Source organism: Gossypium arboreum, chromosome 6 (genome assembly GCF_025698485.1).
Source record: "Gossypium arboreum isolate Shixiya-1 chromosome 6, ASM2569848v2, whole genome shotgun sequence".
In the NCBI taxonomy this organism is placed as follows: Eukaryota; Viridiplantae; Streptophyta; class Magnoliopsida; order Malvales; family Malvaceae; genus Gossypium; species Gossypium arboreum.
This window is the reverse complement of record NC_069075.1, coordinates 142079303-142142789: the sequence shown is the minus strand read 5'-3', so window position 1 is coordinate 142142789 and position 63487 is coordinate 142079303. Positions and strand designations below refer to the sequence as shown.

Genomic DNA, 63487 nt, shown 5'->3' with positions numbered 1-63487 from the left:
TCTGAGTTTTTCTTTTCAAGAATTTCTCTTGAGTTTCTTTTAGAAGAGTTTTAACAATTTTTTTAGATTGTGGGGATCATCTTCAAACTTTTTCTTGCCAAGGTATTTATCTTAGAGGGGAAATTAAAGCCGCTTGAAAGGGGTTGTGGATTCTTCGTGTTTCTAAGGATTCTTAGGACTTCTACACGCCACGTTCTATCTTTCCATTTATCTTCTTTATTCACTTCATTAATCTTTGATTTATTATTATTTTTAATTATTTTATCTAACTTAGATTTAATTTCGTTTCAGGTTGTGTCAAAAATCCAAGTTTCTTTCCGAACGTCTAGAGCCCTAAGTCAAATCCGCGACTTTGACAAACTTTACAATCCGCTTTTGCGTTCATCCTTCTCACCCTTTATCATTTGGTATCAGATTTGGGCGTTTTAGGTGTTCTTTTTAACTGATTTCTAGAAAACAGCCTCAAAACAAATTTTACCCCTACAGTTTTTAGAAAAAAATATTTTTCAGTGGGTAAACGATTTTCAAACGATCTGAAATTTTGCATACTATTTCTTGGCACTATTTTAAAGTATAAAAAAAATATTTTCCACAAAAAAAAGTGATCAAAAGTGTACAAAAAATAAAATACGAAAAAAAACAAAAAAATAAAAAAAATTCTGTGGGTTGAATTTTGTGCCGAAAATTTCCAGATCAAAGCTATATTATTTGAGGAGGCTCCAGTTTAAATTTTGTGATTTTTGGAAATTGGGAACACCTTGAATGAAGTAACTCAAAATTGAGTGATTCAAAATGCGTTTCGAAGATAAGAGATAGATCTTCAAACGCCATGAGACATCTCAACCTAAAAATGCCAGGATCCCATCCAAAAAGTCGTCGATTCTGTTGTTTATTGGTGTGGTATTTACTAATTAATATTCTGTTTTGTTTGATTATTGAATAACAAGTTTAATTATTTCAAGTTAGGAAAGTATGTGTCTATAAATAACCTTCTTCCTTTTTTTTGTCCACAAAAGAAACCAGCTGGCCTGCATAAACAAACATAAGAAACAATTTGAAACAGCCAATCAGCTGGCTGATAAAAGAAGCACAAAGCAAAGCAAGACCAAGCAACAGGGATAAGGGACCTCAAGTGGCTCACCTTTTGTCCTAATGGAAGTAAACAAATTATTGTCATTTTCATTGCCCAATACCTTTTCTTCATTGCAGAACGATAATTTGATTGGCATTGCACTGTCTATTATTACAATTCAATTTTATTTTTTAATTATATGCATAATGATAAAATATGCTTAAGAAAATGCAGAAATATCATACAAGCCTCTCTTTCTTCTTGAGACGGAGAAAACCTTTAGAGAGAAGGGGGATGGAGCTTTGATTTGGGTTCCATTGGAATGATTATATATAATTAAGGTCACTGTAGAGGCATGGTGGCTTCATTAGGATAAGATGGAGTCACTTAATGGTAGTGTGTGAGAATGTGTATAACAAAATTAAAATTTAGAGGTTTATTTGAGCACAAGTTAATATTATTTTTTCCAATTAATTGTTTGAGTTATAAACAAAAGTAGGTAGGGGAGGAGTTATATGAACTTCCAATGGAATTGCTTTAGGACTCGTCATTTCTGCTACTTCACGCATATCGATTGCTTTATTGAACGGGATTTCAAATTCAAACCTGTCGAGACCATTTTTAAAATCAAGTTTTGGAAAATGGGAATCAACTTTAAGAAAAACGAAAACGGGAGTCGCCACCAATCTTTTTAAGTACGATTGGATCACTTTCGAAACATTTTGTTTTAAAATCATTAGTTTTGGCCTACTAAATCAGAAAACGGGTTCGGGAGCCGGTTACATACGAGAAAAGGTTAGCACCCTCGTAACGCCCAAAAAATTGGTACCTGATTAATTACCAAATGTCTTTAATGTCGGAAATTCAAAGATTTCAAGATGTAATCCTCTTTAAAATATTTTGATTTTGAAAATTACGGTTCACTCGTATCAAAGTATGGACACTAAGTTAGCCTTTTTTTTTTGAAAATCCCTATCTCGAAACAGCAAAACACAATATCCAATAAGTTAGGACATATTGCTTTGAGATTCCAAGACAGTTCCTTATATTTTGAAAATCTCAAAAAACTTAGAAGGATATTTGACCATTCGAACTCAACGAGAAAAAGTTGCAACCTAATAAGTTAGGGCACTACTTTTTTCGAAGCTTCCAAATACCAAGCATTGCCTTTTTATTTTTGAAAATTTTGAAGTCTTTTTTTTAAAAATGATGCGTGGGGAATCGTATTGTATTATAAATCATACATAGTAACATATTATTGTAGTAGGTAAATAATACATGCATTTAAACAAAATGATGGCAATAATATAAAGATCGTGCATTAGATACATATATATAAAAATAATATATATAGCAAATATTAACAATATGCATACAAAGATATATATATAGCATGTATTGAGAATGAATAAACAAAACGTACAAACATACAAAGTAATAATTAAATAATGCATGATATACAAAAAGTAATAATTAAATAATGCATGACATACAAAAAGAGTAATACGATATCAATGTACATGTTCATGAAATGTAATATCAAATAATAAAATATAAAATAACATATAACACATGACATATGCAAAAAAAAATGAAATGAGTTATTGTTAATAAAATATACATATAATACAAATAAAGACATAATATTTAATAATAATCTTAAAATAGTATTTGCTATACAATATATAAAACATAATAACAAAATATTTATAAAAGAATAATAGTTATATATAAAACATATTGGGTTTAAAAAATATAAAATAAAAGTATGTAAAAGAATTTATAAAATAACACATAACATGAAAATATCATTTTAAAATAATGCACAATAAATAAATAACTAATAATTTAATATGCGATAATATGAGTTAAAAATATAATTTAATTTACAAATTTACAAATTTTAAATAATATAATGAATAATATAAACATAAATAATATAATAGATAATATATGATATATATGACATATAAAAAATAAGTAATATAGGATAAAAATAAAAATACAATAAATGTTATATAATAAAATATAATTTAAATATATAGGAAATAAGAAATATAATAGATATAATATAAAATAATGAAAATATATATGTAAGAACAATATATATAAATAATTAATAAATATATAATGCAAGTAAAATATAATAATAATATAAAAATAATGATGTAAAATAATGATAATAATTTGTGAAAAATAATATATAATAAATAATGATAATATATATAATAAAATAATATTATAATGTATAATATAAAAGTAAGGTAAAAAAAATAAAAAAATAACAATATATAAAAATATATATATAGAATAATAAAAATAAATATAGGGCTAAATTTAAAGTTCGAAAAATTACGGGCTAATTTAAAAGAAATAAAATTGAATTAAGGCCTTAACTAAAATGCGCGTAAAACAAAAGGGACTCATTGGGCAAATTGCCCTATTCCCAAAAAGGCGACGTTTCCCAGAATGTAATTGAATAACCCTTGGGACTAAATTGAAACAATTGTGAAATATGAGGGCCAAATTAAAAAAATAGAATAACACATAATTATAAATTAAAAGAGGTGGAAGGACCGATTGGGTAATTAACCCAATTCTAAAAATCACGCGGATCCTCCCCGGGTAATCGGGTCAACGCGCGGATCCCATGGCTTAATACGACACCGTTTTGAGCTTATTAAGTTAAGCAGAAACGATGTCGTTTCAAGGAGGCTATATAAGCCAATTTTGCAGCTTAAAAATCATTTTAACACCAGTCTTAAAAAAAGGTCTTGAAATGCTCTGCAGAGGGGAAGAGAGAGGTCCCCAGCTCTGGCCTCCGACCACGGCGCAGTGCTTGCACACGCGCCTCACGCGCCGTCGTACACGGTGGTCTGAAGGCTTAAAAACCCTCGTCCTTCCACAGGTAATCTCTTTTCCTTTAGATCCTTACTCGTTCGTGCTAGAACAGTTCATATATGTACAAAATAAAGCACGAGATATGCGATTAAATCACCTTTTGAGAGACTGTTGGTATTTCCTTGAACGAATCTGTGTAAGTATATTTCTCTCTTTGTAAAAAAAAGGTCCTTTTACACTGTTTTGATTCGGGCTTTTATAACCACTACTGTTATTACATAAACTGGGAAAGAAATCGAAGATTTCTTTCCATTTCTTGTCTGTTGTATCCACCATATCTTTGATTGTGATCTGCTGAAATCTTTTTATTTTAGTTTTTTTTTTGTTTTTTCGTATCTGCTGTGTTTCCTTTTCTTTTGCAGGCACTTGCGAGAAATCTGGTGGTGACGAGGGATGGTGTCGATTCGCGCGTTGATTTCGGAGGCAGAGTCACGGCGCTGATGGGGGGTCACTGGAACGACATGAGAGATGAGTAGACGCGTCCGTTGAGATGGCTTCTGGAATCTTTCATTTGCGGCGCGAGGAGAAAGAGCTAGGGTTTGGAAACCCTAGTTGGTAACTTAAGTTTTGGGCCTCTGCTATTTGGGTCTGATTTAGGTTTGGGCTTCGGGTGTATTTGGGTTGAGGTTGTAACTGTAATGGGTTAAGGATGTAAACGGGTTAAGGGATAGTTTTAAGCCTGCTAGGTAGTAACCGATCTGTTTATTTTTGAATGGACTTTAATAAATAAATATTTATTTATTTATTATTTTGCTTTTGAGTTTTAAAGCCCGGTCAAATTTGGGCTACTACAAAACCAATGCAATACATTAGCTAATATAAGTTGCATAATCTGAAGTGAAAATGAAACTCCATAGCACATTCTTCTACTACTACCGAATGGAATCCGTTCAAAATTATGTCCCTTCACATCAATGTTTTTATGGGTAGTCATGAATCTTCCGAGGCGAAATTCAAAAATGTTTTCTTAGACAAGTTGGTCATGATGAATCTTCTAAAGATTGATATTAAGTTAAGTGCCAATTGAATTATGACATCTATTAACGGTGTAATTTTTAATAAATTCATGCATCAAAGAAAGGGAAGCAGCAGGATATAGGTATAGAGTTTCCTTAATGACGAATTCTTTCACTAGCAATCTATTGTTGGACACGGTTATTAAGTAACAAAGATAAAACCCATATCATTGTAAACAACATTTTATCTTCCGCCATTAAAATAAAAGCTTGTTAATTTATGTACGATAGATCTTCATTAATTATAAAAGAATCAATAAATAATGTTATTAGAAGAAAAATAATTATATAAAAATTTTAACTTAGAGTCAAAATTCAAAACAACCTACTTTATATTATTTTAAAATAGATGGTAAGAAGTAAATAAAAATATTAAATTTGTGTATTAATATGAAATCCTTAATATTATTTAAGTAGAAAAATAAAAATCTAAAAATAAACGTAAAACAAAGCATTAAAGAGAGCAAAAAGCAGTCATTCAAATCTATGGTTTTCTCCATTAAGAAATGATGTGACGATAAAAAACAATTAAAACATAACACGCATATACATTATATGTATATTTGGACTAAACTTCCAAATCAAAGGTGATGTGTTTTATTTTAACCGAGAGGAATCATAGATAAATGGTAAGAAGGCTTCATAAAATAATTTCTCGTACAAAACATACAAAAGGAAATTGTATATAATAATTATATTTTATTGTATAAAGGATAATTTTATATGATGTAGAAATTTGCATACAACCAAACTAGGTATAATTATATTTTATTGTATAAAGGGTAGTTTTTATATGACGTAGAAATTTGGATACAACCAAATTAGGTAGTGGAATTATAAAAAAGTGCAGGCAGGCGAGGAGATATATAAACTTCTAATGGAGTTGCTTTAGGACTCGTCAATCCTGGTGCTTCACGCATATCGACTGCTTCGCCTGATGGGGTTTCAAACTCAAACCAATGTAACACATTAGCCAACGTAAGCTGTAAAACTTGAAGTGCAAATAAAATTCCGGGGCACATTCTTCTACCACTACCAAATGGAATCAATTCAAAATTTTGTCCTCTCACATCAAAGTCTTTATGAGTGGTCATAAATCTTTCTGGTCGAAACTCAAATGGGTCTGTCCATATGTGGGGATCACGATGAATCTTGTGAAGATTGAAAATAAGCCAAGTGCCAGCTGAAACATCGTATCCATCAACTGTACAATCTTCAATGGCTTTATGGGTCGCTGAGAGTGGAGCAGGAGGATATAGACGTAGCGTTTCCTTAATGATGGACTCAAGATACACTAAGTTCTTAGTGTCTGATTCTGTTACTAACAGTTTATCCTTGCCAACATGGATGTCTAATTCTTGTTGAACCTTGTTCAATGCATCTCGATTATTAAGCAATAAAGCTAAAGCCCATGTCATTGTAATCGATGTGGTATCTTCCGCAGCTAATACAAGAGACTGTTACATCATGTATCATAAAAGGATCAATATTGAGTGACTTTAAAGCTAAAATAAATTTATTAAAAGAAGAAAGAATTATACATTTTTTTATGGTATATATATTTTAGTATCTAGGTTTCAATATTGAAATTAATAATTTGATTTCCGTCGCACGTTTTATCCAGTTTTTTAATTCTGTTAAAAGTAAATGATATGAGCTAGCTAATAGGTTGTTGCACAAGGTAAATACATCAACTGATGATGCGGTATATGTGCCACGTTTCAAATTTTGATTATTCCATATCACCCAATTTTAAAAGAAAAAAAATTAAAATATGTCATAAAAATCCAACTAAAAAAAGTAAATATCAATTTCAAGATTGAAATCCAATCCAAGTAAATAAAAAATCTATTAAACTACAATTATATTCGATAAACTTAAAATTTGTCAAAGAACCCCACTTAAACTATTTGAAAAACACGAGAGAAATCCTGTAACAAGGCAACAAGTGTCCAATATATAGGAAACAAAACTGGTGATCGGTTCAGAGTAGACAGACAACATTAAAGAGAGCAGATTGTTAGTGTATAAGGTAAGTTAGGTTGTTAGCAGTCGTTTCTATTTTGCCTGTACTCTTTTTGCATTTCCTTTCTATTTTCCTATGCTTACTAACACTGATGATATAAAGAAACCAAATCAAACAATACATTGACAACAAAGAGGGAATCATCAATTATGTGCAGGCAATAAAAAAGATTGCATATGAATTATAATTGAAAATTTTGGTTAAGAAATGCACATACGAGACTGGTGGCTTTGTTGATGGTATTAGCATCATGTTCCTCAACATCATCACGGAGCTTAGATAGCATCACTCCCATGAAATCTTCCTCACTATTTGCCTCATTTTCAGCTATCTTTTCCTTGTGTTCTCGTATCCATCCCTCAACAAGTTGGTCCAATTCTTTGGATACCTTCTTCATGCGCTTCTCTTCTCCACCAATGTCTAACCATCTCAAAAACGGCAATGCATCTGCCACCACGATCTTCCCAGATAGTTCAAAGAATTCGTCCACCGACTTCTTCCATTCCACGGTTTCAACACCTTCGTATGAATTCGGTATTCGTTTCCCTACAACAATCATTAGTATCACGTTAAGAGTAACATCTCTGAACCATCTCTTCATCTCCACCAATACTTTGTCACTGTTACTACTTTTCTTCTTGTTCCATAGTTGATATAACTGTTGCAATGATGTTTTCACCTCGGATTCCCTTACATGTTTAAGCAAGTTGAGGCGATGATTTGAGAGGAGCTCAATAGTGGTGAACTTACGCATTTGACGCCAATAAGGTCCATAAGGAGCAGTGGCGATCATGGCGTGGTTGTAACTTAAGAGTTCCTGGGCTACTGCCTTTGGACGAGTGGCGAATGCTTTATCATGTGTGGTGAGACATTCTTTAGCAATCTCCCAACTGCTCACCACCAAAGCTCTACGCGCACCCAATTTGATAGTGAACATTCTTCCATATTTGTCAGCCATGTTACCCAAGCTTATATGAGGTGGTTGTGGCCCTCCTAAGAGGCGGAGATGGCCAATAATAGGCCATGCTCCACCAGCTTCCGGTGCTGTTTTCTTCGAGTTTGTGTTTCTTCTTGAGATGGATAGGAAAGAGAAAAGAAATAGTAGTGGAAAAGCAAGGACTGCAACAATTGAAGTTGCTGTGACTGAAGGGAAATAATCCATTGCTGGATTCCTACTTTAATCTAAGATTCTGTATGCAATAGCAGAGATGAGGGAGTAGCATTTATAGGGTTAAGTATGTATCGACCGATAGCATTTTTTTGTCTTCTAATTTACAGTTGAAAGGACATATATTCCGCCTTTTTTAGACCAGATAAATTATTTTAATCGAGCGGAACTGCATCACTAAAAAAATAAAACTAAAAAATTAAAATATAAATATAAAATTAAATTCATCAATTTTGAAAATTGTATAATTTAGTAGCGGAGCGTGATGGAGACTTAGAGGCCATAGCCTCCTAAATTAGTAAAATTTTAGTCTAGAATTATTATAAAAAATATAATTTAATTTCATCCTTCAAAGTGAATTTTCTTATTTCACTACTGATATAATTCAACTGGTTAGGTAATTTCATTGAAGCCCTTGTTCAAGGGATAGCATCACTTTATTTGGCTTTTAGTATATGGTTCAAAAGTGGTTATATATATTACTATCCTTGGTCAATATCCTAGGGTTTCCTAATCAACAAACTCGTGATAGAATTTATAACTTTTGAACCATAATGCTAATCCGTCGAACAAGGGCTGCGGTCACATTAGCTAACCAGTTGATTCAAATTTGAATTTTAATCCAACTACCAAATTACAAAAACACTTGTCAGAGCCTGAGCCTGACTTTAATTTCTGTAAGCTCTAAATGCAACCCACATTTAGGATGATAATTGATAAATAATTAATTATTTTTTCATTACAATCAAAATTTACATTACAATATAATTACGAGAGAATGTTAATTGGTAGATTTGAAACCTAAATTTTAAGATTTTGAGAGAATTATTGCTTGTTTCGTGTTTTATTATAATAATTTTATTTTTCTACTTAGATCATTGAATTGAGTCTTAATAAATTTTGTTTGTGCTGAATTCAATCTATTTGGATGTGATATATTTGACAAAACTAGAAATATGAGTTGCTTGGATATTAAGCCACTTAATCTATTTCCTTGAGATGATTTGATTATCATTGAAGTTTTATTATATTTTAATGATTAAAAAGCTATTTTTTAAAGATAAATATCATAATTATTTAAGGGAGTTTTTTAACGATTTATCTACTGATTTAAAGGAGTTTATCTTGCTGCTATAAATGGCTACAAATAAGCTTCGTTCTCCTTTGGTAAATAACGACAGAGAGAGCTAGGAGATTTTCACTTTCTTCAGTTTTTCTCATTACTAGCCTTTGTTTCTTTCTTATGTTGAGAACAGTTTTTTGGGTGTCTTTGTTGTCAGCTTTATTATGTTCTTATGGTTATTTTGTGATACTTTTTTAAATATTATTTGGAGAGATTTGTCGATTGAATTGTGAGGTATTTAAGTGAGTGATTTGTGACAATTAGAGTCGGTATTGGGGCTGCAATTACTTCTTTGAGTAAGGGGTAGGTTAGTTGTGTCAATTCTTTTCTTCTCTTATTATTTGTGCTGCCTATTTATATTCTAACTGCCATTACAACGAAACATTAAGCAAAATTAGCTTATCATACTATTTTTTTTCACATGTCAACATAAATCTTTAATATTTAGATTTAAAATAAAATTATATAAATGCTAATGAGTTTAAAATAAAACAGATAATATTAATATTTAAATATTAGCTGAAAAATAAGAAATAAATAAAATTTACCTTAATTCTAGTGATAAGTTAGTAGATGTGTTTACCAAGACATATCAGTTGTAATATTTGAAAGGTTAATATATAAAACTGGAATGTACCGACTTAAAGATGTTCAGTGATATTGTGAATAAGGGGAGTCCAAAACATCATGTACTCTTTTCCTTTAATGAAAGTTTTGTCTTACTAATTTTTTTTGGTAAAAGTTTTTAATGAGACAACTTACAATGGAAGGTTGTATACTCTTTTATGTATATTAAACTTTTATTTCATAGTTTTTTAAAATAAAAGTTCTAATGAGCCACATTTGTCATTAATAGTAATACAAAGAAGACTATTTCCCAACCCCTAATTTGTAAGATATTTATGAGACTTGTATAGGTTTTATACTATGGGTTATAACACTTGTTTATTTATTAAGGAACTTGTAAATGTGAGTGTATTGAGAAAGTAAAAAAAGTGTTTTACTTAGTGTATAACCTAAATTTTCGTTTTTAGGTGCAAAAGTAAAGTTGAATAAGTATATGTGTATGCATGAGGACATAAATAACTTATTTTGGTTTACTCTCATGATTTACTACCAAAAACATGTGGCAAGAAATTGATAGTATTAACATTGACATCCAACGCTTGCATACTCACAAGGCTCGGCTTGCTGATTTGGTTCGAAATTTGGAAACTTCTTCTTGGAAATAGGGGGAGAAGAGCTAGAATGCTGACAAAAAGGGAGAGAAAGAATATATGCAAGCGCATGGCTAATCTTCAGCTTTTGGGTTGCTGCAATATCTGTTTCAGCTAGAATGCTAGATGTTTTGCTTATCTGCACAGTTGTTAGGAGTTTATAAATAGCTACGTTGAAAATCATAGAAAATTATTAAAAATCATATTAATTATTTAAAACTCATAAAAATTAATTTTTGGCATTATAAATTATATAAATTTTAACAAAGAACCTTTTAAAGAATTTTTACAAAGTTAGGTTTCAATAAAAATTTGAGTACTTGATTAGAAAATTGTGTTTTTCATTTAGAATTTGAATAAATAGTTGATGGATTTAGTAGTTGATAGAGAATTTTTTTTTTTGGTGATAAAAGAATGTAATATATCAACTACATAAAATAGCCACTCGCTTTATCAGCTTGAAGTAAGCCTAAAATTTCCTTAGAAGCCTCAACAAATATTTGTAGATTGGACTTCCAATTCAAACTAAGTTTAGCAAGGCAATCAGCTACCAAATTCAGATTTCTTGGAATGTGCTCGATCTTCCACTCCCCTACTGATTGCAATATGCACTGACTTCGTCGAAGGACCACAATTCCTGAATCTTCCAAATTTAAAGTAGATAAATTTTGAGCAACTTCAAAATTGTCGGTCAAAATGATGATCCGTCTAAATCCTTTATTTAACAAAAGAAGGATTCCATCCAACATACCCAAACTTCAGCCTCAAACGGAGAGCAAACTCGTAAAAAATTGTGAACCGATGACATGCTGGTTAACATTTGGGATCAACGTGCCACAGCAGTAGTTCACAATCTCTTTATAAGCCACGCAACCAAATATTCCCTAAATAACTTTAAGATTCGAAGTCTTTTTAAGTAAAATCAAACACGTGAATTCATTTTTTCAATTAAAAAATCACGTGACAATAAAAATCAATTAAAACGTGACACGTATAAAATTGCTGTATCAAAACCACATCGTCCCAAGTCATAATATAAAGGAAGCAGAAAATACAAAAGAAAAAGAGTGCTAACTGAATGAAAATTTAGATCAAAACTGACCTACATGATAATTATTTTTTTATTGTCCAAAGGGCAATTTTTGTGTGATGTAAAAATTTATAAACAATCAAATTAGCTAATGGAATTATAAACAAATTTAGGAAGGCGAGGAGATATATTAATTATTTGCCTCATTTTCAGCTCTCTTTTCCTTGTGCTCTCGTAACCATTCCTCCGCAACTTGGTCCAAATGTTTGGCTACCTTCTGTATAAGCTTCAGGTCTCCACCAATGTCCAACCATCACATATACGGCAGCGCATCTGATATTATGAACTTTCCACTTTGTTCAAATAAGTCGTCCAACGATTTCTTCCATTTCACGGTTTCAACTCCTTCGTATGAATTCGGTATTTGCTTCCCTACAACGATCCTTAGAATGACGTGAAGAGTAACATCTCTGAACCATCTCTTCATCTCCACCAATACTTTGTCACTGTTACTACTTTTCTTCTTGTTCCATAGTTGATATAGCTGTTGGAGTGATGTCTTCACCTCGGATTCCCTTACATATTTTAATGAGAAACACAATGAGGAATAGAAACTGAATAATATTTTCATATATCTATAAGGCAAACAACAACGATATATATACACAACTTAGTTAGCAGCTGACTAATAACAGACTAACTAACTGCTAACTGTTGCTAACAACCACGACAATCATTTAATTCCTTAATATGCCTCCAGCTTTCTCTGTGATCTCTGACTGACCATGTTTAGCAATAACCTTTGTCGAAACCACCCTTTTTCAAATATTTTAAAATTTTAAATTTTAATGAAAATACGGGGAATCGATTTTTTGAAAATAAAACGTGGAGTCGCCACCGATCTTCTATTTTAGTGTGATCGGATCACTTAAAAGATAAGGTTAGTTTAATAAAACATTTTTTGGTTTATTAAGACTCGATTTTGGTCTTACGAAAATGTGAGAAAATGGGTTCGGGAGTCGGTTACGCATGAGGAAGGATTAGCACCCTCACTACGCCCAAAATTGGTACCAAATTGATTAAATACTGTCTTTATGTCAAAGCTTAAAAAATGTTTTTGAAATGTGATTCTTATCGATAACGTTTAAATAACCCGAGTGGGTTATCAAAATCTTCTTGTTTCGACGTCCGAAAGTCTACAATTTGAAATTAACAAAAGGATGCCCAACTGTTTGGTCCAACGAAAAACCGAAACCCAGCACAGTAGGGCACGACTCCTCGAATTTCCAAACATTGTCCATTGCCTTACCTTAGAAAATAAGGGTGAAATTCCGAAGGGATCCTTGATGGTTTTGAGCAAATGGAAAAGCACAACCCAGCACGATAGGGCTCGATTCTCAAATTGCAAACATCGAACATCACCTTCGTTTTGAAAGGTTTTTAATAATTATGAATAAAGACCTAAAGGAATACTCGATTGTTTTGAACAAACGAGAAATCACAACCCAGCACGATAAGGCATGATTCCCGAATTGTCAAACACCGAAAATTGCCCTCATTTTAAAGGGTTTTTAGGAAAGCCGAGTGAAATTTTGAAGGGATATTTGATTATTTTAAACAATCGAGAAATTGCTACCCAACATGTTAGGGCACGATCCCACGAATTGCCAAATACCAGATATCGCCTTCATTTTAGGGATTTTAAAAGACACGAGCAAAATTTTAAAGTGATATTCGATTATTTTGAGCAAATGCGAAATTGCAACCCAACACGTTAGGGCACGATTCCACGAATTGCCAAACATCAAATCTCATCTTCGTTTAAGGGATGTTAAAAGATATGAATGGAATTTCGAAGGGAAATTCGATTATTTTGAGCAAATGCGAAATTGCAACCCAACACGTTAGGGCACGATTCCGCGAATTGCCGAACATCAAATTTCGTCTTCGTTTTGAAGAATTTTTGGATGAATACTTAAAAACATATTAATTCGATTTGAAGTAAGATGACATTAATCGTAAAAAATTGGGTTTTAGAACCACATTTCAAAAATCAAAAGGAAAATAATGAATGGGGTAATATGTACATGCGAGACGCAATGCTTAGAGAATGAAAATATTAATCAATTAGCAGAACAAGTAATTAAATTAATTAGTCTAAGTTAACCTAATTTCAATCGCGTAATAATAATCGTCATGTCAATAAGATGAATACCACGTGATGAGAATGTATATGCTACAATATAGAACAATCGACGAAATATATGCAAAACGGAATAGAATTTAAGAGTCAAAGTAGTATAAAACGATGTCGGAACAAAGACGATCTAATGAACCAATAATTTATGCTACATGCGAATTAATGAATTGAGACACCTTAAATCTAAAATAACTAGGGATATATATACTTGATACATATTATAAAATGAATGAATTAATCGGATATCATGCCAAAACATTAAATAATATTGGTTTTAAAAAAATGAAGAATTATAGTATGAAAATTTTAAAATATGTGTAGATATATTATGAATAATAATAATAATAAATGTATAATATGATATAGTCTTTAAAAAAACGTAATGGTTCCACAAATTATGTGTATATATAAATAATTTTAAAAATAACTATTTGTAAAACATGGAAATACATGCATGCTTATGAATATATATATATATATATATATATATATATAAAAGAGTGTGCTTGTATATGCGTAATAAGGAAAACTATGTAAAATACATAAATTAAATAATATCTATCTAGATCAAATATAAATATTAATATATACATATATACATATAATAATAATTTAAGAGATGCATTTTGTAAGATTATAAAATACGAGGAAAAAGAATTGATAATGATATATGTAGATATGAAATAAGACCAATTTTAATACAAAATATACATGTACGTAAACAAAATGGACTAAAACATACTAACGTGTGCAAAGTATATTTATTTTTTAATGAAAATATATATAAGGTTTATATATATACACGCATGGATTCAAAAGAAAGAATGTATGTGTCTAAAGGTAAGTAAATGTAAATTTATAGATAATGTATATACATACTCAATAACTTATATGAATCAAAAGCATGCACTAATATCCATGGATACAAAATAGTTTAAATCAATGTGAAACACATATAAAGCATGTTTGAAATAAAAAATGTTGAAATGCAATGATATATTTATAGAGTCCAAAGCCATTATGCATAAAAGTAGATTAACATTATTATAATATATATATGTATATATAATAATATAGATGAAACCAATGTTTAAAATGTACAAAACATGATACTAGGATTGCTAAAAGAGAATATTTTACAACAATGGAATAACCATGACTTAAAATTAAAAATAATTAATTAAGAACACACAAAAGGGCTACGAACTAAAGGACTTAATTGAAATTAAGCTAAAACAAGAGGGGAAAATTAACAAAATGGAGCAAATAAAAAGGGGACCTATGCGCGAGGCGCGATAATGCAGGAGGATCTAAACTGGAAATATCCCAGTCCTCACAATGCAGCATTAAAACGCGGACTTGATCACAAACACACACAAATTATGGGTGAAATTTAAAAAAGAAAAAAAATGCGAACATTGATTGATTTGAAAATAGAGCTAAAAGGAAGGGACCAAGCCCGTAAATAGCCCTCACCGCGAAAACGCACGGGTCCTCGGGGCACCTGGAGACGGGTCGGGTCAGGCTATCTAGACGGTGTCGTTTTAAGGCTACAGATCATGCCTTAAATGGCACCGTTTCGCATCACCGAATAAAAGAGGACAAGGCCTCTGAAAACCCTAAGCATTTCAATCAAAGTAACGGAGAAAGGGGGGAACCCAAAGGTTCTGTGCCGTTCGGCCATCATTTCATCACTGCGACGATGAATGACGACCTTCGGTGACCACCCCCTTTTTGCTCCTTCATTCGATCCGGCATGGAACTCATTGATTTAAGCCCCGAAATCTCATCTTCGACTTCGGTTTCAGCGAAGGAGACAAGGTCTTCAATGGCTCGTATGCAAAGGTAAAGTTTCACTCTCCCTCTTTTATTTTATTATACAAAAATATGTGAAAACGAAAGAAATATGAAACAGATGCGAAAAAGAAAAAAAAAAGCACAAGGCGTTCGAAAAGATCACCTTCTTGTTCTATTGCTTTCTTATTGATTTGCTGTCTGTGTTTGTATTTATGTGTCCCTCCCAAAAAAAAACTTTACAATAAAAAATCAATAGGCTTTTATAGCCGAATGTAAAAAGAATAAGTAAAAAATGAAATACAATTCTTCTTTTTTCGTCTTTGCTGTTTTTATCTGTTCTCCTTTGCAGGTACCAGTACGGGGCTGTGCGTTGGCTATTGGCGCGAAGTGTACGGGGTGGTGCTGGCATGTGTACAGGAGGGTGCGTGGCGCCAGGAGGATGCTGGGGTTGCTGGTTGCAGCGCATGGGAAGGAACCCTAAGGTTCTAAAATTTCTAGGCCACTTCAGGTGTTCATATTTAGGCTGTAAGGCTACTGGTTTTTTTGTAATGGGACTAAAGTATTAGTAATGGGGTCATTCTATTGGGCTTATGCTATGTAATTAGACTTTAAGTATTTAAGGGACTGTTATGATTTTATTTATTTATTTATTATATAGGTTTGGGATTTTTTTAGAGGGCCCGGGCCAAAATTGGTCACTACAGTTGCCCCTCTTTGCTCATTGTCGTGTAACGAGAATAAAGCAAAGACTATAAATAGGCTAATTTTGCCGGGACCTGCTGAGCCTCGACTTCTTGGCGCTTCTTTTCTTCAAGTAGCTTCAGTATGCTCCACTGCAACTTCAGGGAGACATGGTTCGTGTGTTTATTATCTTGCTCTACTGCAACTTCAGATAGATAAGGATTGTGACTTTGATTTTGCTCCACTGGAACTTCAGGGAGACAAAATCTTGCAATCTTCAACCTGTTGCTCTACTACTTAGAGGGTTAAGGCTCGTTTTCTCCGACCTGCTCCACTGGAGACGAGATCTGCAATTGTCAGCCTACTCCACTACAACTTTAAAGATCTAGGGTGATGGCTTAAATCTGCTTCACTGCAACTTCAGGAAGTCAAGATTCATCATATTCGATCTGCTCCACTGCAACTTCGGGGAAACGAGATCTAAAATTTCAACCTACTCCACTACAACTTTAGGGAGCTAGGTTAGTGACTTAAATATGCTTCACTACAACCTCAGGAAGTCGAGATTCGTTGTCTTCGATCTGCTCCACTGCAACTTCAGGGAAACGGGATCTAAAATTTCAACCTACTCCACTACAACTTTAGGGAGCTAGGTTAGTGACTTAAATCTGCTTCACTGCAACCTCAAGAAGTCGAGATTCGTCGTCTTCGATCTGCTCCGCTGCAACTTCAGGGAAACAAGGTCTAAAATTTCAACCTACTCCACTACAACTTTAGGGAGCTAGGTTAGTGACTTAAATCTGCTTCACTGCAACTTTAAGAAGTCGAGATTCATCGTCTTTGATCTGTTCCACTGTAACTTCAGGGAAACAGGATCTGTGGGATTCGCCAATGTCACTACACTATTTTTCAATGACATGATTTGTAGAATTGGTTTCCTGTATCAAATAATTGGGATGCTATGATCGAGATGAATCATATGTCCCTAACTAGATGTGGTGTCTATGCCAGATAATTAGAATGGCATGATTGAAATGAATCAAGTGCTCCTAAATGAATGATTATGAATGTGGAAATATTATGAGAGTGATTCTTTTCTAAATGCTTAAGGTATCATTGCTCATAACTCGTCCGGGTTCCATCATTGATGTACTATCGCGTCTTCTTACTTAGCCGTTATCTCTGACAGAAAATTTGAAGAAATAGTCCTAATTTGTATTTCTCTTTTTCTAATATTTTCCAACTTTGAACCTGGTTAGTCTTGACTAGTGGCCCTGTTTCAGGTCCTTGTACTATTTAGAGACTTTACAGAGTAATATGCATAACGTCTTTTGTGTGAATATTACATGTCCAAAAATTTCAATTTCAACAAAAATGCTCGAAAGAGATTATAATAATGGACAAATGGCATTTTATTAAGCAAAATTTTGATGTAAATACATAGGAACATGAATATGATAAGGTGCAAAAAATGAGAAAAATGTGCTCTAGATATCGCAGCACGAGTTTCACTATTCTAATTTCTCAAAGGCTCCTTTGAACCAAATGTGTATTCAAGAGATCCTGCGCATTTTGTTTATGCTCCAAGGTGTACTGTTCTTCTGTCTTGTTGATTTTGGAAGGACAAGACTACCATATGCTCCATATTCAAAATTTGATCTGCCCGTTTTCGAGTTTTCAACTCAAAAGCCAATTTGGTTCCAAAGTGCCCTTTATGGGTTTTCACCTTGGCCTCTCCCTTTTTTTTTTTGGATTTCAGAGCGCCCTTTGCGGGTTTTCACTCTGGCCTCTCTTTCTTCAGGTAAAATACTTCTTGACCGAATCCGAGTTTACAAGATTGGGCAAGCTTCTACCATCTATCTCGGCTAGAATCAATGCTCCTCTGGAGAAAGCTTTCTTCACCACATAAGGTCCTTCCCAATTAGGCATCCATTTCCTTCGAAAATCCTTCTGTATGGGAAGGATCTTTTTCAAAACCAGGTCTCCTTCGTGAAATTCTCTAGGGTGGACCTTTTTGTCATAAGCCCGCATCATTCGCCTTTGGTACATCTGAGTGTGACGGATGGCTCTTAGCCTCTTTTCCTCAATTAGGTTCAATTGATCATATCGAGACTGAATCCACTCGGCTTCTTCCAACTTTAACTCCGACAATATTTTAAGGGACGGGATCTCGACTTCGATAGGCAAAACTACTTCTATTCCGTAGACTAGGGAGAAAGGCATTGCCCCAGTTGAGGTTCTGACTGATGTTCGATAAGCAAAGAGGGCAAATGGTAACTTCTCGTGCCAGTCTCTGTAGGTCTCGGTCATCTTCCCCACAATCTTCTTAATGTTTTTATTGGCCGCTTCCACTGCCCCATTCATCTTTGGGCGATACGGTGACGAGTTGTGATGTCTGATCTTGAATGACTGCAGACTTCCGCCATCGTACTATTGTTCAAGTTTAATGCATTGTCAGATATGATCCTCTCCGGCATTCCATATCGACATATGATCTCATTTTTTAGAAACTTGCTCACTGCCGACTTCGTCACACTAGCATACGAAGCGGCTTCTACCCATTTGGTGAAGTAATCGATAACCACAAAAATAAACCGATGCCCATTGGAAGCTTTCGGCGATATTGGTCCAATCACATCTATGCCCCACATAGAGAATGGCCATGGAGAAACCATGACATGCAGCAGTGAATGAGGTACATGGATTTTGTCTCCGTAGATTTGGCATTTATGGCATCTCTTAGCGTAATTGACACAGTCTCCTTCCATGGTGGACCAATAATACCCGAATCTCATAACTTGCCTGGCCATTGTAAAGCCATTAGCGTGTGTCCCACAGACGCCTTCATGGACTTCTTCCAAGATTCTCTTAATCTCTACAGCGTCTACACATCTTAGTAGCACTTGATCCTTTCTTCTTTTGTATAAGATATCCCCATCTAAGACATAGTCGATGGCCAATTTTCTTAGTTTTCTTTTGTCATTCTCACTTGCCTGGTCCGGGTATTCACGATTCTTCATGTATTGCAATATATCGTGATACCAAGGGTGATCATCTTTCTCCTCATCTTCTTCAATATTGTAACAGTGGGCCGAAACTTCATAAATGCTCATCTGGATAGGTTTGACATCTTCTTGTTTGTTCACCTTGATCGTGGAGGCTAGGGTAGCCAAAGCATCAGCCATCTGATTTTCATCTCGTGGAAGGTAGTGGAAGGTAATGTCATCAAACTCTTTAACCAATTCTAGGACCAGCTTCCGATAATCGATTAACTTGGGGTCTCTGGTCTCCCATTCTCCCCTGAGTTGATAAATCACTAGCGCAGAATCCCCATACACCTCTAGCACTCTAATCTTGCGTTCTATGGCTGCGCGGATACCCATGATGTACGCTTCGTATTCCGCCATATTGTTTGTACAATCAAAATCCAATTTACTAGTGAATGGATAATGATCTCCGTTTGGGGATACCAAGACGGCTCTAATTCCATTGCCCACAGCATTTGACGCCCCATCGAAGTTCAGTTTCCAAGGAAGTTCTTCCAGAGCATCTTCTTCAGTGGTAGCAATACACATTAGGTCTTCATTCGGAAAGTCGAAGTTCAGAGGCTCGTAGTCTTCCAAAGCTCTACTGGCCAGAAAATCTGCTATTGCACTTCCTTTTACTGCTTTCTGGTTCACATAGACTATATCGAATTCAGAAAGCAGAATCTGCCATCGGGCCATCCTTCCATTCAAGGCTGTTGACTCCATCATGTACTTTAAAGGGTCCTATCTTGATATGAGCCAAGTGGTGTGATACAACATATACTGCCTCAGCCTTCGGGTTGTCTAAATTAGGGCACAACACAACTTCTCCATCGGCAGGTACATTGTCTCACATTCTGTGAACTTTTTACTAAAATAGTAAATGGCCTTCTCTTTCTTTCCTGACTTATCATGCTGACCCAATACGCATCCCATGGAATTCTCGAATACTGCCAAGTACAGTATCAACGGCTTAGCGGGGTTAGGTGGCATCAGCACCAGGGCATTGGATAAGTACTGTTTGACCTTGTCGAAAGCCCTTTGGCATTCTTCATCCTATTCTCCTGGGTTATGTTTCTTGAGGAGGCGAAAGCAGGGTCACATTTCTCAGTTAGTTGTGAAATGAAACGAGCAATGTAATTTAATCTTCCTAGAAAGCCTCGAACTTCTTTCTGACTATGCAGCGGGGATAGCTCTTGTATGGCTTTAACTTTGTCTGGATCGATCTCGATCCCTTTCTCACTAACCACGAATCCGAGTAACTTTCCAGACTTGGCTCTAAAGGTACATTTGGCGGGGTTGAGTTTTAGCTGAAACTTCCTCAACCTCAAGAACAATTTCCTCAGGACTTGTATGTGCTCGTTCTCCGTTCGAGATTTAGCGATCATATCATCGACATAAACCTCAATATCTTTATGCATCATGTCGTGAAAAAGGGTTACCATGGCTCTTTGATAGGTTGCCCTCGCATTCTTTAGTCCAAACGGCATCACCTTGTAGTAGAACGTCCCCCACATAGTTACAAATGTGGTCTTTTCCATATCCTCAGGATGCATCTTGATTTGGTTATATCCAGAAAAACCATCCATGAATGAAAACAGTGAGTGTCCTGCCGTGTTGTCTACTAGGGTGTCGATATGAGGTAGTGGAAAATTGTCCTTCGAGCTGGCTTTATTCAAATATCTGTAGTCCACACACATTCGCACTTTTCCATCTTTCTTAGGGACAGGGACGATGTTGGCTACCCAATCTGAGTATTTTACTACCTTCAGAAATCCAGCGTTAAACTGCTTTCGAACATCTTCCTTTATTTTTAGCAAGACGTCGGGCCTCATTCTTCGGAGTTTTTGCTGAACTGGCTTACAATCTTCTTTTATGGGGAGTCGGTACACCACGATATCAGTGTCCAACCCGGGCATATCTTGGTATGACCATGCGAAGACATCCTTGAATTCTTGAAGTAATTCAATGAGGTCTCACGTAGTGATACATGTTCCGATCTTCACCTCTTGTCCTTCTCCTAAGCTCACAATTTCAATTGATTCTTTGTGAAGTAGGATTTGTTTCTCATCTTGTTCTACCATCCTCAACAAATCAGGAGATAGGTTACAGCCTTGGTCATCTTCAAAATCCTGAGAATCATCCATACACACATCTTGCTCGAAAGAAAATTCTGAGTCGCTAGCAGTGTCACTCGTATCATTAATATCTGGGGACCTGTTGTGAGGATGAAGGTAGATACAAAGAATCAAAAGAATTCGAAACATTTTTTTGCATGATATGATTATGAATGACGAATGAAAGAATATTTAGAAGAATGTTTCAAAAATAAAAGAATTCGAAAGTAATCATTTGTATGGTTATGAATAGAATTGAAAGGACGAGATAACATTTACTCAAAAATGATAATAATCGTGCATTTTATTGAAATATCATTTTTAAACATCAGCCTATTTCACAAAAGATTCTTATCACTCCTAGGCCTAGAGCAATAAGTGTGTTTTGGACATTACTCTGAATCCGTTCTAAAAACTACAGGGATCTCTTCCGCAGTTCAGTTGTCCAGAACACTTCCAGGCGTGTAGAGGCAAATGTCGGACAAATTTTCTCTTCCAGTTTCCTCTTCGTATATGACGTTGATGTCCAAACTTTCCAGGCTTTCTTCTATAGCTCCCGTCATTGGTGTGTCTCTCTCGGGATGAATGATTCCCCTGGACACAAATGTTTTCAATATGTGGGGGAATGTTATTGGTTACCACTTGATTTCCTCCCCTGTTAATTAAGCTCTCCTTCTTTCTTGCTTCTTTTCCAGCTCCCTTCTCCTTTGTTTCACATCCGGCTTAAATCCTAAGCCGAAGCAGTCTCCCTTTTCTTTCAGCATTGGCGTTTCGATCCTTCCTTGTAGATGTCTTCCAAGTCCCCTTCTTGGTAGGGCCCTTTTTCCAATCGTCAACTGGAGGCTCATCCTCGTGGTTTTGGACAATTTCGGCACCAGAATTTTACTTCCCTCGGCGATGAACATCGCGTTAACAAATTCCAAAGATCGAAATGAGCATTCGATTGCTTCGTCATCTGTCTCCAAATAGGGTGCATTATTGCTCACAGTTGCAATAATATCTTCTTCAGCCTTAATCGTTATCAACCTCCCCTCCGACACCAGCTTCAATTTTTGATGCAACGAGGAAGGCACTGCCCCAGCTGAATGTATCCAGGGCCTCCCCAACAAGCAATTGTATGAGGGCTTGATATCCATCACGAGAAAATCCACCTCATATGTGTTTGGCCCAATCTGGAGAGGTACCTCAATTCTGCCCATCACCTTTCTTTCCGTGCCATCGAATGCCTTCACGATGTTCTGGCACTCCTTCATGTGAGAGCTGTCTATAGGTAATCTATTCAGCATGGTCAATGGCAGGACGTTCAAAGCTGATCCATTGTCAATCAGTATGCCTGGCAGCGTCTACCCTTTACAGCGTGTGGTGATATGCAGAGCTTTAGTCGACCCCATGCCCCCGGGTGGTATCTTGTCGTCATTAAAGAAGATATAATTTTCGGCATTTATGTTGCTCACCAACCTGTACAGCTTGTTAGCAGAGATATCATTGGCAACATATGTCTCGTTTAAGACTTTCATTAGTGCGCTACGATAAACTTCAGAGCTTAGAAGCAAGGCCAGCACTGAAATGCGGGTTGGTTGTTTACGTAGTTGTTCCAGCACACTGTATTCGCTATGCTTTAGAAATTTTAAAAACTCCTTGGCCTCCTATTTGTTAACTGGCTCATTAACAAGTTTGGCTGCTTTTCCCTTCATTTCCTCGACCACTTGGGCTTTTCCTTTTGTGGGCTGTTCCTCCTCATTCACCGTATCATAACGCTTCCTGCTACGTGTATAGGAACCTCTGTCTTGATCCCCTTTTGAAACACCAACTGGGCTCTCTTTTTCCGGCATCGTCACACTGCAATCATAATTCCATGGGACCTTTTTGCTGTATTTGTAAGGGAAGACTGCAGGTCTTTAGATTATAACCCTCGGTGGCATTTGTACTCTAGCTTCATTATTTTTAGGTCTCGAAATGATCACCACGGGATAATTAGGTGTTTGATTTTGCGCCTTTGATTCTTCTTCGGATGCGCATACATTTCCCTCTATGAGGCTTTTAGCTTCTTCATATAATTCTATTTCTTTATTATCCATCATGTTCTGCACGATGGCCCTGAATTCCACACATTCTTGGATTTCATGCCCCACCTCGTCATGAAACTCACAGTAGTTTCTCTCTTCTTCGGGTTTTTCCCTTGGATCGAATGATATCAATCCTCTCTTGGCCATCTCTTTCCATACCCGCATCAACGGGGTTCTGACTTTTGCCACCTCATACTTGGTCTTCTTGTTCAAGCCTTCACTTATCCCATTCACTCCTTGGTCGGTATGATTGGGGAGTGAGTTTCCTGCTACATTGGGCATGGCTGGGTCATCAAATATCACGATTCCCACCTTAATGAGTCTTTCGACCACTTTTTTGAACGCAATGCAATTTTTGATTGAGTGCCCGGTAATTCCTGCGTGGTATTCACATTGGCAATTTTTGTCATACCATTTGGGATACGGGGGTTGCAGTGGCTCCAAGTAGAAAGGGGATACTACATGAACATTGAACAGGTTCTGGTACAACTCCCTATACGTCATGGGTATAGAGGTGAATTGTAGCCTTTCTGTGTTCTTCCTCGTATTGGATTCTTGTCTTACAGAGCTTTGTTGATTGGTAGTCACTGTTTTGGGTTGATTTACAGTAATTGACTTGGACTGCCCCTTGTTGAATGTACTCGTGTTGTTTACTTCATTGTCTCTTTTCCTCAGGGCTGACTTCCTAGCATTCTCTCTTGATTCTATCTTGCCGCTCCTTACAGCATTCTCGATCATTTCCCCAGTCATCACTATGTCAGAGAAGCTCTTGGTGGCGCTTCCTAACATATGCGTGATAAAAGGGGCTTTCAAGGTGTTAAAAAAGAGCATTGTTGTCTCTTTTTCTAGAAGCGACGGCTGAACTTGTATGGCCACTTCTCTCCACATTTGTGCGTATTGTCTGAAGCTTTCATTTGACTTTTTTTCCATATTCTGGAGAGTGATTCTATCGGGGGTCATGTCCGTTACATGACTGTATTACTTCATAAAGGCCTGGGCCAGGTCCTTCCACGAGTTAATCTTAGAGCGGCTTAATTGGTTGTACCACTTAGACGTCGCCCCGACTAGACTATCTTGAAAGCGGTGGATTAATAGCTGGTCATTGTTAACATATCCCGTCATTCGCCTACAGAACATAGTGATATGAGCTTCAGGGTAACTTGTTCCATTATATTTCTCGAATTCGGGCATTTTGAATTTAGGAGGAAGAACTAAATCTAAGACCAAACTCAGGTCCTTGGCATCAATCTCTTGATGATGATCAGCGCTTTCCATAGCTTTAAATTTCTCCTCAAGCCATCTACACCGTTCTTCCAATTGTTTTTGCGAATCCATCCTCGCCTTTTCTTCTTCAGCAATTTCATCCAAGTTGGGAACTGACAGATAGTTTGGGTTGTTGACAAAGTTAGAGCCTGAGCCGGTTTGGAAATTCATCGGTATTAAAGCTCTAGCCTGAACCTGCTAGGGTATGATCGTGACAGATGGCTTCGGTAAATTAATCTCGGGCTTCATTGGTACATGTGTCGGAGTGAAGCCAAGGGGGTATTGAGGATCCTCATTAGTTTCTCCAGCTTTGTCCATGGGGCCCTTTCCCTTATCCGTTCGTCCCAATAACAATTGGGATAACTGACTCATCATTTCCCTCTGGGACTCCATCATTTGCTCTTTCATCTCTCGCTGAATCTTGGCTAGCTGCTCTTGCATCTGAGACTGCATTTGTTCTTGCATGTCTTTTTGCATTTGTTCCAATTTCTCGAGTCTCTTATCCATTGATTTTTTCCTTGTACCATAGGGGTGTGTGGTTGGTTGGTTTTCATTGGTTTCCAGGTTACTGAAATAATTTTTAGCTAATTAATTAGAAAACTCTTATGGCCTTTAATGCATAATGATATGATGTAATGAAAATGCATGAATGCAAAGGAGGCATCAATTTTGATTCAATTACCCTTAGAAAATTTTATTTGAAAATAAAATCTTTTACATAAAGTCGAGTTACAAATAAAATTTCGCTCTATTCAAAGTCCTAATTTTTCTAAGCAATGAGGCCAGCTCCTGCCCGTGCTCCGACTCCAACTCATATTTTACGCTTAGTGTGTCTGCCTGAACTGCTAAAGTTTGCAAGTAGTCCGCTACCTCCCGAATCTGGGTTATGGCTTCCCCCATAAGGTAATCACTGTTTCTGACTTGGTCTTGCGCATGGTGAAGCTGCTCCTTCCAACGATCCTCGTTTGCCTCGAAAAACTGGATCCGCATCTCACAATTTTGTAGTGACGCCTCTAACTCTTCTATTCTTCCTTTCATTTCTTGTATTTTGCTCAATCTTGCCCTCAATTCTGTCGCAGTGTTGCGGTTTCGGTACTGGTGTAGGGACTTCTCAAGTTCTGCCACTCTAACCCTTAATTCCCCTCACTCTTTCTGCTTTCTGACAGACTTCTCTCCAAATCTCCATTTCGTGCTTGAGCTTATCGAAATTTTCTTTCCCACCGGTCAGTATTGGCTTTTTCTTCCCGAATTTCATGGCGCCATTGTTCGGAAGTCTTACCTAAACCCGCAGTCCTCATAGATAGGTGTAACTTCTTGTAGTCTATTTTCAAACTGTCTAGATCTTCTTCAGCCTTAGTTTTTCCTTTTCTCCACTTCTCAGCCTCTGACCTCTGGACATCAACCTCTAATCTTAGGTGCATCTTCTCTTCCTCTAATTGTTCGATCTTCTTCCCGAGCTCCAAACTCTTCTTCTCGAAATCTTATTTTATAATATCCAATTCTGATGGGGCGACTTGTAATTGTTCCTCGATAGCCGAGCATTCTCCAAGCTTGGCCTAGGAATATTATCATTAATCATCTTCTTAAACCATTCACTATACTCGGGTGTTACCATGGAACCGACGGCTAACCTCTTCATCCAACCAGTTTGCTTCCAAGAATCCGATAACTCCCAAACTCTCTTCTTATAGTGAGCACCTTTAAACGAGAATTCACTCTGAGCAAGTCTGTGGGTCGTGGGTACAACCTGCCTCGACTTATATTGCCTCAAGGCTATTAACGGAGTATACTTGGTAGCTCCCTAGATTCCTAACAATGGCACCCAATCGAAGTTACCATATCGGTACATTTTCTCATCAGGAACCATCCAATAAGCTCTCCACTCGATATCTTCCTCCTTGAGGTTCTGAAAAATATCCATCCACTTCTCCTCCGAGATATCCTCTCTCCTCTGTATAGCTACCTCTTCTTTCAAAGGGGAATAACCTTCGGAAAAGACTCGATAGGAAACCTTGTCTACCTTCCAAAAGTGCCCATGAAACCATACCATCAATAGTTGAGCACATCCAATAAATTGTCCCTCGCCTGTCTTCCGACATGAGCTCAAAGATCTGAACATTTATGTCAATATTGCCGGTACCCGTGTGATTCCCTTTTCAAGGCGATCGAACAAGTCGATGACCGCCTCGTCCATGTGCCTCAAAGCCTTAGGAAAGATCACTAATCCGTAGATGCTTAAGGCACATATATCGACCCTCTTTCTTTCGTCTGGATGAGTCAAGATCAAATCTCGCAAATTCTCCCAAGGGACACATTTGCTATCTCCTTTTTGCTGAATCCGAGCAGTGACCCAAGGCTCGCTCATCCCAGAAACACTCATCAGTTTCTTCACGAAAGTCTGATTACTAAAAACCCAGGCATAAGTCTTCCAGACCTGAATCTTTGGACATCTAAGCAGCGTAGTGTATTCCTCCATGGTAGGTACCAAATCCACTTCTCCAAAAGTGAAACACTTGTACACAGAATTCCAAAACTGCACTAAGGTTCGGAACAAATGTTTATCCACTCTAATATCTAGCAGGTAGGATATGTCACTATAGCTTTGGTAAAACAACTGCTTGATTCCTCCATTCCAACTAGCCCAAATGTCTCTCAACTCTTGCAGCTCATTCTGTACTACATTGACGCGAGTGAAATCCTGCAGCTCCGACACATACCCTTCTGCCAAGCTATCTCCCTTTTCAGATTGTAGCCTCTCCGACCAAGCACGAAGGGCCGCATTATCCTCGACTTTCTAAGAAATTCATTCTCCATGTCAAATTTTCTAACTTAGTAATTAAATGTGGATTAACGCCTCCTTTAGTATGCAATGTCATGCAAAAAAGACAATCAAAACAAAACACCGGTTAGTATCAAATAATAGCGATAAAATGAAAGCACATAAGCGATAATCATAACACATATACGGGTAAGTACTAAGGCTCGACGCGGCTTCACCCAATGATAGCTCCTAAGGTTCACTATATGTGGTTTAGTTCTAGGAAAAAGGGTACCCGAACCAGCAGATTCCTCAATCCTCACCCATTACAGGCTCATATAGATCGAGTTCGGTTCGGGGGGATACATTTCCCTATGACCATGCGGAGATGAAAATCTCACGAAATCATAGGTATGGATGTACCCCGGAAGCAATCCACTAGCCCATGCGGAGGTGAAAACCTCACGAACGCGTAGTTTCTTACTCCCACTTAGAAGGTGTGACCACAGTGGTCATGCAATAAAATGCAGTGCTATTCTACAAGACCCGGACCGAAACAAACATTCAATCAAATGCAATCGAAAGATACATGATTTTTAAAACAGATTTTGATTTTTGACAAAAGGACAGCAAATAATCAATTTTTATGGCTAGACTCTCTTAGGTTCCCCAGCGGAGTCGCCAAGCTGTCGAAACCACCCTTTTTCAAACATTTTAAAATTTTAAATTTTAATGAAAATACGGGGGAATCTACTTTTTAAAAATAAAACATGGAGTCGCCACCGATCTTCTATTTTAGTGTGATCGGATCACTTAAAAGATAAGTTTAGTTTAATAAAACATTTTTTGGTTTATTAAGACTCGATTTTGGTCTTACGAAAATGTGAGAAAATGGGTTCGGGAGTCGGTTACGCATGAGGAAGGATTAGCACCCTCACTATGCCCAAAATTGGTACCAAATTGATTAAATACTGTCCTTATGTCAAAGCTTAAAAAATATTTTTGAAATGTGGTTCTTATCAATAACGTTTAAATAACCCGAGTGGGTTATCAAAATCTTCTTGTTTCGACGTCCGAAAGTCTACAATTTGAAATTAACAAAAGGATAACCAACTGTTTGGTCCAACGAAAAACCAAAACCCAGCACAGTAGGGCACAATTCCTCGAATTTCCAAACATTGTCCATTGCCTTACCTTAGAAAATAAGGGTGAAATTCCGAAGGGATCCTTGATGGTTTTGAGCAAATGGAAAAGCGCAACCCAGCACGATAGGGCTCGATTCTCAAATTGCCAAACATCGAACATCACCTTCGTTTTGAAAGGTTTTTAATAATTATGAATAAAGACCTAAAGGAATACTCGATTTTTTTGAACAAACGAGAAATCACAACCCAGCACGATAAGAGATGATTCTCGAATTGTCAAACACCGAGTATTGCCCTCATTTTAAAGGATTTCTAGAAAAGCCGAGTGAAATTTTGAAGGGATATTTGATTATTTTAAACAATCGAGAAATTGCTACCAACACGTTAGGGCATGATCCCACGAATTACCAAATACCAGATATTGCATTCATTTTAGGGATTTTAAAAGACACGAGCGAAATTTTAAAGTGATATTCGATTATTTTGAGCAAATGCGAAATTGCAACCCAACACGTTAGGGCACGATTCCGCGAATTGCCAAACATCAAATCTCATCTTCGTTTAAGGGATGTTAAAAGATATGAATGGAATTTCGAAGGGAAATTCGATTATTTTGAGCAAATGCGAAATTGCAACCCAACACGTTAGGGCATGATTCCGCGAATTGCGGAACATCAAATTTCGTCTTCGTTTTGAAGAATTTTTGGATGAATACTTAAAAACATATTAATTCGATTTGAAATAAGATGACATTAATCGTAAAAAATTGGGTTTTTAGAACCACATTTCAAAAATCAAAAGGAAAATAATGAATGGGATAATATGTACATGCGAGACGCAATGCTTAACGAATGAAAATATTAATCAATTAGCAGAACAAGTAATTAAATATAATTAGTCTAAGTTAACCTAATTTCAATCGCGTAATAATAATAATCGTCATGTCAATAAGATGAATACCACGTGATGAGAATGTATATGCTACGATATAGAACAATCGACGAAATATATGCAAAACGGAATAGAATTTAAGAGTCAAAGTAGTATAAAATGATGTCGGAACAAAGGCGATCTAATGAACCAATAATTTATGCTACATGCGAATTAATGAATTGAGACACCTTAAATCTAAAAAAACTAGGGATATATATACTTGATACATATTATAAAATGAATGAATTAATCGGATATCATGCCAAAACATTAAATAATATTGGTTTTAAAAAAAATGAAGAATTATAGTATGAAAATTTTAAAATATGTGTAGATATATTATGAATAATAATAATAATAAATGTATAATATGATATAGTCTTTAAAAAACGTAATGGTTCCACAAATTATGTGTATATATAAATAATTTTAAAAGTAACTATTTGTAAAACATGGAAATACATGCATGCTTATGAATGTAAAAAATATATATATATGATAGCTTCAAGAGTGTGCTTGTATATGCGTAATAAGGAAAACTATGTAAAATACATAAATTAAATAATATCTATCTAGATCAAATATAAATATTAATATATACATATATACATATAATAATAATAATTTAAGAGATGCGTTTTGTAGGATTTTAAAATACGAGGAAAAGAATTGATAATGATATATGTAGATATGAAATAAGACCAATTTTAATACAAAATATACATGTACGTAAACAAAATGGACTAAAAACATACTAATGTGTGCAAAGTATATTTATTTTTAATGAAAATATATATAAGGTTTATATATATACACGCATAGATTCAAAAGAAAGAATGTATGTGTCTAAAGGTAAGTACATGTAAATTTATAGATAGGGTAAACTACAAAAATAGTCACTTTTGTTTGCCTCATGTTACATTTTAGTCACTTATGTTTGAAATGTTACGTTTTAGTCACCTATGTTATTATTTTGTTATGAAGTGATCACTCTTCCGTTAAGTTTTGTTATCTCCTTAACGGTAATCCTACGTGGCTGTCCAACTAGATATTACTGAATCTGCTAATGCATACTTCATCCGGATAAAGTATGCATTATTAAAATTAAATTAAAATATTAAATAAGAAATAAAATTATAAAACAATATGTTATTTGGAAAAATACTATTATTGTAATGAGATACATGTTTTATTAGGTATAAGTATTTAAAATTTTGTTTTTGTAATGTGATACATGCGTAAATATATATATATATATATATATATATATATATATATAATCATATTAGTGATCTGCTAATACATACTTCATCCGGATGAAGTATGTATTAGCAGATTCAGTAATATCTAGTTGGACTGCCACGTAGGATTACCGTTAGGGAGAACTTAACGGAAGAGTGATCACTTTGTAACAAAATAATAACATAAGTGACAAAAACGTAACATTTCAAACATAAGTGACTAAAATGTAACATGAGGCAAATAAAAGTAACTATTTTTGTAGTTTACCCTTATAGATAATTTATATACATACTCAATAACTTATATGAATCAAAAACATGCACTAATATCCATGGATACAAAATAGTTTAAATCCAATGTGAAACACATATAAAGCATGTTTGAAATAAAAAAAATGTTGAAATGCAATGATATATTTATAGAGTCCAAAGCCATTATGCATAAAAGTAGATTAACATTATTATAATATATATATGTATATATAATAATATAGATGAAACCAATGTTTAAAATGTACAAAACATGATACTAGGATTGCTAAAAGAGAGCAGTTTACAACAATGGAATAACCATGACTTAAAATTAAAAATAATTAATTAAGAACACACAAAAGGGCTACGAACTAAAGGATTTAATCGAAATTAAGCTAAAACAAGAGGGAAAAATTAAGAAAATGGAGCAAATAAAAAGGGGACCTATGCGCGAGGCGCGATAATGCAGGAGGATCTAAACTGGAAATATTCCAGTCCTTACAATGCAGCATTAAAACGCGGACTTGATCGCAAACACATGCAAATTATGGGTGAAATTTAAAAAAGAAAAAAAATGCGAACATTGATTGATTTGAAATTGGAGCTAAAAGGAAGGGACCAAGCCCGTAAATAGCCCTCACCGCGCAAAAGTGCGGGTCCTCGGGGCACCTGGGGACGGGTCGGGTCAGGCTCTCTAGACGGTGTCATTTTAAGGCTACAGATCATGCCTTAAACGGCACCGTTTCACATCACCGAATAAAAGAGGACAAGGCCTCTGAAAACCCTAGGCATTTCAATCAAAGCAACGGAGAAAGGGGGGAACCCAAAGGTTCTGCGCCGTTCGGCCATCATTTCATCACTGCGACGATGAATGACGACCTTCGGTGACCACCCCCTTTTTGCTCCTTCATTCGATCCGGCATGGAACTCATCGATTTAAGCCCCGAAATCCCATCTCCGACTTTGATTTCAGCGAAGGAGACAAGGTCTTCAATGGCTCGTATGCAAAGGTAAAGTTTCACTCTCCCTCTTTTATTTTATTATACAGAAACATGTGAAAGTGAAAGAAATATGAAACAGATGCGAAAAAGAAAAAAAAGCACAAGGCGTTCGAAAAGATCACCTTCTTGTTCTATTGCTTTCTTATTGATTTGCTGTCTGTGTTTGTATTTGTGTGTCCCTCCCCAAAAAAAACTTTACAATAAAAAATCAATAGGCTTTTATAGCCGAATGTAAAAAAAATAAGTAAAAAATGAAATACAATTCTTCTTTTTTCGTCTTTGCTGCTTTTGTCTGTTCTCCTTTGCAGGTACGAGTACGGGGCTGTGCGTTGGCCATTGGCGCGAGGTGTACGGGGTGGTGCTGGGGTGTGTACGGGAGGGTACGTGGTGCCAGGAGGATGCTGGGGCTGCTGGTTGCGGCGCATGGGAAGAAACCTTAAGGTTCTAAAATTTCTGGGCCACTTAGGGTGTTCATATTTGGGCTGTAAGGCTATTGGTTTTTTTGTAATGGGACTAAAGTATTAGTAATGAGGTCATGCTATTGGGCTTATGCTATGTAATTGGACTTTAAATATTTAAGGGACTGCTATAATTGTATTTATTTATTTATTTATTATATAGGTTTGGGATTTCTTTAGCGGGCCCGGGCCAAAATTGGTCACTACAACCTTGAGACATGACCTGAACCTTGACAAAGGAGATGAAAAAGGCTTAGTGAACACATCTGCTATTTGCTCTTGAGCAGGAACATGTCCTACTGTCAACCGTCCAGCAGCAATTTTTTCCCGTACAAAAAAGAGATCTAATTCAACCTGTTTGAATTTCGAATGTAGTACTGGATTAGCTGAAACAGCAACAGCTCTAGAGTTATCGTACCAAACAGTAGCTTTGCGAGTAGATGAAATATGCAACTCAGACAGAAGAGACTCGAGCCAAACCACTTCAAGAATAAGCAGTGAGCAAGAGCGCGATACTCGACTTTCCGAGCTGACCGAGAGATGACCTTCTGTTTTTTGGATCCCTAGGCGACCGGATTCCCTCAAAGAAATACACAGAACCCTGTAGTAGATTGTCTATCATCCACGTCGGTTCCCCAATTTGCATCTGAGTATCCTACTAAATCCAGGTCACGATTATGATCATGATCATAGTAATACATAGTTATTTTACTAATAGAAGTAGTCATGATCATGGCCACGGTCCTAACCATAGATTGTTATGGAGTTAACAATTATTTCAATCACCAAAAAGAAGAAGAATAGTAAAAAGAGAAAAGTAGTCTAATTAATCTTTCAACAATTGCTAAAATTTTTACTATTAATATAATATGAATAAGTATTGGCCACATGTCTTTCATACACCTTAACATCTTTTAAAGTTTATCAAATATTCATTAAGAAAAAAGAAGAGAAAATGTTGAAACCAATTTGACAATCATAATGATGACATTAATGATGTTCGACAAAACAAAAATTAATTATTATCTCTTGAATATCTTTAATTAAGGCTAATTACGCTTCTAACAGTCAAATATTTAAAATAATCAAATAATAAATAATAATTTTTAACGCATTATTTTCGAGAAACTTTTGCAACTCGTCTTATCTTCTCAAGTAATTTTCTTTTCCTGATTCCGCAAATTTTCTTCCAACACAATCATCCTTCGTCATATAAACAAATTAATTCTTTTTCACTTTCCATTTGCCCAATACCTTTTTTATAGAACAAAAATTAGTTTGAAATTTCGAGATAACGTACTTAAACAGGTATCTATTATTTTGTTGATTCCATTCATTTTCCACAAAAACCGATCTTATGGTCCAATTAAAAACAGGCCCACCACATGGATCTCGTGACCAATAGATTTCATTCATTTAATAAAACCACATTGCGTAGTCTTCTCGATGGCAGATGAGAAAGGTAATGAAATGGTTTCAATTTTGGCGGTGAGAAATATAGCGGTGAATATTACTTTTAACGTCGAATATTAATTTTCAATTCTAGAAAATGTTACTTTAAATATGATTCTTATTAATTGAAGTGATTGATAATATTGCAAGATAAATTTGTCATTTAGGAGGTATTCAAATTGATTTTTGATTTGGTGTGTAAATCAATTTTGGTTAAGCTTTTGTTTAAATTATATTATAGTTTATTTTCACATCAATAGCTAACGATGATATTTTATAAATGGGGTTTCGATTTTTCAACATCTTTTATATAATTATTTATTAAATATAATCTAAAATCCACCAAACAGTAGCAATTAATTGTTGGATTCATCGAAGACTTTTAATGGAGTTATTTTAAGATTCGTGAATTTTGGATCTTCATACATATCAATACCTTCACATATATCAATTACTTCATTTGATAGAGATAGTAAACCATACAACAGCTCGCACAAATGGCAAACAGTCTAAATACGAATTTGAGGAATTGTCTCGTGAACTGACATTATGCAGACAGTTCATATGATACAAGAATGGCAGACTGTTCAAGTGAGAACAAATTTGCGGACACATGAAACTGCTCAATATGGCGGGATTGAAGAAATGCAGAGTATATCGGCAGAATGTGCGTGCTGACTGCATCCACAATTAGAATGAAGTTGTTTTGGTATAAGCTACCAGTGATGAGTGCGTGTTTGTTTTAAGTAAAATCAATCTTAGTTGGTAAATTTTTTTATGTGTTTTGGTAATAATTGGCATATTTGGTTATTTTATTTTTTTACAAGAAATATATTTCAAATTTCAAGATTATAACTCGTATATATTATAAAATTAGAAAACAAATGAAATATAGAGCAGACTCGTTATACTGTTAGTTGTCTGTTTTGCTTTCTTTCTTTGTTCTTAACACCAACAATTACTTTGCCACAGTTACTACTTTTCTTCTTGTTTCACAGCTGGTATATTGTTGCAGTGATGTCTTCACCTCGGATACCCGCACAGGTTTAAGCAATTCGAGTCGGTAATTTGAGAGGAGCTGGTATATTGTGTTTTAGTACGTCATTGCCATCGTGTTCAAGTTGGGTGTGCACAGAGCTTTGGTGCCATGAAAATATTCAATTCATAGATCTATTGGTTATCTATTCAAAATATATATTTTTTATTCAATGATGAAACATTTATTTGTTTGTGATTAAAAAAAATCCGATCATGTGGATCTCTTGAGTAATAGATTTCATTAATTTAGTTTAGATCTAAATAAATGGATATTATAGTCTAATTAATTTAATTAATTATCTTGTGAGATTGGATCTCAATCAATATCCATTGATGTAATTCTAAGATATTATGATTTTTTTATTTTTAAAATAATACATAAATTAATTTGAGAAAATAATTTTTTCCATCATGAATATCATAAGAGAAAGGTAAATTACACCCATGGTCACTTTTGTTTGCATCAAGTTACGTTTTAATCACTTATGTTTGAAATGTTACGTTTTAGTCACTTATGTTATCGTATTGTAACATTTTAGTCACTGAGCTATTAATTGTCGTTAATGGTATAACGGTAAGCTAATGTGGCACATTAAATCATCATTTCAAATAAAAAAATTAGATTAAATAATACAATTGGTCCCCATATTTTTTTATTTTGAGCAATTTAAATTTTTTATGTTCTTTTAACTCTTTTTGTTCATTATTTTCCATTCTCTTTTGCTTCTCTCTCCACTTCCTACTTATTTCTTCATTGTCAATTTGACTTCTTGATATGTTAAAAGAAATAGAGAAGGTAAGAAAATAGAGGGAGAAATATAAGATAATGGAAAATAAAGAATAAAAAATTTAAAGAACATAAAAAAAAAATTAAATTGCTCAAAACGAAAAAATATGGGGATCTATTGTATAATTTACCCTAAATTTTTGTTTAAAATTATGATTTAACGTGTCATGTCAACTTACCGTTACATTGTTAGCGACAATTAATAGCTCAGTGAATAAAATGTTACAACACAATAACATAAGTGACTAAAACGTAACATTTCAAACATAAGTAACTAAAATGTAACTTAAGGTAAACAAAAGTGACCATGGGTGTAATTTACCATAAAAGAAATTAGTGTATAATTTGAAGTTTTAGAAAGAAGTTTTTTTGAAGTTTTTCAATTAAATTTAAGATTTTGGAACTAACTCAGGATTTAATGGTATTAACTACACTCTTTTAGAATCTAGCTAAGTAAATCCCTCTTCCCCCACTAGCTATATTCCTAAGCTAGATAAGTTGGTGGGCGAAGTCACTATGATCAAACCTATTGGATTGATTAGGGTTTCAAGTATATTCCTATCCTAGCTGCAAATCAATTCGTTTTTCAGCACTACTAAAGTTAATTTTAATTTATTTAGTCGAGATCTCAATCTTAATTTTCTCTTATAAGACAAATCAAAATTATCGAATTAATTTAACTTGATGATCAAGCAAGTGGATTAAATAAGTACGGGACGGAATAAATAATTAACAGAAATCAAAACAATTTAAGAGAAAATAATTAATTAAGTTATAAATATGGTCCATTGATGCTCCAAGAAAACAAAGTTTAATTTATGTTGATTAGAGAAAATATCACAAGAAAAAATTCAAAGTAAACTTGCATTAAAAAAAGTAAACATAAATAATATAGGGATAAAAATAATTATCAAACTGATGCTAGGTGCTCCAGATCTCTTTATTAAACACACGTCTAAAATCCAACAAACAATACCAATTAATTGGTAGATTGGTAAACAAAAGTAGGAAGGCGAGGAGTTATATGAACTTCCAATGGAGTTGCTTTAGGATTTGTCAGTCCTGGAGATTCACGCATATCAACAGTTTCGCCTGAAGGAGTCTCAAACTCAAACCAACGTAGCACATTAGCTAATGTAAGTTCCAAAATCTTAAGCGCAAACAAATATCCAGGGCACATTCTTCTACCACTATTAAATGGAATTAATTCAAAGTCATATCCTCTTACATCAATGTCTTTATGAGTAGTCATAAATCTTTCTGGTCGAAATTCTAAGAGATCTTCCTATATTTGTGGGTCACGTTGTATCTTTTGAAGATTGAGAATAAGCCAAGTACCAGCTGAAACATGGTATCCACTAACTGAGCAGTCTTCAATAGCTTCATGGGTTACACTAAGTGGAGCAGCAGGGTATAGGCGTAGTGTTTTCTTAATCACAGATTGAAGATACACTAAGTTTTTGGTGTCTGATTCAATCAGTAGGAGTTTATCCTTGCCAACATGAATGTCTAGTTCTTGTTTGACCTTGTTCAACGCATCAAGGTTGTTGAGTAATAAGGACAAAGCCCATGTCATTGTGATCGATGAGGTATCTTACGCCGCTAAGATAAGATTCTGTAAAATCAGTTACCATCAAACTATTAATATCGGATTGAAATTGAAATTCCTGTGAAAAATGAATATAAATATCTGATATATAATTATAATAAAATAAAAATGATCCAACCGGGGTTCAACTCGAGATCCGAACTGATATAATAAAAGGAAATCCTAAACCCAAAGGAGTCCTTTTGCTTCCATTTTCTTCTCTAAAAGAAGATTATCATTTTCTCTCATTTTGCACCTCCATCTTTACTTTTGTTGATTCGTTGTATAAACAATATCAAATTCACATATTTTTCCAGATTCAGTTAATAAATGAACGTACGAGACTGGTGGCTTTGTTGATGGTATCGGCCTCATGCTCCTCTGTATCACTGAGAACAGATAGTAGCACTCCCATGAAATCTTCCTCACTATTTGCCACATTTTCAGCTCTCTTTTCCTTGTGCTCTCGTAACCATTCCTCCGCAACTTGGTCCAAATCTTTGGCTACCTTCTTCATGAGCTTCAGGTCTCCACCAATGTCCAACGCAGACACGGCAGTGCATCTGATATTATGAACTTTCCACTTAGTTCAAATAAGTCGTCCAACGACTTCTTCCATTTCACGGTTTCAACTCCTTCTTATGAATTCGGTATTCGCTTCCCTACAACGATCCTTAGAATGACGTTAAGAGTAACATCTCTGAACCATCTCTTCATCTCCACCAATACTTTGTCACTGTTGCTACTTTTCTTCTTGTTCCATAGTTGATATAGCTGTTGCAGTGATGCCTTCACCTCGGATTCCCTTACATGTTTGAGCAAATTGAGGCGATGATTTGAGAGGGGCTCAATAGTGGTGAACTTACGCATTTGACGCCAATGAGGTCCATATGGTGCAAAGCCAATCATGGCTTTGTGGTAACCCATAAGCTCCGCGCATGCAAGGTTTGGACGAGTTGCAAACGCTTTATCGTTTATGGTAAGACATTCTTTCGCAACCTCCCAATTGCTCACCACCAAAGCTCTCTGTACACCCAACTTGATAGTGAATATTCTTCCATATTTTTCAGCCATGTTAGCCAAGCTTATGTGAGGTGGTTGTGGCCCTCCTAGGAGGCGGAGATGGCCAATAATAGGCCATGCTCCACTAGCTTCTGGTGCTGTTTTCTTCGAGTTTGTGTTTCCTCTTGAGATCCATAGGAAAGAGAAAAGAAACAGTAGTGGAAAAGCAATGATTGCAACAGTTGAAGTTGCTGTGACTGAATGGAAATAATCCATTGTTTGATTGCTACTTCAGTAGTTAAATCCATGATCTGCATGCAGTAGGGAGTTGGATATATAGGGTTAGATCATTGACTATTCGTACAGGGAAGTCCTTTTTTTTATGGTTTAATTTATGGTTTTCTCTTCATTATATATATATATATATATATTTATATGATTAGGTATTATCATGGTTATTTCCCTTACATATATATATATGTAGACATGGTTATGTACAATCATTATTGATTATTCATATAGAGAAATTGAATTTATAGTTCTTTCTCCATATATGGTTAAATACAATTATGGTTATCTCTCTATTATATACATTAATATATACGTCTATATATATTATTAGATACTATCATCATTGCTTACTCATTCAACGAAAACAATTTTTTTATCGTTAAATATATTATTTTCTCTCTATTATATATATATGATTAGACATTATCATGGTTCTCTCTTCATTATATACATATATGTGTATATATAAGGTTAGGTACAATCATTATTGATTACTCAAATAATAAAGGTATTTTTTCGTTGAATTTATGATGCTCGCTCCCTTCTATATGGTTAGGTACACTATCATCATTGTTTACTCATTGAATGAAATCAACTTATATTTTTATCATTCAATTTATGGTTGTTTCTACCTTATTTATATATATATTATTGCCGAAAATTGAGTATATTGATGACTAAGTTAATTTAATCGAGTGGAAATTGTATCACCACTTTTTTTTTGAGAAATAATCTTTAATTGATATTTGAAAATAAAGGGTAAATATATATTTTGGTGCTTGAACTTGGGTTCAAGGTTCAAATTGGTAATTAAGGTTTTTTTGTTGTCTAATTGGGTACCTAAACTTGGCTTCTAGGTTCAATTTGGTACCTAAACTTTATTTTTTATCCAATTAGGTACTTGAGCAATTGACTTTTTGGTTCAAATTAGTACATGAACTTGGTTTGATAGTTCAAACTGGTTCAAATAAATTATTTACTTGGACCATAAAACCTAGTGCATATACCAATTTAAACCAAGAAACCAAGTTCCAGTGTCTAATTAGACCAAAATAAACTTTAACTGTAACAACCCCTAACCCTAAGCCGTCACTGGAATAGAGCTACGAGGCATTACTGGACTTATACACTAACATTTATACAATACCGAGTCATAAACTTTACATTTCAGATCAATTCTTATCAAAATTTATCTTTAAGTCCTTAATATGGGCTTACGAGGCCCTATATATATTTTAGAAGTGATTTGAGACTAAACCGGGAACTTTGGAAAATTTTCTTTGAAGATAGGGGCACATGCCCGTGTGGCCTGGGACATGCCCGTGTGGCCTGCCCATGTGCAGATTCTGACTTTTCCACACGGCCTGGGCATACGCCCATGTGATTTGGCCGTGTGAAAACATAATTTTTAACTATTTTAAAGCTATTTTCACATAATAAACACACCCTATTCATGCCCAAAACATTTACTTATGTATCTTAATCAAATAACATTCTTTTAATCCACTTCTTGTACCTAAATATAATTATACACTAATAGAATCCAACCAATCAATTATTTCAAGCCAAAACATGTATATTTCATTTTCTAATCACAAAACATCACATTCAACATAGTTTGCATACTTAATTATTCATATAATTACATTACTAAATCAAATCCTATACATGCCATAAAAATAAAAAATTTGTTTAACAAAATCTACCAGAGTAAATTTGGATAGTGTGGTCCTTGTTGTAGGTCCGATCCTCCGTATGTATATAAGTCAATCTACAAAACAAATGACATACACAAGTAAGCTTATAGAAGCTTAGTAAGCTCATAGGCATAAGAACACAAATCTTACCGAACACTGTACACAATCATATATCTATTAGTTAAACTAATTCATCCTGCAAGTCACAACTTCATTAATAAACTCATTTGAATAATTTTCATGATGCAATTCACGAACTTAATTCTTTTGGGCCCATTTCTTATTTATTTCCATTGTCAAATGAGGGAACAATAATGGGATTGAATGCTTCATTATCACATTGCCATAGTAAACTATGGACTTTCACATTGTCACACATCACACACCGAAGCCATAGCCCTGCCATGGTTTTACATGGATCACATAACATACCGATGCTATATCCTAGATATGGTTTTATACGGGATCACATTATCACATCACACCGATGTCATAGCCTAGTTATGGTCTTATATGGGAACGCAAATCACATTGTACCGATGTCATAGCCCGGCTATGGTCTTATACGGAAGTATATATCACATCTTTTCCGTCAATTCATTATGGCCATAAAATGAAAGCACTCAAACCATTGTTCCAACTAATTTGTTCTTTTAATTCCACATTATTCATTAGTTAATACAATTTGATAATATTCATCTACAATAAAATACTTTAACAATCATAATATTTTCATATCAAACATTGAAGTTTTCCATATGAACTTATCTGGGCTAATTTGCAAAAGTCGTAGAAATTCAGGGACTATTCTTGAATTTTCTCCTTTCCACGATTCACTTCGTTTTCTTAATCTATAATTATTAAATCATTCCTCCATTAGCATCTATTTCAATTCCATTCTATTTCACAATTTATGCCGTTAATTTTCAAATTTACACAATTACCCCAAACTTTTCAATTTTTATAATTTAGTCCCTATTCAATTTACTCATCAATCAAACTAATTCCTTTCAAATATCATTTTATCTAAACACTACAAACTACTTCACAGCCTTTGACATTCCAAGCTTCAACACAAAACCCTAATTCCATGAACTTTCATAATTAGGTCCTAAAATAAATTTCTATGCAAATCTCTTCATAAAATCATCATATAATGAAATTAAAACTTTAATTTCATGATAAATCATCATAAACTTTCAGCACTTACTCATGGTAACTTTCTAAAATATTCATAAAAGCAAAAACTATTGAATTAGATATTAGGACCTAGTTGCAAAAGTCTCAAAATCACAAAAATCACAAGAAATAATCAAGAATTGAGCTTACATGTAATAGAAATATGAGAGACCAGCTTAAAAGAACCCTTAAATGGTGTTTTTGCTGGAGAAGATGAAGAAAAATGAAGAAAACTCTAGATTTTTACCTAATATAACATATTTTACAATTTAATATTTACCCAATTCCAATTTTGCCCCATGTTCACACTTGATTTTTATTTTTCCAGCACACACCTACCATCCAGCCCAATAATAGGTGTTTAATTGCCTATTTAGTCCTCTTTTAATAATTACTAGAGCTATTTAATAACATTTCACAATTTTACACTTAATTCAATTTAGTCTTTTTTACCCAATTCACTACCGAAACCTTAAAATTTCTTAACAAAACTTTAATACTAACTTACTAACACTCCATAAGTATTTATAAAAATATTTATGGCTCATTTTATGAATTCGAGGTCTCGATACCTCGTTTTTATCTTATTTAATCTACAAATTTCTTTTTAATTCATAATTTCTCTAATTCGAAATTATTTCTAAAACCACACTTAATTTTTACTTACTAATAACTAAACTCGCATGTCGGATTTAGTGATCTCAAATCACTATTCCGATATCACTGAAATTTGGGCCGTTATATTAAGTACCAAATTGAACTTTAAAGACACGTTCACCTATTTAATTGGACAAAAAAAACATTATATCCCAATTTGAAACTTGAAACCAAGTTTAGATACCAAAATGTAGGTTTACCCAAAAAAGAAGAAGATAGGTAACTGTTTTTCCTTTTATATCATTATTGAGAGAGGAAGATAACAAAACGTACTATTTAAGTGCCGCATACCAATTTTAACCATGTTTCAAACAAGTTTTGGTAATAGGAGAAAAAAATCAAATTTGCTGACTTTTAGGGGTTAAAAGTTAATTTCATTGAGTCGACTCAATCTTAATTTAATTGTCATTGATATTTTTGTTAATGCAAAAGAACATGTGCTTGAGCGCGTTAAAGCATGTCACTACAAAATAACTAATTTTTATTGGTATTTATAAGTGTCGGTAGAAGTAAGAAAAAAGCCATAAAGATGGCCTCAAGAGCATTGTTCCTGTCTAACAATTTCTTCCTTTGAGAATCTAGCAACTCTTGCACGTTATCCCTTTGGGAAGTGAGACACGTGGTCACAAAGTCCCTGAATTGTTCCTTCATGTCTTCAATCATTTCCTCACGAGCATTTTCTGACACCCTTGCGTCCTCCATGGACTCCTCAAGTTTACCCACGCGTACCTCTACTACCAACAGCATCTCCCTCAAAGACTTTCTCGCCCACCTTTGTTCGAATTCTTCTTTCGACATCCCAACAGTGCCTTCGAACCAATAGCTCTGATATCACTTGTCACGGGCCTAGACCTTTCGTCTCGCAATCCATGCGACCTTAGGCGATTCGCTCATTCAAACTCGCCTAAGTCAGCCTTTACTCGAATGAGGATTCCTTAAGAACTCCTCCAATGCACCAACTCGAATAGCGGAAGCTGTTTAATGCCAAAATAAGCAACCAAAGAACAACAGAAAGGGACGCTCGCAAAGTGTTTGAGTAAATGCTCTCTATTCTCTTATTCACTAAGAATAATGAAACAATGAATGGAGTGAGTACAAATGAGGGGAGGCTCTCTATTTATACTTGAGCTCCCCCAAAACCGACGGTCAAGATACATTTACATCGACGGACGAGATTAACCATATCCTATGATTTAAGGGATTTACAAGATATTTCCATATCAAATCCTATCTAATCTTTACAAGATATGATTCCCTCTATCTTTAAAGATTAGTTACCATAGTTGCCTAAGTTTCCATATCTTCGTTATCGGGCCAACCAAGCTTCAATTTGACAGGCTTCTTCTACAGTTCCTTGAATCGGGCCAGCTCTCTTGGGCCAAATGATCCCCATCTAAGCAATAGACCTCTATCGGATGCATTTGGTGCGATGGTCAAGGGCTTTGAACTCTAGCCCATGACACTAGGTGGTTGTACATGAGTCATGTATATATATATATAGGTTAAATGATCTTGTTGTAATTAGATAATTATGAAATTTTGGATGATAAGTAAGTTTAAAGTTATAAATTAGTAAATTTGGTATTAAATTTTGAAATGAAATGAAAGATATGAATTAGTTCCTTATATGTTAACACTTTAAAATTTAAGTAATAAATCAATGGATTAAGCATGATGTAGTAGTGTTTAAAATGTAAATTCTTTGGTTGAAACATTGATATTGGTTTGTTTTCGGTTTGAATTTACAGGGGTTTTAGGCAAAAATAAGCAGAAATACTGTCGAAATTTTTGTAAAAAAAAATAATTTACGAAAAAATTTCCAAAATACTCGAGCAAGTCCCGTTCTACTTTTAATACATGTTTTGGGCTACAAGAGTTAGGGACTTAATTATTTAATTATACTATGAATGTTATATTAATTGTGAATTATTTGTTAGTTGTTTCATATGTCCGGTAAAACCTCGTAACTCTCTTCCGGCGACGGTTTGGGTTAGAGGGTGTTACATGTTCTCTCAATTTGATCATCCGATTTTGCTTCTGTTTTAAGCTTTCAAACACAAAATTTGTTTGTTTTGTTTTCATTGATCATTTTATTAAAACTTAACATCTATGCACACTCAACTTGGTGAAGATTCTTCCATATTTATCGGCCAGGTTACCCAAGGTTACCCAAGCTTATATGAGGTGGTTGTGGCCCTCCTAAGAGGCGGAGATGGCCAATAATAGGCCATGCTCCACCAGCTTCTGGTGCTGTTTTCTTCAAGTTTGTGTTTCTTCTTGAGATCCATAGGAAAGAGAAAAGAAACAGTAGTGGAAAAGCAATGATTGCAATAGTTGATGTTGCTGTGACTGAATGAAAATAATCCATTTCTGGATTCTTACTTTAATCTGAGATCTATATGCAATAGCATCCCTATTTGTTTTTTAACTTATGGTTCAAAAGGCAGTAAATTCTTGTGGAAAACAGAGTGTATTCATAGATCTATAAGAGGGAGTTGGATTTATAGGGTTAAATAATGTCACATCATCGCCTATCATTATTGACCACTTATTCAACAGATAGCATCTTTTTTTGTTTTGTCTTTTAACATAAGGTTGGAAAGATATACATATTCTCTTTTTATTTTGTCTCTCATGGTTGAAAACTGAGTCTGCCGACAGCTAAATACTATTGAGAAATGCATTATTGATGTTTAATTGTCTGAATGGCAAATTGAGATCAACCGCAAGAGCCAAAACAGAAACAGTCCATATAGTACTAGACCTCACAACTGGGCTAAACGTCTCATAATAATCATAGCCTATTGAGAGTATCCTTTGTCACCAACCTAGATTTATATCGAGCTATTGAACCATCGGGGTTCATTTTGATATTAAATAGCCATTTATATCCAATAGGCTTTCTCCTTAGCGGAAACACTTACAGAGACGAAGTACCATTCTTGAGAAGGGCATCTAATTCCTCCTTCACAGCTTCCGGCCAAGCTGGATGCTTCATCGCCTCATGCACATTCACAGGATCAACTTCCTCGTGTGCAACAACCATATAGACCTTGGTCTTAAAAACACCCGCCTTGGCTCTTGTAAACATAAGATGTTGATTGTTATAATCGGATGCACTAAAGATTACAAGGTTTTAAATTTGTGAGCGAATATAATTCTTTAATATTCAAGATAAGTTTTCAATTGAATTTTGTGGACAAATGATAGTTGATAATAATCTATTAGAGAAATTTTTTTTAACTTTTCATGCATCTAATATTTTCTTATAGTATCATGAAAAATTTTTAAAAATATTCTGATTAAATCTCATACGTTTTGGTAGTTGTACAAAATAATGAATAGTAGTTAATGAATAATTATAGAAGTTATCCACGTGTTTTACTCCATTGCAAAAGTGAATAGAATAATACACAGTAATATTAATAATAGAAGAAACCATGGTCATGATCATGGTTGCCATACGTAATAATTATTATTATCATGGAGTTAACAATTATTTTAATCAAGATGAATAATAGTGAAAAGAAAGAGAAAAGTAATCTAACTTATCTTTCGGCCATCGTTAAAAAGTATCTTATAAAGTTTGATGAGGAAGTGTTCAATTTCCATTTGTCCAATACCATTTTTATAGAACAATAAATAGATTGAAATTTAGTACCTAAATTATTTTTTATCCAATTAAATACGTTCAAATACATGAACTTGATTTTGTAGTTCAAACTAGTTCAAATAAATGATTTAGTGTATGTACTAATTTGGACCATAAAATCTAGTGCAGATACCAATTTGAACTAAGAAACTAAGTTCATGATAAAGGGTGAGAAGGATGAACGCGAAAGCGGATCATAAAATTTGTCAAAGTCGCGGATTTGACTTAGGGCTCTAGACGTTCGGAAAGAAATTTGGATTTTTGACATAACCTGAAACGAAATTAAATCCAAGTTAGATAAAATAATTAAAAACAAATAATAAATCAAAGATTAAGGAAGTGAATAAAGAAGATAAATGGAAAGATAGAACGTAGCGTGTAGAAGTCCTAAGAAGCCTTGAAGACACGAAGAATCCACAACCCCCTTCAAGCGGCTCTAATTTCCCCTCCAAGATAAAAACCTTGGCAAGAAAAAGTTTGAAGATGATCCCCACAATCTAAAAAGATTGTTAAAACTCTTCTAAAAGAAACTCAAGAGAAATGTTTGAAAAGAAAAACTCAGAGAGAATTTATTAACTCAAAAGAGAAATAGAATAATAATGAATTGTGTTCCTTGTGTGCAATGCAAAGGCCTATATATAGGCTTGATAAATAAATCTAAATAAAACTCCTAAATATACTAGAACTCTAATTTAATCTAAACAAGAAGTAGTTTTAAACTAAACTTTCTTGCTAACATAAAATTCTAAATAACTTAAAATACTTAATAATTATCAAAATTCAGAATAAAATAATAATAAAATAATAAGAGCTAATAAATAAAATATTGTACTCATATATAATAAAAATTAAGCCTAAAACTTAAACCCAATATGAAACGTCTAAGCTTGTAAGATCAATTGGGGTTCTTAAAGTGAAATGCTTAAGCTTGTTATCATTCTCCACATGGGCTTGTCGTCATAGATTGAGAGTTTAGGCCCACGAACATAATTAGTCTCTTTTAATTCATCATTACTCCAGAATTTATTGTCTTGAAACTTCAACTCTTCTTCTCGAATTTTTTTCGTGATAAAGTCTTGAACCACTAAGTTGAGTTTTGACTTTATCTGTTTGGATTTGGATCTCGTAATTGGGCCTTGAGGGAAACTAAACCGATCTCTATTATGGCCTTTGAATTGGGCTGAGTTACTCGTATCAGTTCAAGTATCTAATTAGACCAAAATAAACTTTAAGTACCAAATTGAACTTTAAAGACATGCTCACGTATTTAATTGGATAAAAAAATGTTAAGTGTCAATTTGAAACTTGAAACCAAGTTTAGATACCAAAATATAGATTTGCCCAAAAATAAATAAGATAGGTAACGGTTTTTCCTTTTATATCATGATAATGCTCTAGAATAACGTATTTTTATATATTAATCATGTGTTTATTCTGAGCTTGATCCTACTAATTTGAACTATTTATGTCTTTTTATCTTTTAGGGACTGATTTGGAGGCAAAAGCAAAATTAAGGGACAAAAGTGCGAATTTGGAGACACATTGGGCTGATATGCGACACAAGAAAAAGATTGTGCCAAAAGTGCGAGCGTGAAAGACACAAGGACTAAAAACGCAAAAAGAAGAGATTTTATTCTATAAGACTCCATTTTATTTATATTAGGATAACTAATATTAAGATAATTATTAGGATTATTCAAATTTAGGATTTTATTTTAATTATCTTTATTTATCTTTAATTAAATGTATTTATCTTTTTAGAATTTAAGTTCAATTAGACTATCTCCCTAGCACTATAAATAGGGGTAAAGTGACTCTATTTGGTGTTCATCTTTTTTTTGTAAACACTCTCCCCCTGAAAGTCTAGGCTTTTGTTTCTTCATATTTTCTTTCAATAAAATCTCCTTTTTCATTTTTATATTTATTTTCTTTTCCACCATTATGAAAGTTGTCAATATTCCCCAAAAAGGGTTCTTGAGGCCTAGAATCCGTACTTAGCCTTCTTGCCAAGTATTCATCATTTCTCCGCACTACGGGCTGACGCTTCCATCCATGGCCCTTAAGAAGTAAGCTTTTCAGCATATGCAAAGGCGGCCGCTTTGTATGTTTTGGAAGGATTACACAGTCGGTTCGTTAACTTACTGCTTCAGAGGTTGGCAAGCCAAAGAGACAAAATGGCGTGGGATTCGCTATTGAGAAGTGTTGATCTAGCATAGATTACTGGCTAGAGTCAAGTTCCCTAAAAATCGTAAGTCTAATCTTTGGAGCTGGTGGTCGTAGGCGTCCTTTTCCACTATAACTGGCTTACTTGAGTTGAGAAGGGTTATTTAAAAGCCGAAGATTGAACCCAATGCGGAATGAGACAACTGGAGGCTGGAATCTACCAATAAGAATTTCTTTTCCTTTAACTCTCTTTATTATTTTTATATATTCTCCATCTCAATTTCCGTCATTTATTTAATTTCGCAATTTCAATTTAATTTAAATACTATTTTTATTTTTCCAAATCGAAATTCTTAATTCTATTTTTTTTATTTTTTCAGGAACGCAAGTTTCTTGGCCAAGAAATTGTCCAAGATTTCAAGAAACGAGCATTCGTACAATCCGGTCCCTGAGGATTTGACCCTACTTCCCATTTACTGTTATTTTTATTATTTTATAGGAAATAGGATATTTTTGATGCTCTCAACGACCGCATCATATCATTATTAAGAGAGGAAGATAACAGAATGTACTATTTAAGTGCCATATACCAATTTTAACCCATGTTTCAAACAAGTTTTGGTAATAAGAGAAAAAAATGAAATTTGCTGACTTTTTAGGGGTTAAAAGTTAATTTCATTGAGCCGACTCAATCTTAACTTAATTGTCATTGATATTTTTGTTAATGCAAAAGAAAATGTGCTTGAGCATGTTAAAACATGTCATTACAAAATAACTCATTTTTACTAGTATTTATAAGCGTCAATAAAAGTAAGAAAAAAGGTCGATAATAATTTTACTGGCATTTCTTTACCCGCCGGCTAAGCACGTGCTGATAAGATTTTCTGGCGGGCTGGCCTCAAGTGCCAGTAAAGTGCAAACTTTTGTTGGCACAAATTTTCCCAGCACTTTCAAATCTACTCGAAAATAAAATACTTTTCCAGGAAATTAAAGATGTAAGTAAAATTCATATTAAAATTTTAAAAATTTCGAAAGAATTTATATATAAATTTCGACAACTTGTGCTGTTACGGCTATTGTTTACGTCGCTATTGCATGCGCGTGACATCCTTGAAATAAACACATCCCACAAATCAACATATGTATATAAGATTAATTGCTTAATACAGGTCAGAGATTACGTTACTAACTTCAAAGCGGGAGAGACCATTTCTAAAGATGAAATCCACTGAACCTTCAATGTAGCAATCTTTATAGTAATGTCTGCCCAAGTGATCATAGAGAGTGTCTTGAGCTCCCAGGAATTTACAGTCCAAGAAAGTAGCTGTATCTGCTGATATCCTAAATGCTAGTGTTTGTTCCCCAACTGCTCCTGGAGGTGGCACTGGTGTAGTGTTCTGCACCCGTGTTTGATTTTGCAAATAAGAAACTAATTAAATTGTAGAATAGTTAAGAAGACTAATTAAATTATTTTACCTTGAATGTTATGTTTTAGGAAATAAAATAAGGGGAATTCACAGCAAAAGTGAATTATGCAAATCAACAATAATTAATATTACCTCCATTGAAATCTAAGCAAACCAAATTGGTAATCTGATCAAATATATATGGTTCAAGCATGCTCATAAAGCTATTAGTTAAGATGTGGTTGGTCACTATGTCATAAACAAAAACATGACTGAGTACTTCTCATTAATTTGTACTTCACTTTCTTTCAATTGATAAATATCAGCATTAAGTTGTAAACGCAGCACCATTTAGAGGATCAAACCTCCTTTATATGCTTAGTAGAAAAGGGTTCAAAAACTGATCCGTATGAAAATTGTAACTCATGCAATATAAGATACACACCTACTCTGTACATACATTTTTCAGGTAAGAAAGCAGAATTAACCAAACTTACATCAAGTCAGTCCACACCAAGAATTTTATCAAAAACCTTCCTTTTAAAATAGAAATTTCTTTTTCACACATACCTTGGTTACAAGAGCAACAAGAAACAAAAGAGCCCAGAAATTGCTACAATCACCAACACCCATAAACAGCTTTTGTGAACGTATCTTTTGGCCACCTAAAGCTTATCCTCAATGACCCTTTGACCTTACCTTCAACACTATACATCTTGTAGCTAGCAACCCTTTTCTTCGTTTGGAACTCAGTGTATTTGTAGGGGTATCTATTTGTTGAAAAGTCAATTAAGGGGTGTTGAAAAGTCAAAAATGGGAGGTGCAATTGACACCGAAAGAAAAAGTGATAGGCAAGTTGTTTAAAGTTGAATGGGATAATTGTAATACCCCCTACCCGTATCTGTCGCCGGAATAGAGTACGAGGCATTACCTAGAAGCACGAAACACTTACAGATAATTTAAATACATTTTCATAACAATTTGTTTCGATTTCATACTATTTCATATTTAAGCTTTATTCACTAAAGTATTTGAAATATCATCTTTATGCAAATAGCACACATGAGGTACATAATTCTATAATTATGAATGAACACATTTATTAAACATATTCCATGTTTTTATATATATATATCATAGTTTCATATTTCCATGTATCAATTACCATCACTTCCTCATATTTCAGACAAATACGTGTAACAATTCATAAATATGCAATTCACTAACTCTTCCTACCAATTACGATTTAAATTGCCAAATCACTTATTCAGCCCAATTTCAATGTTCACTAAAATTTATCATATAAATTTTGATGTACGTATTCATCAATAAATTCCATGTACAAATATCATCATTTTATATTTCCACATACATTTGCTTTCCACATTTATGAATTCAAATAGCATATACAATACATACCAATGTATTTCAAGTACGTTTTCATGATATTTCATTTCGAACTCAGATTATTTCATACAAGAAGTTTTCTCATTAACCCATTTGGAATACCAATTCATACGGATAATACACTCAAGGCGTGGAAATATATAATCACAAATGAATTCATCCATCAACCAAGTTTTATGCTCATGTCTCATCAACTCGTATTTCCTTATGTCACATAATTCCATGTAATACTTACCAAACTTCTTCAAATTAGTGAACATCTTACGGAATTGAGTATTTCGTTTTTTTTTCGATGCTATAGTTCAACTATGGTCTTACACATTTTTACATAATGATGCCATAGCCCAGCTATGGTCTTACACGTAATCACATATCTCACTGATGTCATATCCCAGATATGGTCTTACACAGTAGCATATATCACACCGATACCATATCCCAGACATGGTCTTATACAGAAATCGCTTGTCACTTGTAGCCAAAGCTACCACTATTCACTGATCAGGTAGCTGGTGCTACCATTTCTCACTGATCAGGTAGCCGGAGCTACTACTTTTCATCGATCAGCAGCCGGTTACCACTTTTCATCGATCGTAGTGAAGCTACCACTTTTCATCGATCGTAGTCGAAGCTACCACTTTTCGATTGTCACTTGCCATTGATCGATAAGTGTAGCCAAGCTATCACTTATCACTTTCACTTGTCTTTAATCGATAAGTGTAGCCAAGTTATTACTTATCACTTTCATTTATCTTGATCGATAAGTGTAGCCAAGCTATCACTTATCACTTGTTTCCATGGTCCAACCATGGTCTTTTCCTTCAATTCATCTTGTCATCGAATCGAAATGCTCAATTTGATCATTTATTCAATTTTCATGCTTTTACATTATTCACGATTTTATCATCAATACATATGAAATAACTCATCATAAAATTCATAAAATTAACAAATAATCACTAAAATTTAGCCATATAAATTCACAAGTTCAATTTTTGTATTATAACGATAATCATAATTTCATAATAAATATTCCAAATAAAACATTATATCATTTCTAATCCAACACTCATCGATTATAACCGGCATGTGATCAATTTATACACGAGTCATTCATATATATGTATATTTTTCCTCCTCCTCCTCTCCATCCACATCCTTAGTATAAACAACATACTTGTAAGTAACATTATCCATAATTTTCATTATCTACTTATGTGAATATTCAAGCTATCCATCTGTGTCATAGTCACTAAATTATTTTTATCTTGAGCTACAGAACTCCAAATTAAGATCCGATAATTTTCTCTAAAACTAGACTCATATACCTTCTTACCATAAAAATTTCATAATTTTTGGTTGGGGCAATTAATACAGTTTATTCATTGAAGTCTCCCCTGTTCTGCTGTCTGACAGTTCCGACCTTTCTTCACTAAAAATTAATTATCTTCTTGTACAGGATTCAAATGATGTCCTCGTTTGTTTCTATTGAAAATAGACTCATTTAGGATTCTAAACATATAAATTTAAGCCCCTAATTATTTTTATCCAATTTTTTATGATTTTCCAAAGTCAGAATAGGGGAACTCAAAATCATTCTGACCTTGTCTAACAAAAGTTATTGTATCTGATGATTTACAATTCCATTGCTTACATAATTTCTTTTATAAGAAACTAGACTCAATAAGCTTTAATTTCATATTTTATTCATCCTCTAATTCGATTTATGTAATTTTTAGTGATTTTTCAAAGTTAGACTACTGCTGCTGTCTAAAACAGTTTTAGTGCAAAATGTTTATTTCCATTTTGCCCCAAATTTCACAATTCATACAATTCAGTCCTTGCTCAATTAACCCCTCAATTAAGATAATTTTCTCAATTAACACTTTTTCTAGACATTATAAGTTATTTCATAACTATTGAAATTCAGAATTTCCATATGAAACTTTAACTTCAAACTCTTTTACAATTAGGTCCCAAACATTCACTTTCTATTCAATTCTTTCAATAAAATCAGCATATAAATAATTTAAAGCTCCAATTCCATGCCAAATCATCATATAATTCCAGCACATATTCATAACAACTTTCAATTTCTTTCATAGAATCAAAAACTAATGAATTCAACAAGTGGACCTAGTTGTAAAAGTCACAAAAACATAAAAATTTCAAGGAGAAAGCAAGAATTAAACTTACATGAAGCTAGAGTATGAAAACCAGCTTGAACCCTCCTCCATGGCTGTTTTTCAGCTGATGAATATGAAGAGAAATGAAGAGAATTCTAGATATTCCAATTTAGTCCCATTTTTATTTAGCCAATTTTGGCAATTTTCCAATTTTGCCCTTATTTCATCCATTTCCTGATTTTCTCAGCTATTGCCGCCCAAAATATCTCCTTTAGGACCATTTTCACTTTAGGTCCTTCCTCATTTGACAATTGAGCTATTTAATCGTTCTAGCAACTTTTACACCCTTTTCAATTTAGTCCTTTTTATTTAATTAACCACCCAAACGTAAAACTTTTCTGACTTAATTTTAATACTACCTCACTAACACTCCATAAATATTTCTAAAAATATTTATGGCTCGATTTATGAAGTTGAGGTCTCGATACCTCATTCTCGACCATATTTACCTAATTAATTCTTTTAAATCACCAAATTCACTAATTCAAAAATGCTTTTATATTCGTATTTGACTCATAGGTATTAATTTATTAAATTTTTAACTCACCCGTCGGATTTAGTGATCTCAAATTTCTATTCCCGATACCACTGAAAATTAGGCTGTTACAATAATTGCAATTTTGGTCCCTAATTTTTTAGGCCATTTGTAAGTTGGTCCCTGAACCTCAACTATAAATAGGCCTAATCATTTTCATTTCAACCATCCCAACCAATCTTTCTCTCTTAGTTTTCTCTCTTCTCCCATTTGAGAATTCTTAAGGAATTCTATTTGTTTGTAATATTTTGGAGATAGTAAAGTTATCATCTGGTGTTACGGCCCGAGGACGTAGGTATAATTTACTGAACCTCGTTAAAACTCTTGTGTTCTTTCTTGTCCTATTTTTCTTTCAATATTTGAGGGTATAATAGTAGTATTTAATTGTGCTATTAAATTACTATAGAAGGGATATTCTGGCTAAGGAAAGACTTGGTATTTAAGAAATCCTTGTGATCCACCTCTCTTCCCTGGGAATTGAACTTTGTGTGATTTATTAGTACAATAATTTACACGCTTCCGACCCTATTGGAACTACAAGTGGTATCAAGAGCCAAAGGTTAATCGTAGTATGCTCTGTGGTTGCAATTTAAACTGATCTTCCACATCAGAAAAGATTTCCTTAGGTATATTAAAAGATTATGGAGAAAACGGTCGGTGTAAGAGCTTCAACATCGTCCATGTGGACAAGACCGACAATTGCAAATGCAAGATTGGCCGTGAAGGTCTTTGATGGCACGGGCCATTTTGGTATGTGGCAAAGTAAGGTTCTAGATGCCCTTTTTCAGCAGGGTCTAGACATTGCCATTGATGAAGAGAAACCAGATGATGTACAGGAGAAAGATTGGAAGGCGATCAATCGGTTGGCATGTGGCACAATTCGATCATGCCTTTCTCGAGAGCAGAGGTATGCTTTTTCAAAGGAGACTTCTGCAAATAAGTTGTGGGTGGCACTTGAAGAAAATTTTTTGAAGAAAAACAGTCAAAATAAGCTCCACTTGAAGAAAAGACTGTTTCGCTTCACTTACGTCCCAGGTACCACAATGAATGATCACATCACCAAATTTAATCAGTTAGTCACTGATTTGCTAAATATGGATGAGACATTCAAAGATGAAAATTTGGCTTTGATGCTGTTGGGGTCACTTTCTGAGGAGTTTGAGTTCCTAGAAACTACTCTACTTCATGACAGGAGTGATATATCTCTGAGCGAAGTCTGTACGGCCTTATACAGTTATGAACAGAGAAAGAAGGACAAACAGAAAAACTCAATCAGAGATACAGAAGCTTTAGTAGTCCGAGGTTGTTCATACACTCGGAAGAAAACTCAGAAAGGGAGATCAAAGTCAAAGTTCAGACTCGGGAAAGATGAATGTGCCTTTTGTCATGATAAAGGCCACTGGAAGAAAAATTGTCCAAAGCTGAAGAATAAGGGAAAAGCTGCTGTAGATGCTTGTGTTGCAAAGCATGATACCAGTGACTCTGAACTATCACTGGTTGCATCATCATCGTCGTTCCATTCAGATGAGTGGATATTGGATTCGGGTTGTAACTATCATATGTCCCCTAATCGGAAGTGGTTCTCTGATTTAGTAGAACTAAATGGAGGAGTTGTTTATATGGGCAATGACAATGCCTGTAAAACTGTTGGGATAGGTTCAATCCAATTAAAGAATCAAGATAGATCAACCAGAGTTCTGACTGATGTTCGGTACGTGCCCAGTTTCAAGAAAAATCACATCTCATTGGGAGCCTTGGAATCCAATGGTTCAGTTGTTACTATGAGAGATGGGATTTTGAAAGTGACATCTGGCACACTTGTGATATTGAAGGGCATCAGGAAAAATAACTTGTATTACTACCAAGGTAGTACAGTTATTGGAGCAGTCGCTGCAGCTTCCGGTAACAAAGAATTGGACTCGATGTAGTTGTGGCATATGAAGTTGGGACATACCAGCGAAAAATCCTTGCAAATCCTGGCAAAGTAAGGATTGTTGAAAGGTGTAAAGGCTTGCAAATTAAAATTTTGCTAGCATTGTGTTCTGGGAAAGCAAAAGAGAGTGAAATTTGGCACTGCTATCCATAATACAAAAGGTATTTTAGAATATATTCACTTAGATGTATGTGGGCCTTCCAAAACACATTCGTTGGGAGGAAAACACTACTTTGTTACTTTTGTTGATGACTTTTCCAGAAGAGTTTGGGTGTATACCATGAGAACTAAGGATGAAGTGTTTGGAGTTTTTCTTAAATGGAAAACTATGATCGAAAACTAGACTGGCAAGAAAATCAAGCGGCTTAGGACGGACAATGGAGGGGACTATAAAAGTGATCCATTCTTCGATGTGTGCTAAGAGTATGGTATTGTTCGACATTTCACAGTTAGGGATACACCACAATAGAATGGAGTGGCAGAGCGTATGAATCAAACATTGCTAGAGAAAGTTCGATGTATGTTGTCCAATGCTGGGTTGGGCAAGCAATTTTGGGTTGAAGCTGTGACATACGTTGGCCATCTTGTTAATTGTTTGTCATCATCTGCATTAGAAAGAAAAACTCCTATGGAGGTATGGTCTGGAAAACCGGCTACAGATTATGATTCCTTACATGTGTTTGGATCCACTGCATATTACCATGTGAAGGAGTCAAAGTTAGATCCGAGGGCAAAGAAAGCTCTCTTTATGGGAATCACTTCTGGAGTGAAGGGATTTCGTCTTTGGTGCTTAGACACAAAGAAAATGATCTGTAGCAGTGATGTTACCTTTGGTGAATCTGCCACATTGAAAAAGGTAGCAGATAAAGATATTCAGACGAGCAATACTCCACAGCAGATGGAGTGTACTCCAAAACAGGTGGAGTTTGAGCAGATGGGGATTTACCCAGTTAATAAGTCTAATTCTCCAGCCACAATAGAGGAATTAGAGGTTGAAGAGGTTCTGACCCAAGAACCGTTAAGTACAATAGAACCAGTTGCAGTTGCAAGGCCACGGAGAGAAATTCGTAGACCTGCTCGATTTACTAATATGGTGGCCTACGCCCTTCCCGTTATTGATGATGATATTCCTATCACTTATCAAGAAGCAATGCAAAGCTTAGAAAGTGATAAATGGAAAAGCGCCATGGATGAAGAAATGCAGTCTCTCTGGAAGAACAATACTTGGGAGTTGGCGCAATTACCGAAAGGTAAAAGGGCAATCGGATGCAAGTGGGTATTCGCAAAGAAAGATGGATCTCCTAGCAAGAAAGATATTCGCTACAAGGCAAGATTGGTAGCTAAAGGCTATGCTCAGAAGGAGGGAATTTACTACAATGATGTATTTTCCCCTGTTGTGAAGCATTCCTCCATCAGAATTTTGTTGGCCTTGGTAGCACAGTTGAATTTGGAGCTAGCTCAACTTGATGTTAAGACGGCTTTCTTGCATAGTGAGTTAGAAGAGGAGATCTATATGACTTAGCCCGAAGGATACACAGATGCTGGTGGTAGAAATTGGGTTTGTAAGCTGAACAAATCGCTATATGGATTGAAGCAATCCCCGAGACAGTGGTACAAGCGATTTGATAGCTTTATGAGAAGGCAGAAGTACACAAGAAGCAAATATGACAATTGTGTGTATTTGCAAAAGCTGAATGACGGATCTTTTATTTATCTACTCTTGTATGTTAATGATATGTTAATCGCTTGAAGAGCCAAAAGAGATAGATAAGTCAAGGCTCGCTTGAATCAAGAGTTCGAGATGAAAGATCTAGGTGAGGCCAAGAAGATTCTCGGCATGGAGATAAGTAGAGAGGCAAGCTTTGTTTGAATCAGAAGTAATATCTGAAAAAGGTATTACAATGTTTTGGTATAAATGAAAACACAAAACATGTAAGTACCCCACTTGCTTCTCATTTGAAACTTAGAGCTCAATTATCTCCGAAAACTGAAGAAGAAAGAGAATATATGACAAAAGTCCCATATGCTAATGCAGTTAGGAGTTTGATGTATGGGATGGTGTGTACGCGGCCTGACATTTCACAAGCTGTTGAAGTTGTGAGCAGGTATATGCATGATCCTGGAAAAGGACATTGGCAAGCTGTGAAATGGATTCTACGGTATCTTTGAAAAATCGTAGATGTTGGTTTAATTTTTGAACAGGATGAAGCACTTGGTCAGTTTGTAGTTAGATATGTTGATTCCGACTTTACTGGTGATTTAGATAAATGTCGTTCAACTACGGGGTATCTGTTTACTCTTGCGAAAGCCCCAGTGAGTTGGAAGTCTACCTTATAGTCTCTGATGAGCGATGTCTACTACAGAGGCGAATATATGGCGCTTCTGAAGTCATTAAGAGCCTATTTGGCTTAATGGATTGTTGAAAGACTTGGGAGTTGTTCAAAGTCACATTAGTCTATATTGTGACAGTCAGAGCGCTATTCATTTAGTGAAAAATCAAGTCTCTTATTTAAGAACCAAGCATATCGACGTAAGATATCACTTTGTGCGAGAAGTCTTTGAAAAAGGAAAAATTCTACTTCAGAAGATTCCGACAACAGATAATCCCGCAGATATGATGAACAAGGTGGTAACAACAATCAAGTTTAATCATTGTTTGAACTTGATTAACATCTTGAGAATTTGAGCACCTTTAGGTGTATGGCGCTCGAGAGCGCATTTGGAGGCACTACAAAAGATAGCTTTATCGAATATGGGGAGTTGAAGGAAGTGTGTGAAGATGTGATTATCCTAATCAAATCTTCAAGGTGGAGATTGTTGAAAAGTCAATTAAGGGGGTGTTGAAAAGTAAAAAATGGGAGGTGCAATTGGCACCGAAAGAAAAAGTGATAGGCAAGTTGTTTAAAGTTGAATGGGATAATTGCAATTTTGGTCCCTAATTTTTTAGGCCATTTACAAGTTGGTCCCTGAACCTCAACTATAAATAGGCCTAATCATTTTCATTTCAACCATCCCAACCAATCTTTCTCTCTTAGTTTTCTCTCTTCTCCTATTTGAGAATTCTTAAGGAATTCTATTTATTTGTAATATTTTGGAGATAGTAAAGTTATTATCTGATGTTAGTGCCCGAGGACGTAAGTATAATTTACCGAACCTCGTTAAAACTCTTGTGTTCTTTCTTGTCCTATTTTTCTTTCAATATTTGAGGGTATAATAGTAGTATTTAATTGTGCTATTAAATTACTGTAGAAGGGATATTCTGACTAAGGAAAGACTTGGTATTTAAGAGATCCTTGCGATCCACTTTTCTTCCCTAGGAATTGAATTTTGTGTGATTTTTTAGTACAATAATTTACACACTTCCGACTCTATTGGAACTACACTATTAAATGTGGTTATGCTCAAAGATGCAAAACATTTTCATACAATTCTACTACCTACATCACCCCCAAATCCATAATAGAACCCTCTCAAACTTGAAAAGACAAGTTCAATGAGAAAAGCTATCATTCAACTGGTCACTTGGATTAAGACTTGAGAACATAATTGCTCAATGAGAAATATCATCAGGCATTGAGACTTGAAATCTAGTTTATTTTGGTAAAAAAATCCAACCAACAATATCAATTAGTAGGTCAATTGGTAAACAAAGCTAGTAAGGCGTGGAGTTATTTTAACTTCCAATGGAGTTGCTTTAGGGATAGTCAATCCGCATATCAACTGCTTCTCCTAATAGTGTCTCAATCGAAGCTCTATGGCACATTCTTCTATCACTATTAAATGGAATCAGTTCAAAGTCATGTCCTTTTACATTGATGTCTTTATGAATAGTCATAAATCTTTCTAATCGAAATTCTAAAGGATCTTTCCATATTTGGGGATCACGTTGTATCTTTTAAAAATTGAGAATAAGCCAAGTACTAGCTGAAACATGATATCCACTATTTGGGGATCAGTGTTCACCAGTGATCGTGTTGTCACCTCCTTTCCTCGACATGAAGTGGTAAAACTTGACGAGAGGACATTTCTTCAATGGCAACAATAGGTGCGTTTCATCCTTGCTGGTTATAGCCTCCTTGGCTTTCTTGATGGCTCCTTGACCACTCTGTCCAAGTTTCTGCAATCCACTGATGGCGCGTTGGTTGTTAATCCGTCTACTTCTATTTTTGAGCAACAAGACAACCTCCTTACCTCCTGGTTGCTTTCTACAATCAGTGCGTCGTTTCTCTCGTTGTTCACGGATGTCCGCATCGCGTCTGATGTATGGATCGTGGCAAACAGTTTGTTTGCGGCTGACACAATTATGAAGCAGTCACACCTTCGCCACAAGCTTCACTCCCTCAAGAAAGGTAGTCTCTCTATCCGATCTTATGTCGATAAAATAAAAGGATTGTGTGCTCTTCTTGCAGCATTCGGGTCTCCGATCTCTGAAGCTGAACGCACAGCAGTGCTACTTGCGGGCCTGTCGGTAGAGTTTGATGCGGTTGTCTCCTTCGTTTCCTTCTCCTTGACTCCATTACCGTTTTAGCGAGTAGTTGATGCTCTCCTCGACTGTGAAGCTCGTCAGGAGCGATCTGTTCAAGATGTTCTGCTATCTGCGAATCTTGTCGAATGATCTGTTCAAGGGGTGGATGGATCTTCTCCTGGCTTTTCTGGTGGTGGTCGTCCTCCCGTGCATGGCCGTGGTCGGGGCTTTCGTCTTTGGGGTCCAGTAACAAATCTGCAGCCGATTTGGTCACCTTGCTCAGAGGTGCTATTATCGCTACTATGGGGATGACCAGCCGTCGACTGATGCTCTGGTAGTGTCGCAAAGAGGATCACTCTTTGGTGTGCCTAGGGATGATTGGGGGCGTGGCTCTCGGGTTCAACCAGAACGTGGTCAAAATTGAATGGCTGCTGGTCAAAATTGGTATGCTCCACCTCCTGTTTATCCCATACCGAATATGAGGGTCTCCAATATAGATCCACGTGGGCCACATGCAGTGAATTTTTCTCTTGGACCATCGTCCTTTGTGCCACATAGAAATAGACCCTCTAACATTGGTCTACATTCGGCTTATGGACACCGGTCTTTAGATGATATTTATGAGTCTCCTAGTGGCATACCTACTCTGCAAAATGGGCAACATGATTCAGGACTGAATTTTGAGCAACATGGATCCGTGAAGCCTCAGTTAAATGATGGGCCAAATTCCTCTGGGCCAAATGTTAACTGTGTTAATCTTGATAGACCCTTACAAAAAAATGCCCCTTCTGTTCCTTGGCGCATAAAACCAAGGGCCCGGATGTTTGATGTTGACTCTTCTTCATACGACTCCTCTCAGTTCATTGGGATTCCTCGGCTTCCTGAGTTGCATGCTTCGGCTTACTCTGATGGTACGACCTATGGTTCCGATTTTAATGGGAATGATTCGTATGTTCCGTTGCCGGTGGAGAGCACATATTAGTGTCCTGACTCCGCGGCTGCTCACCATGTGTGCCAGAATGCCTCGGGATTAAATGCCTCCACTCCTTATTCAGGTAATTCCTCTCTTCTAATAGGGAATGGAGCCCCTACTTGAATATCCTCTGTTGGCCATGTCGTTCTGCCCGTGTCGAATAGATTGTTCTATCTGTCTAATGTTCTCTGTGTGCCAAGTATTCGCAAGAATCTTATGTCCGTTTCTCAATTTGCATCTGATAATAATGTGTTTTTTGAATTTCACTCCTCACATTGTGTTATTAAGGATGCCCAGACACAGGCGGTCTTGCTGCGGGGCTAAGTTCGTGATGGCCTCTATCAGTTCAATGTTGGTCAATCTGTTTCGTCTGCTAAAACTCCGTCTATTCATAATACTGAGATTTTGCCTTGTTCTGAAAATAACACTATTTTTACACTGTGGCATAAACGACTTGGACATCCGACTGCTACTGTTGTTACTGCTGTTGTTAATAAATGTAATATTGTTTCTACTAAGAAATGTTTAGACAATGTTTGCGTAGCTTGTCAAAAAGGGAAAGCACATAAATTGCCTTTTGTATCTTCTACTACTGAATATTTAGATTCTTTTGAATTGGTTGTCTCTGATTTGTAGGGACCAGCCTGGATTTCATGTGAAGGTAATCGGTATTATGTTTTCTTTATTAATATGAGCAGTCGTTTTACTTGGGTTTATCTTATTAAGCGTAAGTCTCAGGCGCTTGAGTGCTTTCTTCAGTTTAAGAAAATGGTTCTTACTCAATTTGGCAAATACATTAAAAAATTTCAAAGTGACTAGGGAGGTGAGTTTCGGGCCTTTGCATCTGTTTTAGCAAGTCAAAAGATTCTGTATCGTTTATCTTGTCCATATACTTCTGAACAAAACGGTGTTGCTGAGTGAAAGCACAGACACATTGTGGAGATTGGACTTACTCTCTTAGCTCAAGCTAATATTCTTATGACTTATTAGGGTTATGCCTTCTGTTGTGCTGTTCATCTTGTCAATTATCTGCCCACACCTGTCCTATAGGGTCACTCTTCGTATCAGGTTTTGTATAATCATGAACCTACGTATGATCATCTTCGTGTATTTGGCTGCTGCTGTTTTCCATTCTTGAGGCCGTTTCTACAACACAAGCTGGAGTTTCGTTCACAACCATGTACATTCTTGGGTTACAGCTCTCAACATAAGGGGTATTATTGTCTCACACCGGATGGTAAAGTGGTCGTTTCCCATCATGTGGTCTTTGATGAACAACATTTCCTTTTCTCGTCACCTGCAGTTAGCACTACCAATACTGACCCTGATCTCGATGGTTCTGTTTCTACTTATGTTCCTGTTGTTTGATCCTCTACTGCTCAGACACCTGTTCAGCCACCTGTTTGACAGCTTTCCACTCCCGAACAATCCATTTCTGTTGACTCTACTGCTGTCTGTAGTGCTTCACAGTCCGTTCCTGTTGCTGAGTCATCTGAGGTTTCTGTCTCTCCTTCTATTAATACTCATCGCATGGTCACTCGCTCTAAGGTAGGAATTTTTAAACCCAAAGTTCTCCATGTAGAAGTTGATAATTTTGAACCTCGCACTGTGGAAGATGCTCTTGCACATCCAGATTGGAAGTTAGCTGTTCAAGCTGAGTTTGATGCTCTTTCAGCCAACTCTACCTGGATTTTGGTACCCTTACCCCCTGGGCGGAAAGTTATTGGATGTAAGTGGTTGTTTAAGGTTAAGAGAAATCCTGACGGGATGGTTGATCGTCAAAAGGCCCGTCTGGTTACTAGAGGTTGTTCCTAGACCCCCGGCTGTGATTTTAAGGAGACGTTTAGTCCAGTGGTCAAACCTGCTACTATCAGAGTCATATTATCCATAGCTGTGTCTAAAGGGTGGAGACTTCGTCAAGTTTATGTGAACAATGCCTTTTTAAATGGGGACCTCACAGACGAGGTGTTTATGCAGCAACCTCCGGGATATGAGCAGTCTGGTCCTAATGGAGAGTGTTTGGTATGTCGTTTGACCAAAGCTTTGTATGGCTTACATCAAGCTCCACGTGCTTGGTTCGACAAACTTAAAAGTTTTCTTCTTTCTGCGGGGTTCACTCTGTCTAAATCTGACGCATCGTTGTTTGTGCGTGTTATGCCTACCTCCACTTTGTATGTTTTGGTTTATGTGGATGATATTATTATTACTGGTGATCTGCCAGATAGCATTGATGATTTTATTCAATAGTTACATCGCGAGTTTTTTCTCAAAGATATGGGTGATCTCCATTACTTTCTTGGCATTGAGGTTACGCGAACGCCTGCTGGTAGTCTCTACTTATGTCAACGAAAATACATTCGTGACATTCTTGAGCGCAGTGGACTGGCAAATACAAAGAGTGTGAACACACCTATGATTAGCTCATCTGTTCTTTCCAAAGATGATGGTGAATGTCTCAGTGACCCCACCGAGTATAGAAGTCTAGCTGGAGCTTTACAATATATAGTTTTAACTCGACCTGATATTGCATATGCTGTGAATAGGGTGTGTCAGTTCATGCAAGCTCCAACTTCTGAACATCTGGT

The 63487-nt window shown here is 35.2% G+C and overlaps 3 protein-coding genes across 3 annotated transcripts; all 3 read right to left on the bottom strand.

Moving 5' to 3' along the window:
* Nucleotides 1-5778: 5778 nt before the first annotated feature.
* LOC108481811 (cytochrome P450 CYP82D47-like) lies at nucleotides 5779-8209 on the bottom strand. Its single transcript, XM_017784888.2, has 2 exons — nucleotides 7233-8209; nucleotides 5779-6446 (listed from the first exon to the last, which is right to left on the bottom strand). Exons 1-2 carry the CDS (start codon nucleotides 8175-8177, stop codon nucleotides 5811-5813), a joined length of 1581 nt encoding a protein of 526 aa, XP_017640377.1. The 5' UTR covers nucleotides 8178-8209; the 3' UTR covers nucleotides 5779-5810.
* A 28538-nt stretch (nucleotides 8210-36747) lies between these two features.
* LOC128279314 (cytochrome P450 CYP82J17-like) lies at nucleotides 36748-37873 on the bottom strand. Its single transcript, XM_053029403.1, has 3 exons — nucleotides 37697-37873; nucleotides 37107-37293; nucleotides 36748-36989 (listed from the first exon to the last, which is right to left on the bottom strand). The coding sequence occupies exons 1-3, from the start codon at nucleotides 37871-37873 to the stop codon at nucleotides 36748-36750; spliced, it is 606 nt and encodes a 201-aa protein (XP_052885363.1).
* Nucleotides 36948-38634, bottom strand: LOC108481810 (cytochrome P450 82A3-like). Its single transcript, XM_053030064.1, has 2 exons — nucleotides 37697-38634; nucleotides 36948-37383 (listed from the first exon to the last, which is right to left on the bottom strand). The coding sequence occupies exon 1, from the start codon at nucleotides 38632-38634 to the stop codon at nucleotides 37996-37998; it is 639 nt and encodes a 212-aa protein (XP_052886024.1). The 3' UTR covers nucleotides 36948-37383; nucleotides 37697-37995.
* Between the last annotated feature and the right edge of the window lie 24853 nt (nucleotides 38635-63487).

Bases quoted from the DNA above. Each gene is read 5' to 3' on its own strand.
- LOC128279314 (XM_053029403.1), bottom strand. From the start codon at position 37,873: ATGAAGAAGGTAGCCAAAGATTTGGACCAAGTTGCGGAGGAATGGTTA. The intron at 37,294-37,696 runs GTACGTTCATTT...GCGTTGAACAAG, and splicing joins TCAACAAAGCCACCAGTCTC to GTCAAACAAGAACTAGACAT. The intron at 36,990-37,106 runs GTACTTGGCTTA...TTGATGTAAGAG, and splicing joins TGGATACCATGTTTCAGCTG to GATATGACTTTGAATTAATT.
- LOC108481811 (XM_017784888.2), bottom strand. From the start codon at position 8,177: ATGGATTATTTCCCTTCAGTCACAGCAACTTCAATTGTTGCAGTCCTT. The intron at 6,447-7,232 runs GTATGTGCATTT...ATGATGTAACAG, and splicing joins TCAACAAAGCCACCAGTCTC to TCTCTTGTATTAGCTGCGGA.
- LOC108481810 (XM_053030064.1), bottom strand. From the start codon at position 38,634: ATGGATTATTTCCATTCAGTCACAGCAACTTCAACTGTTGCAATCATT.